The sequence below is a fragment of the Mesoplodon mirus genome, assembly GCF_964341445.2.
Source record: "Mesoplodon mirus genome assembly, chromosome: 18".
Classification (NCBI taxonomy): Eukaryota; Metazoa; Chordata; class Mammalia; order Artiodactyla; family Ziphiidae; genus Mesoplodon; species Mesoplodon mirus.
In genome coordinates this window covers 18,384,062-18,445,009 of record NC_138994.1, presented here as the reverse complement: position 1 = coordinate 18,445,009, position 60,948 = coordinate 18,384,062, and the positions used below count along the sequence as shown (strand labels likewise).

At 56.2% G+C, this 60,948-nt stretch overlaps 4 protein-coding genes across 7 annotated transcripts in view; 3 read left to right on the top strand and 1 right to left on the bottom strand.

Annotated features, from left to right (window-relative positions):
- Positions 1–760: 760 nt before the first annotated feature.
- On the top strand, positions 761–8,192 carry OTOP2 (otopetrin 2; the record flags this gene model as incomplete). The annotated part of the gene is made up of 6 exons (XM_082604926.1): positions 761–1,079; positions 1,719–1,855; positions 3,007–3,065; positions 3,536–3,669; positions 5,294–6,171; positions 8,022–8,192. The coding sequence occupies 6 exons, from the start codon at positions 761–763 to the stop codon at positions 8,190–8,192; spliced, it is 1,698 nt and encodes a 565-aa protein (XP_082461052.1).
- Positions 8,193–10,015: 1,823 nt separating this feature from the next.
- OTOP3 (otopetrin 3) lies at positions 10,016–21,922 on the top strand (the record flags this gene model as incomplete). Its single annotated transcript, XM_082603842.1, has 8 exons — positions 10,016–10,156; positions 10,211–10,518; positions 15,377–15,867; positions 15,958–16,094; positions 17,479–17,537; positions 17,823–17,941; positions 19,734–20,548; positions 21,752–21,922. The coding sequence occupies 8 exons, from the start codon at positions 10,016–10,018 to the stop codon at positions 21,920–21,922; spliced, it is 2,241 nt and encodes a 746-aa protein (XP_082459968.1).
- Positions 21,923–23,205: 1,283 nt separating this feature from the next.
- On the bottom strand, positions 23,206–42,374 carry HID1 (HID1 domain containing). 4 transcript variants are annotated; one of them, XM_082605254.1, is made up of 19 exons: positions 42,235–42,374; positions 36,524–36,673; positions 35,797–35,967; positions 35,063–35,176; positions 34,373–34,479; positions 34,009–34,125; positions 31,390–31,603; positions 31,132–31,188; positions 30,167–30,307; positions 29,931–30,021; positions 29,566–29,717; positions 29,383–29,461; positions 27,728–27,892; positions 26,310–26,537; positions 25,957–26,063; positions 25,389–25,469; positions 24,700–24,791; positions 24,383–24,541; positions 23,206–24,114 (listed from the first exon to the last, which is right to left on the bottom strand). In XM_082605254.1, exons 1-19 carry the CDS (start codon positions 42,298–42,300, stop codon positions 24,051–24,053), a joined length of 2,355 nt encoding a protein of 784 aa, XP_082461380.1. In that variant the 5' UTR covers positions 42,301–42,374; the 3' UTR covers positions 23,206–24,050. The 4 variants fall into 4 exon arrangements, 3 of the variants coding, with proteins under 3 accessions (XP_082461380.1, XP_082461381.1, XP_082461382.1); XM_082605255.1 differs by having other exon boundaries at positions 35,066–35,176; XM_082605256.1 differs by lacking the exon at positions 25,389–25,469.
- Positions 42,375–50,967: 8,593 nt separating this feature from the next.
- Positions 50,968–60,948, top strand: part of CDR2L (cerebellar degeneration related protein 2 like) — an 11,792-nt gene continuing 1,811 nt past the window's right edge. Inside the window, exons 1-5 of the mRNA XM_082605257.1 lie at positions 50,968–51,791; positions 58,062–58,174; positions 58,489–58,637; positions 59,223–59,390; positions 60,357–60,948. The exon at positions 60,357–60,948 is cut by the window's right edge and continues 1,811 nt beyond it. Coding sequence (XP_082461383.1) covers positions 51,713–51,791; positions 58,062–58,174; positions 58,489–58,637; positions 59,223–59,390; positions 60,357–60,948 — 1,101 coding nt within the window. The 5' untranslated portion in view covers positions 50,968–51,712. The remainder of the gene's footprint in view (positions 51,792–58,061; positions 58,175–58,488; positions 58,638–59,222; positions 59,391–60,356) is intronic.

Sequence of the window (60,948 nt, the reverse complement as noted above, 5' to 3'; positions counted from 1 at the left end):
ATCTTGGGGCAGCAGCAGCAGAGCCCAAAATTACAGGGCCGCGGGGGCTGGGAGGGCGTCGGGTTGCCTGCGGGCCCTTGGGGCGTCTGTTGAGCGTCAGCCCTCAGGGCTCTGGGCGTCAGGAGAGCGGGGCTCCAGGGCGCGCTGGGCGCCGGGGGCGGGTTGCCCGCTGGGTGCCGCAGTGCCGGGCCGCGCCCGAGGCTGGCTGCGCCGAGGTGACAGGGCAGCTGGGGAGGGGGCGCCTCTTAAAGGGTAAATATAAATCTCACCTTGTCTGCCTCCGCACGCTCTTCCCTAAATTCAGCCCGGGAAAAAGATGGATCATGTGAGTGGGACTGAGAGGTTTATGGAGCTGAGCTCCCGCGGCTGTAAATCACCCTGCCCTCCCCGGTATAAAGCGCCCGTCCATCCCGGCGTTAGAAAGAGGACACACTCGCCGCCCCCTGGCCGCCAGCTCAGCGCGGGCTCCCGGCCCAGCCAGGTGGGTGCCCCTGGCTAGCCGGCCGACGGATTTGGGGAGTGAGAACCTTGGACGGGGTCCGACGGGGCTGCAGCCGCTTCTCTTTTCCTCCCGTCGAGCGCGAGACCGGCATAGTGGGCTTTTCTCTTCCCCTTCCCAGCGCTTCCTTCACCCCCCGCAGCCCTCGCCCCTCGGGTCCCCAGATCTAGGGATAAGATGGAGGGCTCTCAAGGCTGACCTGGGGTCCTGTCCGCTCCTCCCCGACAGTGACCCCTCCAACCTCCTCCAGTCGCCTCTGTCATGGCTGAGGAGCTGCCCACGGGCGCCAAGGAGAGCCCGCCGGCACCGCGGGCAGCGCCCCGCGAGGTGTGGAAGAAGGGCGGCCGCCTGCTGTCCGTGCTGCTGGCCGTGAACGCGCTGCTCCTAGCCTGCACGCTCATCAGCGGCGGCGCCTTCAACAAGGTGGCGGTGTACGACACCGACGTGTTCGCCCTGCTCACCACCATGATGCTGCTGGCTGTGCTCTGGATCCTCTTCTACCTCTTTCGCACCGTGCGCCGCCCTGACACCGACGCCGTCCCCTACCGGGACGCGCACGCGGGCCCCATCTGGCTCCGAGGTGCCAGGGGAGGTGTAGGCGGAGGTGGGGTGGCCCAGGCGGGGAGCTGGAGGCTGGGGCTCCCGCAGGAATTGATGGGTGCCCTTCGAGGTAGACCGGTGAGAAGTCCCCACCCCCCAAGGCTAGATGTGTCTGAGGGTGAGGTGAGCTGTGACTGAGGGAGAAGAGGGAGGGAAAGAGTCCTGGAAGAGGGATGAAGAGAGGGATGGAGTGGAACTTCTCTGCCCTTTCTAAAGATTGAAAGAGGGTGGCCATGGAAGAGACTTTGATGGAGGGCAGAAAACAGATGACAGCTGCAGTTGAAAGAGCCCTTCCCCTTATCTATGCAGCCCCAAAGGGATGGGGGCTCAATAGGACATCCATCCATCCACCCACTCAATCACACACTCATCCTTCCATCCACCCATTCATCATCCACCTATCCATCCACCCATCCTTCCATCCACCCATTCATCATCCACCTATCCATCCACCCATCCTTCCATCCACCTATCCATCCACCCATCCTTCCATCCATCTTCTCACTTACCCCATTCATCCATCCACCCACCCAATCATCCAACTATTTGGCCATCCATCCTCAAATCTGTAATCATTTTCTCCTGCCACTCTGATCCACCCCCCGCCCCTCATTCCCAGGTGGGCTGGTGCTGTTTGGGATCTGCACTCTCATCATGGATGTCTTCAAGACCGGCTACTACTCCAGTTCCTTTGAGTGCCAGTCAGCCATCAAAATCCTGTACCCTCTCACCCAGGCTGTGTTTGTCATTGTCCAGGTGGGTGGGAGGAGTGTCCTGGAGTGTGGTGGGAAAGAGCCAACACATGGCATGGAGTCAGGAGATCTGAGCTCCACTCCACTTCTGCGCTGAGCAATCGATTAGGGTGGGGATAGGACTGTAGTGCAGATCACGTGAGTCCATAAATCTGGAAGCACTTGGTAATGAAGTAATATCCAAATGTGAGTGCCTACTTAGGGGCCCAGCGATTTCATTTCAACTTAAGCAGTGCCAATAGTTGACACCTAGGAGGTGTCAGTTGTGGCAGCTGCTCTGTCTCCTGCAACCTGACCTGCCCTCCTTGGGTGCCCATAGAGGGCATCAGTCTCAGCTCAGCATCCTGCTGTGGGCATGGCCAGTTTGGCCTCAGCCATGTCCCCTATATTCTGTATTTTTTCAGGAACTAGGGTATCCTGTATATGGGATTTTTCAAACAACTTCATTTTTTTTATTTGTTGCATGAATAACACTTGAAAAGAACTTCTGATTGAGCTAAGCCAGGACTGGTCTTAACATGGGACCCGAACCCTCCCCAGCCCAGAATGACCACGTGTATGTTTCCCTCTCTTGAAACAGCATCCCTACTGCCCAGGTTTCCACAATTTAACACATTTATGACTTTGGCATTTATATAGTTTTAAGTTTACATTTTCTGACTTTAAAGAATACTCAGGCAAAATGGAAATACAGACACCCCAACATCAATAAACACCACAGCAAGGATTTGTGGGCAGCCAGGTGAGAGCGAGGACTTGCAGGGCAACAAAGGATGAGGATGAGGCAGGGATAGTGCCAGAGAGAGCTGAGAAGCCTCTTAGATTCTTTCTGAGGCTGGCCTTGCTCCCAGGAATAAATAACTAGGCAGTCAAAACTCCACCCTACAAAGAAACAGAAAACAAACACCAAGCCCAGAGAGTTTACAGGTGGCATTTTGCAAACTTCAAAAGAACAGAGAACTGTTTTGTACAAATCGCTCCAGAGAATAGAAAGAGAGAAAAGCTCACGTCTCACTTTGTAAAGCTGAAATAAACTCGATCACGTAGTAGGAGGGCTCTTGAGGTGGTAAGAACATAGCGCTGGGCATGGACCTGGGCGCTCGGGGTTGAGCCCGTCTGCAGAGTAGATGACCCCACCACTCTCTCTCATCACAGACTTACTTTCTCTGCAACTCCGCTAAAGACTGTGTTCATACCCACCTGGACCTGACTCGGTGAGTGCCTGCTCCATGTCTGTGGTTCAATGTCCATGCCCAGGGGCTGGGCTCACCTGGCATGAGATGAGCGCTTCCCAACCTGGGGCATGGGTCCTCTTTCTGCCCCCAGGTGGGGTCTCAGCCAAGGCCCCCTGGCTTTGTCAGCCTGATTTCCACCACCTTCTGCTGGAGGTTTTGGGGGATGTGCTTGGTGAGATGGCGTATGTAATGTACAGATGTCCTTTCCCCAAAGAGAGGGACCAGCCATGGCCTGAACCCCATGACACCCCCAGCCCTCTTTTGGAAGGCATCTCAGCCAGGCTAACTGTTCCTTCCAAACTCAGCTTCCCTGTTCACACAGGGGTCTGCCTGCTTTCTTGCTTCTCAGCACCATCTCTCAGGAGAGCATCCCCAGCTCTCCACCACGCCGGGGACCCAACATGAGCTGAAGACTCTCACTGGCCTCTTTGCTCTCCCTCCCCAAACAGATGTGGTCTCATGTTCACACTCACCACCAACCTGGCCATCTGGATGGCAGCCGTGGTGGATGAATCGGTGCACGAGGCCCATTCCCTCAGCAGTTCTCACAGCAACACCAGCCATAGCCGCCTCGCTCTGGACTGTGAGTGCTCACTTCAGATTAACCCTGGTCCCGTGGCAGCCAGGCCTCGGGCTGGGTGCTTTGTGGACTTGTAGAGGGCATGGAGGCAAAGGTGGAGGCCAGGGACCTCCCCCTGCCCCAGGCCATGCCTCTGAAGAAGTTTAGATGTGGGTGACCCAGGAGGAAGAGTACAGGGGAGCATTTTTTCATCCTGGACGGTACAGCCTTGGCCCCACTGTCCAGGTCTCCGTCCCACCAAAGAAGGGATTCATGCTTCAGGAAGAAAGGGCAAGAGTGATCAAGGTAGAAACAGGGTAAGGGAGGCAGGGTGGCTCAATGGTGGAAGCGTGGGATCAGAAGGGAGTGCCTGACAAGGAGGAGAAGGTAGAAGTAATCATCGCAATAACGATAGTGACAATTCTCTGAGCTCTATATGTCAGGCACTGTGCCAAGGGTCTTAAGCACCATCTTACTTAACTCTTGCAACCTCCCTGTGAGATGGGTACTATTAGTATTCCCATGTTATGGATACAGAAACTAAGGCATCGAGAGGTTAAGTAGCTTACCCAAGGTCACAGAGCTTGAAATTGGAGAACTACGGTTGAAATCCATCTTTGCTTTGAACCAGTATGCTATGCTGAAGAAGAATGAGCCCACAGTTCCCCTGGTCCTGGTTCTCTGGACTTCTCTAGCCCCCACTCCCCCCACCACCACCAGCCAGGATCAGACTAGATGACCAAGTCCACCTGGACATTGCCGGAATACACATGCACACCCAGTATGGGAGGGTCCAGGAATGGAAAGCATGGCTCCAGGCCTACAGGAGATCCCAGCCCAGCAGGACTGAAAAGGGCCACTCTCCACATACAGAGGGGTCCTGAGGATGGTTAAACCCAGCCCAGGGAGGTGGGCGACCTTACGTGCTAGGGCTGCAGGGTGCAGAGAGGTACCTGCCTCAGGGGTGAGGGTCACGTCATTTGTGTCAGCTCTGCCATCACAAGCCACTTTCTCTGAGTGAGCCTCAGTTCCTTCTTCTGCAAAACCAGCTGAGATAGTTCTGGGGATCAAAAGAGCTGTCTGCCAAGGTCCGAGGAATCCTACAGAGCAGAGCACACTCTGGATGCAGGATGAGATTCCCATCAGTATGGTACAAACCAAAGTGACAGGAGGTCACGGTCGAGACCTGGGCACAGCAGCTGCTTTCTGGCTGAAGCAGATGCTGGAGAGAGCTGCGAGGCAGCTTGAATTTTAGGGGTTGCCAAGTGGGCCACCTTCTATTAGGACCAGAGCTTTGCCTATCTTGGGCAGCCAGAGGTCATTACTTGTGGGGAAGGGTTGGGAGTGTTTTTCTGCAGGAATGGGACAGGATGAAGTGGGCAACTCTGCAGTTCAGAATTTTTTTTTCTTAATCGAGCCCTAGCTAGGGTTTACTGGTGTGTCCCACAGTTTCTGGCACATAGTAGGTGCTCAATAAATATCTGTGGCATGAACGAATGTGCCAGGCCCTGTGTAGGCATTTGGAATACAGTGGTGATGGATAGCAACCCTGCCCTTCCAAAGGTCACAGTCTAGGGGTGAGGTTCTTCAGGTGGGGGCCTCCAGGAAGGTGGGAGGGCAGTGCAGCTCCGCGCCCCCCTCTCCACAGTGCAGCGTGTGGGCAGCCCAGTCGGAGAAGACTGCTCCTGCAACATGGCCATCTGCCAGATCTTCCAGCAGGGCTACTTGTACCTGTACCCCTTCAACATCGAGTACAGCCTCTTTGCTTCCACCATGCTCTACGTCATGTGGAAGAATGTGGGCAGGCTGCTGGCCTCCTCTACCCATGGCCACAGCCACACCCCATCCCTGCTCAGCCTCTTCCAGGAGACCTTTTTTGCCGGTCCAATCCTGGGCCTGTTGCTCTTCATCATGGGGCTGGCCGTCTTCATCGTCTACGAGGTCCAGGTGAGTGGGGAGAGGGGCCGCGCCCAGCAGGCCCTGGTCATCTACTACAGCTTCAACATCGTCTGTCTGGGGCTCATGACCTTGGTCAGCCTGAGTGGCTCAGTCATCTACCGTTTTGACCGCCGGGCCATGGACCACCGTAAGAACCCCACGCGCAGCCTGGACGTGGCTCTGCTGGTGGGTGCCGCCCTGGGCCAGTACGCCATCTCCTACTACTCTATCGTGGCTGCAGTGGCGAGCACACCCAGGGAGCTGCTGGCGGGGCTCAGCCTGGCCCATGCTCTGCTCATGATCGCCCAGCACACCTTCCAGAACGTTTTCATCATTGAGAGCCTCCACCGGGCTCCCCCCGGGGCTGAGCCTCATGGTATTCCCCACAAGGTGCCCTGCCACGGCCTCACCTTTGCCAGCCTGGACACCCTCCACACCCTGCCTGCCTGCCCACCCACCCCCAGGCTGGTTGGCCCCAGCCCAGCAGGACCTCAGGGAGCAGTGAGCATCATCTCGGCCCCCAGGGGCCACTGGAGATGCCGGTGCTTGAAGGACCTTTCTCTGTTTCTCCTGCTCTGCAACATCATCGTGAGTAACTGGGCAGAGACGGGGGTGGGCTGGGAGGAAGAGAAGGCCGAGGAAAGGTGCTCTTTCAGGTTTGTTCACTTGGTCCTCTCTGTCTTGCCCCCCAGCCCACTCGAGCATCATCTGGCTCTCTAGGAAAGGAGCAAGTGCAGGGAGAGTCAGGTGCAGCCCCGGGGGCGAACAGCATCTCAGGGCGCACAGGGAGAATGAGATCCCGGCATTCTGGCATCTAGGCAGGCAGAGCTGGAGGGGTCTTAGGGGATGCTGACGTGAGGGCTGGGAGGAGGTGAGACGGAGCTGAGTGGGGGCCCTTGCTCCCAGGTGGGAGGTGGGACTGTTCCCGGGACCTTGTGACCAGCCTGCTTCTTAGAATAATCGGAGCAGAGACAGGAAGTGGCAGAGACCAGCATACACGTGAGGAGTCTGTCAGCAGAGTGCAGTGGCGGGCTGGCCGGGAGGGGAGCATCCACAACAGCCGCCCCCTCCCCGCGATTCAGCAAAGCCCCTTTCCAAGAGGAACTCCTCTGTAGAGCAGCAGACTTCACCCAATACAAATATACATCCTGTACGAGAACACTCTTTGTGAAGGTGCATCTCAACAGAGAAATACTCCTAGTGTAGCTCCAACCTAATAGAGAAAGGCCCCAGTGTAGATATAATCCCCAGGAGGGAAATCTCTAACAGAGAAACATGGACGCCTGTGAGTACATCCCAAAGAGAGAGCACACCTCAGTGAAGTTTTGCTCAATGTAAAGACAGTCCTTTTAGCTATAACCTCTGATAGAAAATACCCCTAATATAGAAAACAGCCTTAATGTGGGTATATCCCAATATAGAACACATCTCCAGAGGGATTCCACCCCAGTGGGTCTACATGAAATACATGCCCCTAATTGAGGCGCATTCCTGGTGAAGTCCCCACTGCCAATATTGCCCCTCCTACAGGTAAAAAAAAAAGAGTAGTCACCCATCTCTGACCTACCAGTAGAAGCAATAAAGCTCAAAACCTCCTCCTGTCTCGGGCCACCTTTGGTGTGGCTCCCAGCCTCGGCCCCCCCCTCATCTTCTCCCAAGACCGAGCCTACAGGCTGGGAGTCACCTGGGAGGCCGCTTTTGCTCCAGGTATCTGAGCCTGGATCAGCTCTGAGGGCATCATCTCCAACTCCTTCATTTTATAGGATAGAAGCAGGCTCAGATTTGGGCTGTGATGTGTCCAAGGATGTGATACATTTGCGGTGGGGAAAGGGGGGTTAGCCTAGAAGCCTTTATTCTTTGCCTCACACCCCATACGTGAACTATCTGAGCTCATAGTGAGGGATGAAGCAGGATTCCAGCTTCAACTTCCTCCCAGACCTGGGAAGGGGGTGGGGTGCGGGGCCAGAGCTGGAGAGCAGAGCTAATAGGGGGCAGGGCTGGGGGAGCCTTCTGGCAGGATCCTGAACCCCTGCCCTGGGCCTGTCTGATTCTACCATCACCACCCTGCACACATCTCTCCAGGAGAGAGCTACTGATTTAGCCATTTATTCCAAATTCTCACAGCATCTATTGAGACTTCTTCTCCCCTTCCCCAGTCCCACAAGTGGGCCATACTGAGCGTGGGAGATGTGATCACAGGCGGAGCCCTAGGCTGGGGGGCAGGCAAGTTCAGTTGGGCACATTTATCGAGCTCCTTAGTGAGTGCCAGGCCCTGCCCAAGATGCTCGAGGTCCCCACTCAGCAACACCCAGCCCTCGATGTCCACAAAACCAGAGGTCTGGGACCCCCATCCTGCCCCCACCCCACCCAGCAAAGCCCACGGAATGACCCACTGGCACGAGTCCGGGCCAGGTCCTGACACCCCTTTGTTCCCACAGCTGTGGATCATGCCTGCCTTCGGGGCCCGCCCTCACTTCAGCAACACCGTGGAGGTGGACTTCTATGGCTACTCCCTCTGGGCAGCCATCGTCAACATCTGCCTGCCCTTTGGCATCTTCTACCGCATGCATGCTGTCTCCAGCCTGCTGGAGGTCTACATGCTGTCCTGAAGCCCCACTAGAGACATGGGGAGGAGGGGCTCAGCTCATGCACCCACCTAGAGACCCCCGGGGAATGAATCCCAGGCTGGCAGTCACTATGCCACGTAACTACCCATTCCCCCCCGCCGGCCTCAGAGTGGAATTTTCACAAAAGTTATTTTTCCAGGATGAGTTTTTAAATCACAATCAGGACATGCATATCCCTGGGGCATGGGGCAAGCGGGGGAGGAGGACCTCTCCCTGCACCCTTTCTAGGACCAGGCAAGATCTGGAAGTGTCCTAGACTCTAGCTCCACCCCTACCCCAGCCCCGTGTCCTGGCCAGTGCTGCCCCCTGGAGCTGGAAACCAATAAACCTGATGTTCTCCCTGCCCCACCCTGTGCCCACTTCGTGTCTCAGCCACCACATCTAAGATGATCACAGGAGGGGGTCTTGGGGTCGGAGCTGCAAGGGCCCCTGGAGATATTCAGGTCTCAGGCTTTTCTGTGGGCGAGCCAAGTCTGAGTCACAGACTAGTTACAGACTCGTACCGGGGTGGCTGGGAGGGGCTGGGTGGAGTACCCAGGCTGCCACCTTCCTCTTCGCTTTATCCTCAGGTGACATATACATTTTTTAATGTGTTCCATGACACATGAAAGGTTAGGAAGGACTCACCTAATCCAACTATGATTTTGCAAAGAAGAAAACTGAGGCCCAGAGAGGTAAAGTGACTTGCCCACAGTCACACAGCGAAAGGGAACCAGTGCTTTCTGCTAAGGAGAATAATTTTCAAACTTTTTTCATGCATCAGAGCTTTTGTTTTCCCTTCAAATGAAACATTTCAGGAACGCAACTTCAATTCATATGTTATGTTATAACATAATTTATAACAGGGCTGTTATAGCTAAACAGGGTTTGGGTGGCACAGATTCTCACCCCCTGGGCCTCCTCTTACCCACAACCCCACTCCCTGCGGTCCCTGAGGCTCCTCTCCAAAGCCCTCTGGCTTCTACTCTACAAGAGATATAGAGACGGGGCAACTGTGAAGCTGGGGAGATCCTGGCAGGGCAGAGGGTGTGGGATCTCACTGTTTTCCCAGCCCTTCGACCGTCTCTGAAGCCCCTCAATAAAATGGTTTGATCCAAAAGAAGGTGGGGAGGGGGGATATAGAGATGGACTCAGAGAGACTGAGGAAGTCAGACGGTGCAGAGAGAGATTGAAAAGGAGGCACCAACAGCTAGAAGAGGAGGCGGAAATGGTGGCCAGCGAGTCAGGTGAAGGGGGACAGGCTGGGGTGGGGACTGGGGTGGGAGGAGATGGCATTTTGTGCAGAAGCGTGGGAGCAGCCGCACCTGGGGCACAGGGCACTTTAGAGGAAGACGTGCCAGGACCCCACCAGCACGATGAGGTGGGCAGGTCTCAGAGGCTGCAGGAAGAGCTGAGGAGGGCCGCAGGGGGCGCCTCCTGCCGTGTCAGAACCGGGTCTCTTTCGCCCCAAGTTCACGTTTGCCTGAGGGAGAGAGCTTGCAGCAGGGCCGGGCCTGGTGCTACGTGGGGTACAAGAGAAGGTGACCCCGGATCTGTGGGGGAGGGTCCATTCCCTGCTGGGCCGCCAGAGGCAAGTGTGGCCTGAACCCTACACGGCCTCTGTTGCGGCCTAAGGACATTGCATCCCGATCTACCCCGGAAGCGGGCCTGCTCGTGGGTCCCCTGACCCAGCGCCCCGCGCCTGCACCGCCTCCGGCCCCGCCCGCCTGTCCAGCCGCCTCGTTATTGGCTGAGCTGTCCGGGGAGCCCCCGGCGGGGTAATTAACGAAGGATTAATGAGAGCCCCAAAGTCAACAGAAAAATCAATGGGCCGCGGAGCCCGAGAGGCGGCTGCGCAGTCCCGCCGAGGGAGGGCGTCGGAGGCATCGGTCCGGCGCAGGGGCCTCACCCGGACAGACGATCGCGGTGCGGTGGTCAGCCGGCGGCGATGCCTGCCCAGGCCTCAGGTAAGGCTCCCCGGGGGCGCCGTTACGGCCGGGAGCGCCCTCTGACCCCTGGAGAAACATTCCCGAGAGCCCATCCTCAACACTCACACCTACTCCGCTCCCAAAGCCAGGGTCAGAGACCGGGGGCTGCAGGGACTGGGGCGGGAGGGCGAGATGACGGGAGGAAGGTCAACCCTTGGTGACCCGAACGGCGGCTCCCCTCTGCCCCCACCCCGGGTCCGCACCCCGTCTTCTTTCCGCGGGAGGGGGGCGCGCAGGGGTCAGCAGGGCACCCCCCGCCTTAGCCGGGTCCGAGCGCGCACAGCGGAAAGGGAGCGCCGAAGCCAGGAAGAAGCTAAAAGCCCGGACGGCTGGAAAAAGGGGTATGGGGCTTGGTTGCCGGGATGCCCAGTCAGAGACACCCGTGTGGTGCCTGCCCCAGGCCTCGCAGTCCCTCGAGTGGCTCGGAAAGAAATCCCGTAGCTCCGCGACCAGTGTTTAGCAGCATCCGTCGGATCCGGCCAGGCGCGGCGCCCCGACGGCTCTGCAGCTTTCATCACTGGCGCTAATCGCGACCCACAAACCAGTTTGGTGTCCGGGCCCTCCCCTGAACTGGCGTCGCGCGGAGGGTCGAGCCAGAGGAGGCGGATTCCTCCTTGTCAGTCAGGGAGCCCTCACCCTCTTCCCGGGACCCCTGCTTGCCCATCCCCGCACCCTTCCCAGCGGAGGACCCTATCCTCCACTTTGAGCGCTCCCTCTAGCCGTCGATGGAGGGTTGGACCCTGGGGGTGGGGGCGGGGAAGATAGTCAAGGTGAGGACCCTGGAGGACAGGACCTTGTCCTCCAGCGTCCTCTCTAGGCCTGCAGTCCAATCAGAACCTGCCCCTGTAATTCACCAATAATCCCGACCCTTCCGGCCTCTCCAGGAGCTGAACAGGAAGGAAATGCATAAACAGCTAACACTGAGAGCATTCTCTATGCCAGGCATGTCTCTACATGCATTTACATGTGTTAAATCATTAAATTTTGACAAATCCCCATCAGGTAGGTATTATGCCTTGATTCCTTCATTTACTCATTCGAGAAATCTTTATTGAACATCTACTATGTAACGGGTACTATTCCATAGTCGTGTATCTGTTTACAGATGAGGAAACTGAAGCACCGAGAGTCTAAGTAGCTTGACCAAGATCACACAGGTAGTAAGTGCCAGAATTCGGCGCTAGGCTATCCTCCTGCCTTGGGGTAGCTTCTGGGAAGGCGAGATGGGGCAGTCAGGTTTGGGAGGAAAGGAGCAGGGAGGTGTCCCTGTAAGCTTCAGATGTGCTCAACCTGGGTGGGGGAGCCTGGGAAGAAAGACCAAGATCATCTGGAAAGTCGCCTCCACTGGGCCAGGATGGATGCAAAGGGTTTGATGGGAAGGGCTTCTGTCCATGGCTCTGGTGCTGAAATCTCCCCAGAAAATGCCAGAGTCAGTCAGCTAACATTGGTTCAGTGTCCTGCCTGTGCCATATGCGGGGGATGAGGTAAGCAGGAGCTGGTCGCTGCCCACCAGGCACACCCACAGCAGTGCACACCCGCTGTCGATAGATGTTTGGGCAAAGGGAGAAGTCTTCCCAGGAGAAGCGCTTAAGATGGGTGGTGAGAATGGGCAAGAGCCATTGGTGGAAGGTAGCGGGAGAGACAGAAGGAAGAGCAGGCTGCAGGAGTGACGGGGGGGCACGAGGCTACACGAGACACGGGGAGTCCTCTGGCCGGGCCTGGATGAATGTGGGGAGCAGGTGCCTAGAGTGTGACAAGGGGGCTGGACAAGGAGGGGACAGAACTGGAGCAAGAATGATGTGGAAGACTGGGAAGGGGGGAGTCATTGGTAGAATCTTTAAAAGAGTACCAAGTTTTATTATTCTATTTGCCCCAGAAGAGGACCTTAGGAGGTATAAATATTGGGCAGGTTGCACATTGGAGAATGGGGGTCTGAAGAGGCTGCATTTTAGAGCCAAGTGTGCTGAGGGTCTTCTGGTAGTTACATAGGGGGATAGTCTAAAGGTCAGAGTCCAAAGGGAGAGACACAGCAAAGCACATCTAATTAAAATAGAGCATGAACACTGATGTGTATAAAATTGATGACTAATAAGAACCTGCTGTATAAAAAAATACATAAAATTAAATTAAAATTTTTTTAAATAAATAAATAAAATAGAGCATGATATGGGACTTCCCTGGTGGTCCAGTGGCTAAGGCTCCGCACTCCGAATTCAGGGGACCCAGGTTCGATCCCTGGTCAGGGAACTAGATCCCATGTGCCGCAACTAAGAGTTTGTGTGCCGCAATTAAAAAAAAAAAAAGCTCCCCCATGCTGCAACTAAGGACCCGGCGCAGCCTAATTAATTAATTAAAAAAGAAGTAAACTTAAAAAAAATAACATGGGCTTCCCTGGTGGCGCAGTGGTTGAGAGTCCGCCTGCCGATGCAGAGGACACGGGTTCGTGCCCCGGTCCGGGAAGATCCCGCATGCCGCGGAGCGACTAGGCCCCTGAGCCTGCGCGTCCGGAGTCTGTGCTCCACAACCGGAGAGGCCACAGCAGTGAGAGGCTCGCATACCAAAAATAAAAAAATAAAAATAAAATAACATAAAATAGAGCATGGTAGGTGATGCTTCAGCAACAAGCATGGGTGCAGTGTGGGTACCAAGAGGGGCACCTAGTCCAGCCTTGGCGAGGGGGTTCAGGGGAGGCTTCCTAGAGGAGGTGGGGCTCCATTGAGTCCTGAGGACACACCGCAGTCATCCAAGGGGCAAGTGGGTGGGCAAGATGGGCAAAGGGTAGGGTGTGGGCAATGACAGGGAAGTGAGCAAAAGCAGGAGCATTCTGGGAACTAGGCAACAGGATGGCATGGTCCATGGGCAAGGGAGTGGGGGTCTGAAGACAGGGCTAGAGAGGAAAGTTAAGACCAGACCAGGAAGCAACAGCGGCTACCCTGCCTTGATCACCTTGTGCACCCCAAGCCCATACTAAACATACACTGCCTTGTTTCATTTTGAAAGGCCATGCAGGCCATGCTAGATAGTTTGGACTCTATAGTGAGGACAGTTGGTTGCCTCTGCAGGGGAAGTAGGGGAGAGGTACCGTGGGTAGGGAGATCAGTCCAGGAGAGAGAAAAGGGAGCCGTGGACCAGGGTAGTGCTTGTGGTAAAGAAAAATCTCAGAGCAGTCCTTGAGCTGGAATGCACAGGGGTGAGGGGAGAGGCAAGGCAGACACTTGGTTCCCTGCTGGGAGACATGGGGATGGAGACTCCGCTTGCTGAGACAGTGAATTAGAAAGCAGGCCTCCTGCAGCCTGGACAGTGGGGACAGTGAGCACCTAGGACCCTGAGCCCAGAGCACCAGGGATGCCAGGGCAGCAGCAGGACCAAGGGAGAGCACCTGGGACAGCAGGGGGTGGTGAAGGAACCTTCCCACCAGAACAGCACCCAGACCAGTGGGGCATCCCTGCACTCCAGTGCAGCGTTATGAGTACTCAAAGGGCCCATGGGGGAAGTGTGCTGGACTCCAGGAAGGGGTCCTGAGCTGCAGGTATGGGGTGACCCAAGATCTGGGTCCAAGTGAAGGGTAACAAAGGGGTCGGCCTGAGTGAAAGCCTGGGGCAAGTGAGAAAGTAGCAGGAGACACTCAGGGAAAGAGAAGGGTCAGAATGGTATTCCCCATGTTGAGTTGTACATTCATGAGACTTCAAGGAGTGGAGGGAGGGTACAGATGGAAGTCAGTTCTATCAAAGTCAAGGGTATGGGACTTCCCCTGGCAGCCCAGTGGTTAGGACTCTGCGCTTTCACTGACGAGGGCATGGGTTCAATCCCTGGTCAGGGAACTAAGATCCCACAAGCTGTGCGTCACAGCCAAAAAAAAAAGTCAAGGGCATGGCATTCATGCTCATCCCAATGTGTCCCATGCTCGTGGCAGATATTGTCAACCAATCTCAGAACTTTTTCCTTAAACCTTTAATGTGCTTTAAAATTAACTTTAATTACATAAGTAATGCTTGTTTCTTTATTTTTTGGCTGTGTTGGGTCTTCATTGCTGCACGCGGGCTTTCTCTAGTTGCAGAGAGCAGGAGCTACTCTTTGTTGCGGTGCGTGGGCTTCTCATTGCGGTGGCTTCTCTTGTTGCAGAGCGCAGGCTCTAGGCACTCGGGCTTCAGTAGTTGTGGCTCACGGGCTCTAGAGCACAGGCTTCAGTAGTTGTGGCATGTGGGCTCAGTAGTTGTGGCTCGCAGGCTCTAGAGTGCAGGCTCAGTAGTTGTGGCGCACGGGCTTAGTTGCTCTGTGGCATGTGGGATCTTCCTGGACCAGGGCTCGAACCCGTGTCCCCTGCACTGGCAGGCGGATTCTTAACTACTGCACCACCAAGGAAGTCCCAGGAATGTTTTGTTTTGTTTTTTTAAACTAAAACATTAAACCTCTCCCAATGCTAGTGCCCTCCTCCTTTCCCCAGAAGAAACTCCTGTTGTGAACTCGATGAGTGTCTTCTAGATCTTTTAAAAGTAATTTTAGGGACTTCCCTGGCAGTCCAGTGCTTAAGACTTTGCCTTCCAATGCAGGGGGTGTGGGTTCAATCCCTGGTCAGGGAGCTAAGATTCCACATGCCCCACAGTCAAAAATCAAAAAACATAAAACAGAAGCAATATTGTAACAAGTTCAATAAAAAGACTTTTTTAAGAAGTAATTTTATATACACCCATATGTACCCAAAATAGAGTATTATCTCAGATCACAGCATTCTTTCCCACCAAGCCCACACTCAGCCTCAAGATCCTTCTCAACCCAACACTCTAAGCGACCACTGCCCAACTAATCAGAGTCAGAACAAGAGAGGACACCTACTTGCTCTCCCTGACTTGAGGAGTGAATTTCTTTCCAGAAGACAGAGGGTACGAACTGCCTTTTGGTGGTGAAAAGTCACAGCCTTGGAAACTGCCCAGTGTCCAAGCACTGTGCAGATACCCCTGGCTGCCTTGACAGACATCATTATTCCACCTTAAGATCAAGCACTGATGCAGGAGGATAGGGGTGGGGGGAAGGTGGTCCTCAAGCCAGTCGAAATAAACCCTATGTTTATGTGGAGCACAAAGGGCTTCCATATCCCCTGGTCTATTTGAATCTTCTCGGGTCCAGTAAGGCAGATGGGGCAGCTGCTATTATTTCCAATATCCTGACCAGAGAGGTTGCTTAGCTTGCCCTAGGTCCCAGAGCGGTTAGAGGCAGAAGCGGAATTGAGCCCAGGACGGCTTGGCAGCCAACCAGAACCCTGTCTCCCTCCCCAGCCCCTACTGAGGCTCCACCCATGGCCTCTCCAGAAGCACAGGAGACTGGAGAGACCCCGGCCAAGGAGAACCAAGTAGCCACGGGGGCCAAGCAGACAAGGGCCCCCGCCTCGCCCCTCAGGAGGTCCTGGATGGTACGGCACTTCTCACTGCTGCTGCGCCAGGACCGGCAGGCCCAGAAGGCCGGGCAGCTCTTCTCGGGGCTCCTGGCCCTCAACATGGTGTTCCTGGGCGGAGCCTTTATCTGCAGCATGATCTTCAACAACGTGGCCATCACGCTGGGGGATGTGTGGATTCTGCTGGCCGCGCTGAAGGCCCTGGCCCTCCTTTGGCTTCTCTACTACACCACCAGGACCACCCGCCGGCCGCAAGCCGTGCTCCACCGGGACCCGCACGCAGGACCCGCTTGGGTGCGTGGTGAGTGTCGGGGCGCCTGGGTGGATGCAGAGGGCTGGGGAGGGAGGGCTCTTTCCAGGGGAGGTGCCAACGGCCCCCTGGCCCGGCCAGGCTCCCTGGTGCTCTTTGGCAGCTGCACCATCTGCCTCAACGTCTTCCGCGTGGGCTACGACATGAGCCACATCCACTGTAAGTCACAGCTGGAGCTCATCTTCCCGGCCATCGAGATCAGCTTCATCGGCATCCAGGTGACCCGCCTCTCGCACCCCCTCGCCGCATGCATACACACCCCAGCCTATGCCTAGAAACAGCCACATCAGCAAATACCTACACGGCCCAGAGTGTATACACACATACCACAGCGCCCCTCCACATGCTGGCCTCTTTGTGCCCACACCTATGCTACCTACACGTGTCAGCATCAGCACACACACTGTGTCACTGAAACGCAGGCACCTATAGATACATTTGCCTGTACGTACCTGTGTGTACCTAAATCTACACCCCCTGGACATACTGTGCTACTCTCCTTTTTTTTTTTTTAAATACAATTTATTTATTTATATTTTTGGTCGAGCGGCATGTGGGATCTTAGCTCCCCGACCAAGGGGCCCCCTGTATTGGAAGCATGGAGTCTTAATCACTGGACCACCAGGGAAGCCCTACAGAGCTACTTTTTTTTTTTTTAAAGAAGGTTTTTAAATTTACTTATTTATTTATTTTTGGCTGCGTTGGGTCTTTGTTACTGCGCACAGGCTTTCTCTAGTTGCGGCAAACGGGGATTACTCTTTGTTGCGGTGTGCGGGCTTCTCATTGTGGTGGCTTCTCTTGTTGCGAAGCACAAGCTCTAGGGGCGCGGGCTTCAGGAGCTGTGGCACATGGGCTCAGTAGTTGTGGCTCGCAGGCTCTAGAGCACAGACTCAGTAGTTGTGGCGCACGGGCTTAGTTGCTCTGCAGCATGTGGGATCTTCCTGGACCAGGGCTCAAACCCATGTCCCCTGCATTGGCAGGTGGATTCTTTTTTTTCTCGTTTTTTTGTTGTGTTTTTTTTTTTTGCAGTACACGGGCCTCCCACTGTTGTGGCCTCTCCCGTTGCGGAGCACAGGCTCCGGACGCGCAGGCTCAGCGGCCATGGCTCACGGGCCTAGCCGCTCCGCGGCATATGGGATCTTCCCGGACCGGGGCACGAACCCGCGTCCCCTGCATCGGCAGGCGGACTCTCAACCACTGCGCCACCAGGGAAGCCCCAGGTGGATTCTTAATGCCACCAGGGAAGTCCCCAGAGCTACTACTCTTAGTGAATCTCCAACTCCCTCCTGAGTTCCTGATCTGCAGGCATTGTGCCATGTGTTTTGTTTGCATCATCCTTTTTATTGCCCCAATAAGTAGGCGTTCCCCTGATAGACATTTTAGTCCTATTTTAGAGCCAAGGAGACTAAGGCTCAGAGATGTTTTTCCACTGGCCCAGGACCACACAGCAAGGAAACACTGGAGCCACGAATCCAACCCAGGCTTCCTCACTGTCCCTTCCATTGTAAATACACACACGCAACTGGAACACACGCCCCACAGTCCCACCACCAACCTTCGCCCCACCCCTAGCCCCTGGGCTCAAGACCCTTTCTCTTTCAGACCTGGGTGCTCTGGAAACACTCTAAGGACTGCGTTCAGATCCAGACCAACTTCACTAGGTAAGATGCGGACACCTTCTCTCCTTTCAACAACTCCTGGGATACCCCTGTCCCCCACTCATGCTGGGCCTCCAACAGCTTCCCTGGACAGGGTGGCCCTGGGGCTATCGGTTAGTCTGGGAATGGGTCCCACGTAGCCCCTAGGGCTGCCCCTCCTGAAGTTCTAATGGCAGATGGCATCTGGCTTTGGGAGAGAGTGGTCACCCCAAAGGCAGTGTTGGTGAACATGGGGCACCCGGGAAGCTGGCTAGGCTGTGTGGCAGAGTGTAGCACCACCTCCTCCAGGTGTGGCCTGATGCTGACGCTGGCCACGAATCTGCTGCTGTGGCTTCTGGCCGTCACCAACGACTCCATGCACCATGAGATCGAGACTGAGCTCAGCGCCCTCATGGAAAAGTTCTCAGGTACAGAGGAGACCGTGACTGCCCCCCGATCCCTGAATGTACATACACACACACACACACACATGCGTGCACGCTACACTCCCTCAAACAGGTGAGGCTCAATGACTCTGCAGAGTTGGGAGCAAGCTCTAGAGACCAGATCACGACTAAACGGAAACTGACATTTGCCAATGGTACCCATCCTGCCCCCATTCTGGGCCTGCCCCATCAGGTGCTGGCACTCTGCAAGCCCGCTCCAGGCATCCATCTAGCTATCAGTAAGCTAACCACTAATCCTGGCTGAGCTCCTCACTGATAAGTCCAAGTATGCACTCTACCCCTGGTATTTGCATTTTACTTGCAAGAAGCTAAAAAGCCTTCAAGACCAAAAGGAATGTCTTCCTAACACAGTTATAGGTACCTGGACATATAAGGAAGAACAGAAGATTCCTGGGCAGAAAGAACTCCCTGGATTGTTCCACGTACCCAGTGCCCTACCTGTCAGTCTGCCCTTAGAGGCCATGTCCCGTAAACCTACATGGGAACATTTCTGTCTGTGGGATTCAGCCACACCTGTATGTATACACCTCCCCCCGCCCCAGGTGGCATCACCATCCTGACCTGTGTACAGCCAAGCTTTCCCAGCAGACTCATGCATTCACACATCCATTGCATAAATCTCAGCATGCCTGTATACCGTGGGCATTCTTTATGCTCCAGATCCATTTTTCAGAAGACCTGTGCAAAGAGAATTTTCGGCAAGTGACATCATGGATTGTTTATTATTAAACAATTCAAGCATACAGATGAGGACATACCCGTCACCTAGATGTAATAATTATTAACATTTTGCCATATTCATTCCAATATTTTTGCTGAATTACTTACGTTGCAGAAATACTGGCATTTCATCCCAGAATATTTCAGTATGCATGTCTTTAAAATAATATAGTTCCCTACATTAGCACAATGCCATTGTAATTTCTAACAAAATGCCTTAACATCTTCCCCAACCTCTGTATCAAGCTATATTCGACTTTCTCCAGTCAGCCCATGAAATGTCTTTTAAAGATGGTTTGTTCAAACATGCAGTACATTTGGTGGCTCAGTTAAGTCTCTTTTCCCCTAATGACATTGAGATTTGTCAGGTTGCTTCCTCATGGTGGCATTTGACTTGTTCCCAAATCCCCTGCTTTTCCTAGAAACAGGATGTATGGACCAAAGTGTTGATTAGATTTGGGTTGAGCATTTTGGACACCAACATTCCACAGGGGATACTGTGTGCTTTGCAGGGCACCTCATCACAAGGCAAGATGTCTGCCCCACGGTGGATGCTGCTGATGGTCCAGGTGTATCAGCCAGATCCCCCCAGTATAACGTTACAGGCTTCCCCTTGTGCTCAGCAAGTAATCTGTAGAGGTGACATTTGGCACCAAAGACATCATGTGTCAAATGCTTTACCTAAGCTTGGCACCTGAGGTCTAGAATCCCTTTGTCAAGGAATGACCATCCTGGGAACTTCCCTGGTGGTCCAGTGGTTAAGACTCCACGCTTCCACTGCAGGGGGCACGGATTCGATCCCTGGTCGGGGAACTAAGGTCTCACAAAAAAAAAAAAAAAAAAAAAAGAATGACCGTCTTGTGATTTCTGACTTCTCTCTGTTGGCCTCAGTTTCCACATCTGTAAAATGGGTGGCTGGGTCCCTTCCGCCTCTGCCATAATCCAGGAGGTGAACAGCTTGATTTGTGCATCTGGTTTCCTCAGAGCAAGGCCCACCTGAACGTCTGTCCCCTCCTGCCCTGCCCCATCCCAGGCAACAACACCAGCACCTGTCTGTGCCTCAACGTCACCACGTGTGAGGTCTTCCAGAAGGGCTACCTGATGCTTTACCCCTTCAGCACCGAGTACTCCCTCATCTGCTGTGGCATGCTCTTCGTCATGTGGAAGAACGTGGGCCGCCGCCTGGCACCCCACACAGGCTCCCACCCCAGCACCCCGCCCTTCCACCTGCACGGGGCCATCTTAGGGCCGCTGCTGGGCCTGCTGGTCCTGGTGGCAGGCACGTGCGTCTTCGTGCTCTTCCAGATCCAAGCAAGTGGCCCTGCCATCGCACGCCAGTACTTCACCATCTACTACGCCTTCTATGCAGCCGCACTGCCCATTATGAGCCTGGCGTGCCTGGCGGGCATGGCCATCCATGGGCTGGAGGAGCGAGAGCTAGACACGCTCAAGAACCCCACCCGCAGCCTGGACGTGGTGCTGCTGATGGGCGCGGCGCTGGGCCAGATGGGCATCTCCTACTTCTCCATCGTGGCCATCGTGGCCACTCGCCCCCACGAGCTACTCAACCGCCTCATCCTGGCCTATTCGCTGCTTCTCATCCTGCAGCACATAGCCCAGAACCTCTTCATCATCGAGGGCCTGCACCGGCGCCCACTCTGGGGGGCAGCTCCTGAGAGCCTGGCGGGGAAGGGGGAGGCTCAGCCTCCCCGCAGGGGCTCCCTGCTGGAGCTGAGCCAGGACCTGCGGCAGGCCTCGCGGGCCTACATCCACTCCTACAGCCACCTCAACTGGAAGCGGCGGGCCCTCAAGGAGATCTCACTCTTCCTCATCCTCTGCAATATCACAGTGAGTGGCAGGGCCGGGAGGCATGGGAGTGGAGCTGGCAAGGAGGCCCCAGAAAGCCTCACTCAAAAAGGAATGCATCAAGGTGCATTCATTGTGCATTGACTGTCCCGAGGGCAACTGGCTTGTCCCTTTGATTGTCAAGGACACAGGCCCCTTTCCAACAAGCAGCTTGATGCTGCTTGAGAGTAGGGAGTGTCCCCCAGCTCCCTGCAAGGTGCCTGGCATGAATGAACGTGCCAAGCATGTAGCTAAGTGCTATTTACAAACATACATATAGGATTTCTACCCTCGGGGTGCTTACTGCTTAGCTGAGGAGACACGGGGGGACCAGTTAGAGAATTACCAAATAATTAACGGTCCACTGACTTGAGTCAAAGGAAGAGGTCAGAAGGTGCCTGTTTTTCTAAAGAATCTCTAGGGGAAGGTATTGACAATGACTGCTCGGTGCCCGGCGGCTGCTAAGCTCCAAGTCCACCTTTCCGTGCGTCTCTCTGAATCATCACACTAACTCCATGCAACAGGCACTATTACTGTCCCTATTTAACAGACGAGCAAACTGAGGCTTAGGCTGTTTGACCTGCCGTGTTCCCACAAGCTTGCAAGTGGCAGTCCCGGGACAACTCCAGGTTGTTTTAGCCCATGCTGGTAATAACTGTGCTGGAAACACCTCAGAGGCTGAAACCTCTGGTCCAGACAGAGCATAAGTAATAAATTGGCCCTAAAGTGTGGTCGGAGCTCAGAGAAGGAAGTGTGGGCCCAAGTGGCCAAGGAACTCTTTGTGAAAGTTTGATCTGGGCCTTGAGAAACGGGCAGAATTTGGACTGGAGGCAGGGTCAGGGTGGAGCGGGCAGAGAGTCATGACAGCGGAAGAATGAACCCAGAGCAGAAAAAGGTGATGGAAATGAGGACCCGGGGAGCCCAGGTGGAGCAAGTTGTACCATGGTGGTGGCAGCCTGGGGTCTCAGGATCCAGCTGGAGTTTAGGCTGGCCCCAGGCAGGCCAAGGAGGGGGCTGAGGCCATCTGTGGGATGGGGTGAGGGGGATATAGGGGGAGAGGGGCTGGTTCTGAAAGCCTAAGGGTGAGGGGATGCTAGGGTGGGGGGTATGCTGGAGGAGCTGCAGGTTCTGGGGCCTCCCCTGAGCTGAGGGCCTTGGGGGATGGGAGAGCCCCTCCCCCACTCAACAACCTCCTCTCCTCCCCAGCTGTGGATGATGCCCGCTTTTGGCATACACCCGGAGTTTGAGAACGGGCTGGAAAAGGATTTCTATGGCTACCGGACATGGTTCACCATCGTCAACTTCGGCCTGCCTCTGGGGGTCTTCTACCGCATGCACTCTGTCGGGGTGCTGGTGGAGGTCTACTTGGGGGCCTAAGTGTGCCCAAGAAACCCACCACCTGCACACCCCCGAAGTGCCAAGGCTTGGGAGAATGTAACCCAGATGCCCCATTCCGGGGGGACCTAGACCAGCCTGGATTCCCCGAAGCCTCCTCTTCCCCAGATCCTCACTGGGGTGGGGATGGGGGTCACTGCAGCCCAAGGCCGAGGGCAGGGCCTGGACACTGAGCCGTTAAGGTCCACACCCAGCACTGAGCACATACCTGCCCCCTGCCCACCACCACAAGCAGCGCAGCCCCAGGAAGCCCACACAGCTACTCTCGGGGATGGTCAGCCCTAAATGATCCCGGGGAGTTTGGGGAGGGGCACCCCTACCCAGCCAGGCCTTGGGGGTCTGCCTCCTGCATGGTCCAAGCTCAGCCCAGGACATCTGGAAGCTCGCAGCTCGGCAGGCAGCCCTGCCCTTCTCTCCCCACACACCCTGTCTCCTAATGAGCTGGTTAATTAGCTGCCAGGCAGGGGTCAACAGCTCTCTCCTGCTGACATAAACCCTGTTTGTTTGATCGATTACATTCGGGCTTCGTGGCATTTTGTTCCCGGGGACAGAGAGGGCACTCTGTGTATATGGTGGGAAGGGACAGTCCTGGGCGGGGCTGTGGGGCTGGGACAATCCTACTTCTGGGCCACGAGGGGTCTCTTTGTGAGGGGGACCCTTTGTCTGGTCCTCCCCTTGTCTGATCCATGGCAGGAGGTGGGAAGAAAGGAGCTGGGGCTCTCGCATCCCCCCCACTCCTCGCCAGCACACCTTCTCCCCAGGATGGAGCCCCCGGTGACTTTCTGTAGCCCCTCACCCCAGGCCTGCCGATCCTCTGAGCCATCGGGTGGGGAGGGCAGGCACTGACAGCTCATCCATCTCCCTGAGCCCAGCGCAAACAGTGAACTGTGCCCAGAGTGAGGCCCAGGGTGAGGCCCAGGGACGGCAGCCCCGGACCCTGCAGGCCAGGCTTGTACCCCTTGCAGCTGGGTGCTGGACCCCCAGCGCTGTCTCAGTGGCTGCCTGGGGGGGCGTGCAGGAGGCTGGGAGGCAGGCCCCTTGCCTCTCCTGTGTGGGCTCTTTCTTTCGGGGGGGGCCACAGCCTGAGGCGTCCAACCCTCCACTTCCCCACCCAAGAAAATGACAAACGCTGGTTCCCAGGTGCGCACCGAGGGCCCTCTGGGGCCTGATTCTGGGAGGCAGAGTCCCCAGCTTCCCTGAAAACAAGAGCCATGGCCTGACCCCCTCCCCTCCAAGCACAAAGAGACCGGGCATGGAGAGGGGGTTTTATTGTGTAAAGAGGCCGATTGTACAGAGCAAAGATTGTACTGACACAGGTGGGGTGAGGGAGACCAAGAAGCCAGAATCAGGAGGATGGGGCGTTGGTATCCTGGTCCCCCTCCCCGCAAGTCATCAGGCGGTGGGCAGGGGCAGGGAGGACTGATCAGCTGTTCCCCCGCCCCCATTCCCTCGCCCCCATTACCGTATAAGAGCCAGCCAGGCTATATTCACTGACCCAGAAGAATATAGCAGGAGACCCTCAACACCCCACCCCAAATCCCTAAAATGCACAAGGTCCCCTCGTCTGGCTTTCGGTGTCTGTCAGCCCCCAGCCTCCTCCACAAGCAGCCTGGTCACCCTCCTTCTTCCCGGGGTCCTGGCAGCGAGCCGGGTCTGGACCAGGTGGTCTCAGGTTAGGAGGCTTGGAAAGGCTCCCCTCACCCTGCCCAGGTGCCTCAAGGGGCCACCCAAGACTCCCTCTTGGGCAGCCCACTAGGGCACAGTGACCTGGTGGCCTCCAGGGCTGGGCAGCTCAGGAGCCAGGCGGGCACTGAGGGTCAGCACAGAAACGGGTCCCAAAGGGGAGCCAGAGTGAGGTGGGCCCCTGGCGGAGGGCTGCAGCCCTGGAGACAGAAAGTTCCTCTCAGTCCAGCCTGGAGGCAGGGGGCAGGGCCGGTCCGCACCATCCCAGCCACAAGGGGCCTCCAGGGTCTGTCACTCAGGACTCAGCCACTCAAGCCCCCAGCCCTGACCGTAGTAATTTAAAGCTCAGAATGGTGGGTCAGGGGGAACATCGGGGGACCAGGGTCCCCGCCTTCCCCTGGTCCCTGCCCCTTGCAGGCTTCCATCTTCACACCCGCTGGATCTCAAACAGCTTCACGTCTGTGTCGTACCAGACAGGTGGGTCCACGTTCCTGCAGAGGGAGTGGGCTGTCACCCAGGTGCCGGGAGGCCTTGCAGAAAGACTGGGGAGGAACGAGCCTGTCGTCCTCCCACCCTCATGGGCTCTGCCCCCTGCCCCTGGGGAAGTGGGTGCCCACCCTCCGCCAGACAAGACCACCCTGGTCGACTGTCTTGACATTAACCCCACTACCCTAGCGGGGCACAGCCCCACTGAGCTGACCCTCGGGTGGATGCCAGACCCACCCAGGCCGGTAACTGCCCCACCCCCAAGGGGCCCACCTCAGATAGATGACGCCCCACATGTAGGTGCGGAACCACATGGCCGTGCCCGAGTTGGCCTGGTACTTGCGGATGAGGATGGGGTGGGGCACGGGCAGCAGCCCCACCAGGGTGCCATGTTGCAGGAACCGCAGGATCTCCGACTCGTCCGTCAGGCCCCTGCCAGGAGAGGAGGGTCTCCAATGTGCCCACTCTGAAGGTCAAGGGGAGCAGTGGGCTCACCCTGGACCCCTGAGGCCCATGCCCGGCCACACCCCCAGCGCAGCCTGGGCTGGCCCCTCAGAGCCCAGCCCGCCCAGCCCCGTCCCCAGCCTCACTTGTCAATGCAGATCTTCTCCACCTGGGGAACCAGCACCTGGAGCAGCCTCATGATGGTTTGCAGCGGCAGCTTCGACTTCCAGGAGAGGACCTGGGGGAGGGACTGGGGTTCCTGGGCTGGCAAAACAGCCCCCAGAGGCTGTGGCATAGGCTTGACCCCTGACCTGAAACCATGGACTCCCCAAGGCAGAAGGCATCCCCGCTCATCACAGCAAGGACCTGGCACAGCGCAGTACCCGTACACAGTGACTACTATTCACGGGAAGAGCTGGGGCCTCTCACTGAGCATGTACTATGTGCCAGAAAGTACCCCCTTTGATCCTCACGACGGCGTGATGAGGTGGGACATTTATTAGCCCCGTGCAAATACAATTAGCGGTGCTCTCAGGAGTCATATAAGGGAGAGGGCAAGGGATTCGGGGAAGGAAGCTGCAAAGGGTGATTTACTAAGAAAGGGCTGTGGACAACTGAAGCTTAACCCTGCTGGGGAACAAACTCTGGGACAGTGTAGACGGAGGAAGCAACCAAGCCAGAGAGGCCAAGGTCAGGAGACAGGACTGACCCCTAACCTGACCCGGGCCAGTCCTTGGATTTGGACCCATTCCCATCCAAGCCTCTCCTGAGCTGTTCCCAGGGCCAGGAGCCCCGGACCCACCCCGGCACCTTGCACCATCTGTCCCACCCTCACCCACTCCGACGTCGGGCTCCACTGCCCACTGGCTGATGCGCTGGACAGTCGCCGCTGCTCCCGCCATGCCTGGCTGGGCTCCTGGTCCCGGGGAAGGAATAAGAGAGAGGGATGTGGGGAGAGGGTGCGGGGGGTGGGGGGGAGGGCAAGGAGGTCTCCCCATTGGCCCATGTTTCAGGGAGGGGGCTCACTCCCAAAGGAGGGGATAGCTCAGCCCAGCACCTTTGCCCTGGGACCCAGGCCCTGCCTGACCCTGCCCAGCCCAGTGACAGGTTTAGTGCCAGAAGCTGACTGAGCAGACCGGGTAAAGGCCAGCCCAGCCTAGATAAGGCTGATGGATGAGGAGGCTCAAGGCCAAGGGATTGAGCCCGTGACCAATAAACAAGGGAGGGGTCTGTGAAAGGCCCCCCATCCCCAGAGAGTCATCAGTGCCAAGCCTGATGCCCTGGGCACTGGGTACCTGCCCCTCTGCTGCAGAGTGCTCCGGTCTGGCCTACACCTCGGAGGCCAGGGAGAAAGGGAAAGCCCAGCCTCGCCCCCCAGCCCTGCCAGGAGTTAGCGCACATACCTCCGAGGCTGGGCTGCCCTCTGCCGAGTTCTGCTGGGGTGCAGGCTCCAGGGATCGCAAGGTGCCATCCTCTGACACCTGGGACTTCTCCGTCAGCTTCTCAATGCCTGGGGGGTGGGGTGAGGAGCCGTGAGGACTCCTGCCACAGTGCTCCTCCTAGAAAGCCTCTGCCTGGGGCCGGCCCCGAGCGTCTCCAACTTCCCCCCACTTCACAGATGCTGTGCCTGATCCCCCCACGCTCAGCCCTGAGGCCCGGTCCCCCCACCAAGCTGGCCCTCCCGGGCCCCCCATACCTCCACCCCCACCCTTGCCGCCACTCTGCACACACACCCTGCCCCTCGCCAGCACTGGACCTGGGGTAGCCACCAGGCTGGCCTTGAGGGTGCCCGGCTCGGCGGGGGCAGCGGGGTGGGAGCCCTCCATGGAGACACCCTCCTGTGAGCTGGTACGGGACAAGGCCTCGGGCGCCCGGCGGCGCCGCTGCAGCGCCTTGTGGATGGTGGGCGGGTCAGTGGGCAGGTTGGCCAGCTGGTGGAAGACGCTGCGCTTTCGGATGATGGCATAGACCAGGTTGGAGTTGCCTGTGGGGAGGAAGCTTGTCTCAGGGAGGCCCCCTTGCCACCCCCTTCACCCGGGTGTCTTCCTGGGAGGGGGAGTTTGGAGGACAGGAGGGTGTCTACCCAGGGGAAGGCGACAGCACAGGGCACAGAAGAGAGGGAGCCAGGCAGGGTTGGCTTCGGGCAGCGTCTGTGGTCTGAGGCTACACCGGGATGCTACCTTTCGGGAAAAGAGCTTCTGGGCTGAGCTCCGCCCCTGTCCCTCCCTGGTACCTTCCGGACCCTCTCACCACCCAGCACTAAGGAGTAACAGCGGGCAGAGTGGGGCGGGCCCAGCGTGTCAGTGTCCCACCAAGCCAGCTGTTCAATATTTTGACTGTCCCCCAAGTCAGGTCACCGGGAAGAAGGAGGATATGGCACGTGCCTGTGCTCTGTCGCCCACGCGGAACGCCCTTGGCTCCCGGGGAGATAAAAGACGCTTTCTGGGCCTTCAATGCCCCATCCACCGCTCTGGTCCCTGCCTCTCACCACCCTGCTCTGCTTCCACTTCAACACATCTCACCCCAGGGCCTTTGCATATATTGTGATCCCCCCATGTTTTTCTACCCCTCCCCACCCCCATTCAGCCCTCATAGATCAGTGCAAATATTACTTATTTGGGAAATAATAATAACTGCTGATATTTAGTTCACCAGGCAAGTGCTAAGTGCTTTTTTGGGATTATTTTACTTAATCTTCTCAATACCCTCTGAGATGGGGACTCTGGGAATTATCGTTATGACCATCTTACCGATGAACAAACTGAGGCTCAGAGAGGTTATGTGCACACAGTCACAGAGCTAAGTGGCAAGGCCCTAACTGACACCAGGCAGCCCAGCATCTGTGACACCCAGCAGGACCATGCCACTCTGCACTTCCTTCTCAACAGATTTAAGGTGACCTGTTTGTCTGGGTGACCATCTGTTTGAAGTCCCCCTCTGTGCTCCCTCCCCAGCTATGAGCTCCACGGGGCAGGGAGCACTCTGCTTTGTTCCCCAGTGAATCCCCTGCACCTGGCACAGGGTTTGGTATGCAGTAGGTGCTCAATAATTGCACGCTGGACAAACACAGGGGTGGAGGGCTATGCCCTCCTCAGATGGGGAGGTGTCCTCGCCCACTGCCCACTCTGGTTCCTGCCCCCGAGGCCAGGCCAGGGGCTTGGACCAGTGCCTCACCATCAAACTGGTACTGGATGATGTTGTTGAAGACCTCCAGGAGGAAGAAGACCAGGTGGTGGTTCTGGGCGGCAGAGAAGAGGAACCAGGTGGTGGAGAAGGCCTCCAGCAGGTGCAGCAGCTTGTTGGCGGCCACCATGGACAGGCTCTTGAGGTAGGGGGACACTGCAGGGGAGGGGTCGGCTCACTCCTGGGGCCCCCACCAACCACCCCAGCACATCCTGGGCCTGGGTGGGACACGATGCTCCTGCTCCCACACCCTCCCTGCCCCCTGCCTGTGAAGTCCCCCGAAAAGTCAGGAAGACCAAGCACCAGAGGCTAAGGCCACACTGGCCATGCCTCCTGCAGAGGCCCAGGGCTCCACCCTGGCCCCTCCCCTGTGGACAGCCACGCCGTTTACAAAGCCACTCACACACTCCATCTCCCCCACTCCTCCCCGCATCTGAGAGGGAGGTGGACAGAGAGGAGACCATCCCCATTTTACAGATGAGGAAACTGAGGCTCAGAGAGGTTCATAAACTTGTCCAAAGTTCTCCAGTTATAAAATGATTGGGCAGGGATACAAACACAGGATCTTTAACTCTTTCTAGAACATCAAGCTGGGAATTCCTTGGCGATCCAGTGGTTAGGACTCCGAGCTTCCACTGCAGGGGGCCCAGATTCGATCCCTGGTCAGGGAACTAAGATCCCACAAGCTGCACAGTGCAGCCAAAAACTAAAAATATTATTTAAAAAAATTTTAATAGAATATCAAGCTGATATTCCACATACAATTAGATAGAGATTTTCTGCACAGCCTGTGAAGGGGGAGTCGGAAATGCGAGGCTGCACACGGCTTGAAGTCACAGATTGATCTGTGTGCTTCCTTGCCCCGTGTCTTTCTCCCTCAGGATGGGGCAGGGTTGGTGGCTATCTTGTTCACAAATGCATTCTCAGTGAAGATTTGTGGGGTGGAGCCAGTGATGGAAGGTGAGATTCTGGCCCCAGAACTCACAGTCCAACAATGCAGCTAGAGGTCACCAAGGCCCTACAACATCCCACCCACCCTGGAGTCCAAACCGGACCACGGAGAAGTCAGCCCCTCCCATTCAGGACCTTCCTCTCCAAAAAGCAGCTGCGCGGAAGTCATGCCGCCCCAGCCCTGGGCCCCGACCTTGCTGGGTCCAGCGCCCCTGTCAGCCCCCTCCCAGCTCGGAGGCAGCCATCTACAGCCCTTGCTTGTGGGCGGGGCCTTCATCCAAACCTGCGCAGTCCAATACCTCAGCCGCAAGCCACATGTGGCCATTAAGTGCTAGAAACGTAGTCCTAATGGATGTGTGCTGCACGCATGGAACACACACAAGATTTGGAAAACTGGATTCAAAAACGAATGCAGAACATCTCAATAATTTTGTATTCTGGTTACATATTGAGATGATGGTATTTTGGATACAACAGATTAAATTAAATATATAATAAAATTATTGTCACCTCTCTCTTTCTTTCCTTCTTCCTTTTTAATATGGCTACTAGAAAACTGACCAGTACATACTTGGCTGCCCTGATATTTCTATTGTACCCAGCTGGTTTGAACCAGGGAGCCAGCGGCCGGTCAGCCTGTGGCCTGACGCCCCCTGGTGGTGAGCATGGGGAAGGCGGGCTCTGGGCCCCCCTACCGTTGACGACGATGGTGAGCAGACAATCGAAGAGGGGCTGCAGCCGCTGGTGCCCGCTGGTGATGATCTTGTGGAAAACCTGTGCGGGGAGGCAGAGGAGCAGCCATGGGGTCTCTGCCGCCTCCAGACTCAGCCGAGGGGACGTTACACCACACACCCAGGTCCTGGCGGGAGCTCCCTCACCACAATGAGCAGGTCGGCGTGGGTGCCGGTGAAGACCGGGATGTCCATGGGCACGCGCACTGAGTAGGGCTTGTTCAGCCGCACCCCGAAGTTCCGTTCGCCGCTCAGAAGCAGCAGGATGAAGACGCCGATGTGCATCAGGCCCACCCGAGCTGCGGCACGTGGCATGGGAGGGATCACCACGCTGGGTGGGGTGGGGGGGAGAAAGGGAGCCCAGGGCAGGGACCCATCTTGGGGGTAAAGGGAGAAGCCCTTCCCGGGAGGTCGGGGCACCAGGCCTGAGCTGCTGGGAGGCAGGACAGACTGACCGAAACTGCCACTCCGTGAGGAACCCCCCAGGGATCCTCAGCCCACCCCAGCCTTACACTGATCTGCTCGGGCATCGTTGAGGAAGTAGAGGATGGGCACCAGGATATCCAGCACGTCACTGCTTTTCAGCACAAAGAAGAGGAATTTCTGGGGGGAGGCGGGGACACATGGGCAGAGTCAGGGGGAGGGGCTCTGCCCCACCCCCTCCCTCTGCTGGGAGTCTCCCCAGATGCTGTCCCCATCTCTGAGGCAGACCACTGCCTGCCAGCCTGGGCCCCCGAGGCCGGCCCACCTTGTTGAAGTCGCAGAGCTTCCAGAAGAGGACCAGCAACTCCTGGTGGAACTGGATCTTCTTGGTGGAGTTGGGCAGGTAGGTCTGGAGCAGGGGGTTGGAGAGCAGCCGAGCTATGCCCTTGAGGATGAACTGGAAGTCCTGGGTGGGGGAAGGGCAGGGGCCTGTCCAGTCCAGCTCCCAACAATCCAGGCTTCCTGGCCAGGCCTCCCACAAATGCCTCCGAGCCCCCCAGGGCCTGAGCCCACCTCTAGAGCCGGAGGGGCCCAGATGCCAGTGGCATCAACAGCTGTCCCGGGGGCAGCCCCTCAGAAGCTGTGTCCAGGGCAGGTCTAGAGAGCACCCTGCCCCTCCGCCAGACCACAGGCTCCCCATCTGCTCCTAGTGACCTCCTCACATGCCCACCTGGACTCCTTGTTGACAGGTGACATCCTTCCACCCCTCCCCATCGCCCTGTGACACGGGAGGAGCCTTCTATCCTCAGAGAGCTGTCATTCACTGAGCACCTGCTGCCTGCTGGACTGTGCTCTCAACTAATCCTCACTACAAGGCAAGGGCACAGTTACTGTTCCCATGTCATAGCTGCAGAGGTTAGAGCTCTGGGAGCACAAGAACCTCCCCCAAGGTCACAAGACACAGGAACTCAGGTGTGACTGGCCTTTCCGTCCACTGTCATTCCCCCACCAAACCTGACATCAGAGCCACCTCCTCCTGGAAGTCTTCCCGGCTACCCTCACCCAGTTGAGGCCATCGGCCCTTTTCTGAGTCTCAAGACCCTCGCGGTCCTGCCATCATGACTTCACCTGTGGTGGCCTGAGTCCACGGGGACCGTGGTTCCTTCATGTAGGGGTCAGGACTCTCCCTACCCCCATCTCATCTGCATCCCCTCACACCCTGCAAGGCCACAACCTTTGTGGAGGGTGGGCATCAAGAACCCACAAGAGCAAGAGCATCGTTGGACTCACCTCCTCGCGATGGATGCGGGACAGGTAGTTCACAAACAGGTTCTCAGGCCCTGGAGGCTGCGGAGGGCAGAGCCTGGGGTGAGCAGGTGCCGTCACCCCCTGCCCCTACCCCAGGCCTAGGCAGTGCAGCAGTACCCCCTCTGACCCCAGATACCCCCACGAGGTACCCACTGGATATCCTTTGCCCAGCTCCGCTAGAGGGGGTGCCACCCGCCCACAGCCTGGCAGGGCTGGCTGCCCTCCCTCTCCCGTCCTTACATCAGCATCATCCATGGCTGTGCCTGTGGTGGTACCGTCCACGGTGGGGGTGGCGCCGTCATGGTCCAAGGTGACAATGAGCACTTGAGCAGCTTCCTCCACCAGGGGTTCCCGGTAGTCAGAGAAGAGCAGGTGGTTGTAGGGGATCCCGTAGCCCACAGGGTCATAGGCACACACGGTGTTGAGGAGGGAAGTGAAGAGGGGCAGGGCGTGTCTGCAGCAGGAGAGGAGGGGCGGAGCTTCAGAGACACCACCCACCAGCCCAGCCCTCCCTCCGCCCCCAGCCCTGGCCAGGCGGAAGGGTCAGCCAGGCCAGCCCCCTCATTCCACAAGGGTTTCAGTGCCAGGCCCCCATCTTCGGGCCAGGGAGCAGAACCAGGAGTTCATCCCTTCCCACAGAGGAGGGACCCCTCCTCATCCTTGCCTGCATCTGCAACCCAAGCCAGGCTGGGCCAAGGCCAGAAGGAATTTATTATCAAGAGTGGGATGGCCAGTCCTGAGGGGCTCTTTGTAGGATAGCGTGCCCACACCCCATAGATTTTCACCTCCAGGGATTGAAGCCTATTGTTTTTTTTTAATTAATTTTAAAATGTATTTATTATTTATTTATTTATGGCTGTGTTGGTTCTTCGTTGCTGCGTGTGGGCTTTCTCTAGTTGCAGTGAGCGGGGGCTACTCTTCATTGCAGTGTGCAGGCTCCTCATTGTCGTGGCTTCTCTTCTTGCGGAGCACGGGCTCTAGGCGTGCAGGCTTCAGTAGTTGTGGCTCACGGGCTCTAGAGAGCAGGCTCAAGAGTTGTGGCTCGTGGGCCTAGTTGCTCTGTGGCACGTGGGATCTTCCCGGCCCAGGGCTCGAACCCGTGTCCTTTGCATTGGCAGGCAGATTCTTAACCACTGCGCCACCAGGGAAGCCCTTTAATTATTTTTTTAAATACTTTTTAGAGCAGTTTTAGGTTCACAGCAAAATTGAGAGGAAGGCACAGAGATTTCCCGTGTACCCTCTGCCCCAACACGTGCACAGTCTTCCCCACTATCGACATCCCCCACCAGGGTGGTACACTTGTTACAGCTGTAGACCCTACGTCGACATATCATTTTCACCCAAAGTCCACAGCTTACATCAGGATTCACTCTGTTTTTTTGGCCACACCACAGCTTGTGGGATCTTAGTTCCCCGATCAGGGATCAAACCTGGGCCCTCAGCAGTGAAAGTACTGAGTCCTAACCACTGGACCGCCAGGGAAGTCCCCAGGGTTCACTCTTGATGCTGTATGATCTACAGGGTTGGGCAAATGTATAAAGGACATGCCCCTGACGTTTCTGAGGGGCAGATACCCTTCCTTGGGGCTTCAGAGAAGGGTGGGAGGGCCCACAGGGAAGGCGGGCTTCCCCTTGGGAGGCAAAGCATGTGCCCCATCCCCCAGATCCCAGGCCACAGAATGACTCCATTCAGAGATTTGTAAGACACCAGAGGTCAAGCTCCTCATCTTACAGATGAGGAAACTGAGACCCAAGGGGGTTAATCAAGTGGCAAAGGTGGCCATTTGCCCCATAATGCTGGTAAGAAAGAAAACTCTGGCCAGCTTTTGACTGTGCCTGGTGGAGGGAGTCACCTGGGTTCTCGCTCCTTCTGGGAGTTGGGGGCTGGGGTGGGGGAAAGAAGCAGGCAGCCAGAAAAACCTGAAGGATGAGGCCTGCCATGTGGGAATCAGAGTCTAGAAGAGGGTGAACCATGACACTGAGGGGCACTAACCCCTGTGCAGCCAGCACAGCCCTGGGCACAGCTGGAGCTGCACAGCTGGAGCATGTGTACCTGCTCTAAATACTCAATCCAGCCATGGGACACCTCCATGTGCTCCTATGCCCCCCACTGCCCATAAGTGCCCCCATGTGGGTGGGGCTTCCCCACCCTTCAGGGTATTTATCACGCTCCCTCTCCACCCACTGAATAAACTGCACTGCCCAGGGAATTCCCTGGCGGCCCAGTGGTTAGGACTCGGTGTTTTCACTGCCGAGGGCCCAGATTCAATCCCTGGTTGGGAAACTAAGATCCCGCAAGCCCCGCAGTGCGGCCAGTAAAAATAAAATAAAATTAACTGCACTGCCCAATACAAGCTACATGTAGCTATGGAGAGCTTAAAATGTGGCTGGTCTGAAGTGAGAGGTGCTGTGAATGTAAACTAAACACTTGATTTTGAAAACTTACTATGAAAAGGGAATGTAAAACATTTCAATAATTTTGTATAGTGATTACATGCTCAATGCTAATATTTCAGACATATTAGGTTAAATGAAATACATTATTAAAATTAATTTCACCTATTTCTTTTTTATTTTTAAAGGTCGCTACTAGAAATGTTTAAGTTGCGTGTGTGGTTCACATTATATTTCTACTGGATGGCAGGGCTCTAGATGGAGGACCCAGGCATGGGTCATCCAGGGCCCCCCAATGGGACGTGGACAGAGCTGGCATAAGGTGTGACTGTTCTTATAGGTCATCACCACGAGGGGGCAGCACATCCCCTCAAATAAGACTCACAGGGCTGGCAAACGGCCTCAGCGCTGGGCTGCCTGGAACCAAGAGGAGGAGAAATGGAAAGAAAGGCCAGGGGCCCCTCACCTGTTCTCTGTGGAACAAAAAAACTGCACCCATGGATTGATGATGCTGCTGTCTGGAGCTGGGGGCAGGTACATGGCCTCAGAGAAGCACGTCAGCAGCAGTTTCAGCAGCTCCATCCTTGGGCAGGGAGAACAGAGGAGAGGGCTCAGTACCTGGAGATCGCAGTTCTCCTGTAGGAGGGCGCACCCACCCTGCCCAGCCCCAGCTCAGGCCCATGAAAAGAAATGACTCCATTTTATCCCTGTGAGGCTGAAGTTGGGTCACGAGTGGGCAGGGTCTCCTTGGAAGACCCCACGCGTGGTTCCCTCTCTGAACTGTGCAGGGGGCCAGGCCTGGGGTCCAGCTACATCCTGAACAAGCTCACCGATTCATGTCGTGGTTGTAGTTGGGCTGGGGGGAGTGAGCAAAGCCCACACCAGCCTCCCAGATGTATTCACAGCTGTCCAGAGAGTGGATGTCCTCCGCCGAGTCCTGGGGACAGGGTCAGGGAGAGATCAGGCCAACCCAAGCCCCCCGCTATCCCTGGGGACAAAGACCCTCATATTCTCCTAAAGACAGACCCTCAAAATGCCCCAGGTGCTAATGCACACGGGAAGAAATGAATGTTCTCAACCTCTTGAAAGCTCCTTTTCCTTCAGTCTGGTACTTGCTCAATCCAGTTTGAGACAGGGAGAGAGAGACAGGGAGGGAGCAGAACGGAATCAGGTGCCCCTGGTGGTGCGTGGGAGTGGGGGACGGAGAACAGTCAAGGTCCAGTCCATGGGTCCACGGGCAGTGAGAGGGCCAGGGCTCCTGTGTGTAAGCCCCACTCCTCCACCCACGGCCCAGGCGAAGACAATGGGTGCTTGTGCCCGACCTCCTGGATGCATGGGGCAGGGTCGGGCACCAGCTGGCTCCCCTCCAGCCGTGCCAGCCACCACCCCCTCCCCGGGACCATGCGTGCCAGGCAGCCCAGCCTTCCTGGAGCAGCCCCTGCCCAAGGGAATTTCAACCAGCCCCAACCTGGGACCAGAGCCCTCCTCGGTCCGGGGGGCGGGGATTGGGGGGCTCTCACCACAGTGCTCCTCCGGTGGCTCTGGACGGTGAAATCTGGGCAGAAGAGCAGGTCAGCGATGGCCAGGAGCAGGGACTCGGCCAGGGGCCGGGCGTTCTCGTCATCGTCCTCCCCCTGCTTGGGACACAGCACCTATAGGCCCCCTCAGTCGTAGCTGGCTAAGGAGAGGTGGCCCCAGGACTTGGAGGGGGGATGGGAGGAGGAGGGGGTCTGGGCCCAGGAAGACACTCGTGGGCAGAGGGATGGAGGAAGAGGTGGGAGAAGGAACAGGAAGTAGACCCCTAATCACCCCAAACGTCCCAAGGCAGAAGCGGGACAGAGTGGGGAGCGGGGCTGGGACCAGTGAGGAGACCTCCCCACTGACTGGGAGGGGACAGGTGAGTCCCCTAAACTCTAGAGCCTCAGCCCTGCTGGGAATCACTGCCCACCTCCCCACCCCCCTGCCGGTTGCTTGGACAGAAAGCCAGGGAGGGGGTGGGGCAGCGGGGGGGGGAGGGCCCAGTTGCCCTGCCCCCATCTCTGCCCAGCTGTAGAGGCAGAGACCCCCATGGGAGAGAAAGCGGGGGCTCAAGGAGGAAGAGCTGGCCCCCCTCCTCAGCAGCACCCACACTGCCCCTACATCTGCCCTTCCCAAACCCCAGAAGAGGTCTGGAGAAATGTGGCCGGCCCTAAAGGGGTTCCTTCCCTGTCACCACAACTCCACCTCCCGCCCAGCCCTGGCCAGGTCCACAGACCGCTCCTCGCCCGGCCCCGGGCACTGTGGACCAGAAGAAGCCCCTCCAGTCAGGGTCCTCAAAGATGTAGGGCAGCACGCGGGTGAGCAGCCGGCTGCAGTTCAGGACAATCTGCTTCTCCTTCTCCGAATGGCAGCCGCTCTCGGCTCCCTGCACCAGCTTCTCCACAGCCTGCGAGGATGGGCAGAGAGGCATGCTGGCAGGGTGGGGAGTGGGGCCCTGGCACTTGGGGTCAGGCTGGGCACCCCAGGCTTCAGAGGGGGAGAGACAGTGGGGCCACCCTACCGGACCGCCTCTCTAGACAGGGTCAGCCAGCCCAGGAGGATGGGACGTGGGCCGGGGAGCAGCCTAGAGCATCCTGGGAGCGATACCCAGCCCACCACTCACTGGCTGAGACCTTGCTAAGTGACCAGCCATCTGGCCCTCAGTTTCCTCATCTGTAAAATGGCGACATTGACAGTACCAACCGCACAGGTGAGCTACATGAGCTGACCTATGGAAAGTGTCACCCACAGGCAGCCCTCACAGGTGGCACTGCCACCATCACTTCCCCCAGAGCCCAGCCAGGGGGAGAAGTGGGTGAAGACTTGGGACCACTCCAATCTGGGTGGAGGATTTCCTGGGTGCCTGCCCTCTTGGACCACAGGGCTGGGCCAGCTCCAGCCTCCCTGGGAGGGTGGGAAATAGCTCAGGTGGGAGTGGCAGTGAGGGCCCGGGCACCCTTCACCTTGTAGCACAGAGTGGCCAGGTTGGAGGGCGACTCCTCTCGCACCGCCCGGATCTCCGCTGCCGGCACCAGTGCAAAGACATCCTGCACCGAGGTGGCCGTGTCCGCCCAGAACTGGTCCCAAAAGGCGTCATCAGTGGCTTCCACGGGCTGTGGGGAGATGCAGTGTCCAGAGCTGCACGGTTTCTTGCCAGCAGGTCCACAGTTTGCCCACCCTGTAGCCAAGGGAGCCCCCGAAAGGAAAGGCCCCTACTCCATCCCTGCTGGTGCCAGGAGCCTTCCCACATGGGAGACATCCTTCAGCCACCATGAGCCCCGGCTGGCATGGGCAGGCTGGGGACACTTGACACAGATGGTCAGGGGCCAGCCGGACACTGAATCCAGTGGCCAAAGCCCAGCCCCGTCCCTGAGGGACTGTGTGACCCTCAGTAACTCACCATCCCCCTCTGGCAGGCCCTCCCCACCTGGGGGCCTCCCCAGGCCACACCCCTGAGTCAAGCGCCCAGGGACCAGAGCCAGACTGTGCCCCTCCCCCTAGGAAGAAGACAAGGGGACACATGCTCATTTCCATTCACCCAGGCTGCCCCCTCGGCCCCAGCCTCCACCCTCTGCTGGTATACCCAACAGATGCCAAATCTAAAGGAGTCATCCCGGGCTTCCCTGGTGGCACAGTGGTTGAGAGTCCGCCTGCCAATGCAGGGGACACGGGTTCGTGCCCCGGTCCGGGAAGATTCCACATGCCGTGGAGCAGCTGGACCCGTGAGCCACGGCCACTGAGCCTGCGCGTCCGGAGCCTGTGCTCCGCAAGGGGAGAGGCCACAACAGTGAGAGGCCCGCATACCACACAAAAAAATAATAATAAAATAAAATAAAGGAGTCATCCCACAGCTCTCTGACAACACCTGCTCCTCTGGTACCCACCACCTGTGCTGCAGTTCAGGCCACTCTTGCCAGGGCCCCCCCTCCAAAGGCACTGTTCCCTCAACGAAGATCTTAGGGCTCCCCACTGCCTGCAGAGTCCAGACCTCGGCCAGAGAGTCAGCCAAGATCACACCTAAACACACATACAAGCCACACACGTGCACGTACACATACACGGACACGTGTACATACACAAGTGTGCACAGGTATGTGTGTGCACACACACCTGTAGTTACTATCCCAGCAACACAACCCTGCCATATTTTCTCTTTGCCTTTGCTCAGACTGTCCCCTCTTCCCAGCACGCCCGCCCCTTCTAACACATCCCAAAGCCCCACCGGTCCTATCAAGGCAACATGCCTTCAACACACGTATGCCTTTTAAGTCATATAGTCGGTCATATAGACAACCAGTTTGAATCATGAACTCCACTTCTAGAAATCTTTCCTAAGGAAATGATCTGAGAAGTGCAGGTATGAGGATGCTTATTGAAGAGTTGATAACAGTGAAAACTTGGAATCAACCTAAATAACCAACAATTGGGGAAATGCTTGAAAAGCTAAGGCACCCGCATACAGTGGAATATTACACAGCCATCGGAATCACGTCTTCAAAGAATATGAGTGAATGGAAAATGCTCACAGTACAATGTTATGTGAAAAAGGCAAGATATAAAACTAACTATAGGATGATCACAATTTTGTGTTAAATTATACAGGAATAGGGCCTCCCTGGTGGCGCAGTGGTTGAGAGTCCGCCTGCCGATGCAGGGGATGCGGGTTCGTGCCCCGGTCTGGGAGGATCCCATGTGCCGCGGAGCGGCTGGGCCCGTGAGCCATGGCCGCTGGGCCTGCGCGTCCGGAGCCTGTGCTCCGCGGCGGGAGAGGCCGCGGCAGTGAGAGGCCCGCATACCGCAAAAAGAAAAAAAAAAAAAAAAAAAAAAAAAAAAAATTATACAGGAATAAAAGCCTAGAAGAAAATGACAGAATGTCAACAGCAATTATCTCATGGGGTGGTTATTATTTTCTTTATATTTTTCTGTAAGCACACGTATTACTATTTTTTCCTTTTGAATGTTCATCTGTTTGAGGGGCATCCAAGACACTCTTACCCTCCTGAATAGCACTTCCTGCAAGAAATCTTCCTGGGTTGCTCCAATCAACCTAAACTTTTGCCTTCTCTGAAAGGGCTGATAATGGGGCCTTGCTATCCCACCACAAACCCGCATGCAATATGCATCAGTCTTACCATCAGAAAAAAATATGAATCTTGTTAAAAAATAATTCTGTTCTCCGAAGCCACTTCTTCCAAGAAGTCTCCCAGAGCTTGGACCAGCGGGCTCGCTCCCACCTTGGAACCCCCCTCAGTCACTCATCATAGTCACCAACAGGTCTGGGTGCGCTTGCCTGGAGGCCCCACTAGTCCATCAGCCCTTCTTCCCTGACCGTGCACTTGAGGCATATGGCAGACTCTCAGCCAATATTCGTTCAGCCAAAGGCTGTAATTAGTCCTAGAGAGAGATCCCTTCAGCCCCGTCACAGGGCAGAGCTGAGCGCCAGTGGGGCTGCCCAAACTCAGGCCTGGCCACAAGCCTCCCCAGGGTCCAGGTTTACCCTAGCCCACCCCCCAAACAATGCCCCTCTCTGAGGTACAGGGCAGCTTGTGGCCATGGCCTTCAGGGCAGGCCTGGCACCAGGACGTGCTCAGTCCCAGAACTGGTAGAGCAAGTTAGCCGGCGGAGAGGAACAAAGACCAAAGGAGGGTCCCTGGGGCTGGGGTTTGCTGGCCCACTTGCCCTCAGTCCAGACAGCTCTCTGACACCCACTGGGATCCAGGGGAAACACATCCCCGTGTGGTGGGTGGCCAGGGTGGGAGTGGGGAAGGAACATCCCAGAAAACGTGCAGAGCCCCCCACCGACTGGGAACACCTCTGGAATGCCACCTTCCCCACCTCCCACATAGCCACTACCCCCTTAAAGGGGCAGACACTCATCAAGTGGAGTTGACCTCTGACCTAGTTCATCACGTAAGTGTCACCTGGGGATTGAATTCAAAATGAGGAGAGAGCCTTAGGAGGGAACTTGGGAGGCCCCAGGGCAGCCCAGACCTGAAGCAGAGGAAAGTCCCAGCTCTGGGAGCTGGCCTTGAACTTCAGGAGTGAAGACTTTCACCTCCCCCATCCCCAACTTGGGCCTCCCCACCTGGTCCCAGCTGTGGCTCAGACACTTCAGTTTGGTGACCGTTACCTGACCATACCAGGCTAACCTGATGCTACAGGTACTGCCAGGGTCACTGGAACTTTTGTTGGAGGGGGGACATGGCTTAGCCCCTGCCTCAGTTACCCCAGCTGGGCTCCACCCAATGCAAGGAAGCTTCTAAAATCCAAGCCAGTTTCTTTGCTGGAGGTGGGCAGGCCCATGCTGCCAGGGGCACTGAGCTACCCTGGTGGGAAACCAGATATTCTTAGCATAGCTTTACCAGGACCTGCTCAGGCCAAAGCCCCCGCCAGCCTGGGGGACCAGCTGAATCTTTTGAACCTCTCTGGTGGCGGGGAGAAGGGAAGGACCAGCAGTGTTCTAGCCTGCTAAGGGTGACCTGTACCGGAGGACTGTGTCACAACGGCATTCACACACACGTACATGTGCACACATGTAAACATAGACCCACCCGGTATCATCTGACCTACAGCAAACAGTCTCCAAATGGGCAGGATCTAGGAGAGGGTCCCAGGTCCAGGAATGTGCCCCCGCCAGGGCCCCACCCACACCAGGAAAGGCTCTGGAAACACAGCCAAAGCTGCTGGCCCTCAGGACCAGGGTCAGGCCTAGCCCGAGGCAGGAAGAAAACAGGATGCAGCACAGGAAGGCAGGGAAGGCCAAGCGGTGGCAGCTCCGGCCCAGACCACGGGAAAAGGTGCTGGGTCGGTTTGTCTGCTGCCCAGAGCAAAAATCTGTGTTCACAGCACAGCCTCTGAAGGCCTGGGACAGGAGGACATCTTGTGGACACAGCTGGCCTGAATCTCCTTGGGGACACAGAGTGGCAAGGTCTGGAAACACCATCTGGGATCTGGTCCCGACTCTTGAGCTGCCCGAGCCAGGTCACTACACAGGGCAAGTGGCCTCATTCCTGAGGGTCTCTCCCTCCAGGCAGCCCAGGCCCCCTCCCACCTGCAGGGCCCAGGGCCCTCCAGAGGGAGACCCAGGCTGGTCTCTGGCTCCAGTCCTGTCCCAAGCCAACTCACTGTCCCCAACTGGGAAACAAGACAGCATCATCTCAGTCAGCCCTGTCACAGGGCCACAGCCAGGGAAAGATGGAGGCACACTGTATTTTGGGGAGGGGACCGGAGCAGGTAGGGATCTTGTCCACGCAGATCCTTTGGGACGTGGCCCTGCTGGCCTGGCAAAGGACCCTGGCTGCTGAGGCTACAGCCCATACCTCGTTCCTCCAACAAGGTGTTCCCCCCCTAGGTAGGTAAACATGGAGGCCTCCCTTCCTCTCCCTATGGCCCCGCACTGAGAGGCTGGCCCACCTGCCACCCTCAGATCTAGCAGCCCCATGCCAAGAAAGCCAAGCGCCAGAAATAACCAGGAGCCATGGGGGAAGTGGCGAGAAGCAAGGCCTGGTTTCTATCAAACGCCTCTCAGCTGGGGCTGGACTCTCCAGAGCCCCCGGGTGTTTGCTGGGCTCCTGACCTTTCTCTTGTGGGATCGAGAGAGTGTGGGACCAGAGGTCTGGCCTCTGGAGCTGTGAGCCACCAGGAAATGGCTCCCCTGAACCCACTCTAATTGCCTAGAGCCAGAGAGAGCCCTGGGGGCGGGGGTAGGAGGAAAGTCCCAGATAACAGCAGGTCCTGACTCCCTTGAAAGTGGGGGATCTGAGGAGTGAGAGCTGGGCATCTCTGTGGCCAGAGCAGCCTGGCTCAAAGAGTGAGGAGAGAGGGGTGGGCAGGGAAGAAGCCTTGCTGGGGCCAGGTCCTCGTGCTGGGGGCAAGGAGGTGGCCTCTGTGCCACTTGTGGACTTAGGGGAGTGTGTCAGCATGGCCTAGGGTGAAAGATACCCTCAGGTATCAAGGGCAGCCTGGACGGTTCTTAGCCCTGACCCAGAGAACAGAGGGTACCTGCAAACACAGCCAACCTCAGCGCTGGGCCTCAAAGGGGGAGCCCCCTGGAGCAGTGGTCCCCAGCTGGGAACCTGGATTCCATAGATCTGGGAGCAGGTCCCCTTGCCAGGCTGCAGCGCTGCCCGTCACTCTGCGTGTTCCCAGCAAGACCTGGGCCTTCCCTGGCCGTGGGCATCGACCTGGGCCCAGCGAGGCCGCTGCCGCTGCCGCGCACCAGCTGTTTCGCGGATCCGGGAGGGCGCCGGCCGGCTTTGTTTGCATTGAGTCAGCCGGGTCTGTGCCTCCGGGACCCGCGGGCACCGAGGGGCAGGGAGGTGTTTTGGGGCGGGGGAGGAAGCTGGAGATGCGAGGCTGGAGGGGCTTGGGGGGGGGTTGGACAGAGGGGCGGACAGCGGCGACGCCGGCTTGGAGAGTAGGCACACGTCAGCCTAAGGTGGCAGCAGCAGCTGAGGGAAAAGGGATGTTCCCGGGAGAGAAGGCCGGGGGTGGGGGCTAGGGGCTGGAGCCCTGGGATACAGGCCAAGGGGTCTCGCTCCGGCGCTGGCCTCAGCGTCACCCTCCTGGCCATCTGGTCCCCCTATCTCCCGGCAAGCCAAGTTCTTGCAGCCCCCCAGCCCTGCCCAGCCCCCAGCCCGGCAGGTGGGTGGGGAGGCCGGGGCCCCGGGCGCACCTGCGTCTTGGTGGTGAGCTGGATCACCGCCTTGCGGAAGTTCAGCTTCGAGTCGGCCGACCCCATATCGCTGGAGCCCCCTCCGGCCCGGCCCTGGCCCCGACTCCCGCCCGGGACCCGGCTCGGTATCCAGCTCCAGCTCCGCGGGCCCAGCTGCTCTCGCAGGAGCGGACCGGCGCACCCCGCCCGCTCGCCCGGCGTCGACCCCGCCCCCTCCTGGCTCCTCCTCTCCGGGCTCCGCCCCCCGCACCTGCCGCTCCTCGCACCGCCCATTCCTGGCTCCCGGGGTCTGCTCCTCCGATCCACTGCTGCCCCACTCCCCGGGTCCTTCCCAGCCGGACCGGTTGCCTCTGCGCCCTTTCTTCTGCGTGGCAGCGTTATCCTCCCTCGGTCTCTCCCATTTCCACCCAGCCCCCAGGGCCCGCAACCCTCCCAGCCTCCCGTCCCCTGCCCCCATCCTCACCAATGGTCCCCACGCCATCACTGGGCCCACACTTTCAAAGCCAGCCCTCTCCAGCTTCTTCCTTGTCAGTCCCTGTACTCGCATTCTGAGCATCCTCTCTTTTAGTTCCCCTTTTTCTGACCTGTCAGACCCACATGTCCAGACGGCCCCGCTGTTATTGCAGTCACAAGCCCTCAGCCTTACGTTCTGTGGAAGAGAAGCCCTGAGTCAGTGCCCCTGCTCCAGGAAAGCAGCGCCGCGGTCTAATGAGAGCGAGAGGTCCCTCCGAGTCCCACAACTCCTTTCTGGCCACCTGCCTTCCTGGAGAACCCTTTTAGGTTCATCCATTTCAACAAATAGGTTGAGGGACTAGTATTTACCAACACTGTGTCAGGGGCGGGGGCAGAGGGGGCTTAAGTAACAGGGTCTGCCCTTTAAGAGCAATTAGCTAGGGAGAGAAACAAGGAACGAATTAGCCATGGTTCAGCCCAGTGAGGCTTTGATAGAGGCAAAATAATAATAATAATAGTGACAACAACATTTCTTACACAACAAAAACCTGCCTCTGAGATAGGTTTATACCCATTTTACACTAGGGGAAACTGAGGCTCAAAGCAGTTAAGTTGTCCAAAGTCACATAACTGGTAAGGAACAAAGCCAAAAAGGCAAATTCAACTCTGGCCCCAAAAGAGGCTGCATTTTTTCAATAATATCGCCTTGCATGGTGTGTCTGGAAGCTTCTAGAAATCCTAGCTTCTTCAAAAGGAGGTGACATCTAGCTTAAACTGGAACTCCACGAGTAAAAAATGAAGGGTGCACCGTCTAGGCACAAAGGCAGGGTAGGACAGGTGTGGAGGTAGGGAGGAGGGAGACAGGGATGTCACCATGTCACTGAATGAGCAGACTGGACAGGATAGCTCTGTCCTTGCTCCAGAGGTGGGTTTTCCCTGCCCTGGATGAAATCTTGGACAGACTCCATGGCTTTTCTAATCACTTCAAGATAACAAATGAATAGTACCTTTATTTGGTGTTAAAAAAAAAAAATCAAGTCCACCCTACAAATCACCCAGCCCCAGTCCAGGCCAGAGTGACATTAAAAACTCTGAATCTTATTCATTAGGGAGATGCAAATTGAAACCACAGTACAATAACTATTACATACCTATTAGAATAGGTTAAAAACCAAAACAAAACCTGAGGATACAAATACTGGTGAGGTTGGGGAGCATTTATATTTTCTTATAAAGTTAAATATAGGGACTTCCCAGGCAGTCCAGTGGTTAAGACTCCACCTTTCAAATGCAGGGGACATGGGTTTGATCCCCGGTCAGGGAACTAAGATCCCGCATGCTGCACGGCCAAAAATAAAAATAAAAATAAAGTTAAATATACAATTACTATACAACCCAATAATCCCACTTTTGGTATCTCCCCAGGAGAAATGAAAACGTATATCCACACAAAAAGCCTGTGTAATGCATATAACAATTTCATTCATAATCACCAAAACCTGGAAACAACCCAAATGTCCATCATCTGGTGAATCAACAGATTGTGGTTCATCCATACAATGGGACTAGTACTCAGCAATAAAAAGAAACAAACTACTGGTACAGGCAGCAACAATGTGGATGCATCTCAAAAGCGCTGTGTCTGGGGCTTCCCTGGTGGAGCAGTGGTTGAGAATCTGCCTGAATGCAGGGGACATGGGTTCGAGCCCTGGTCTGGGAAGATCCCACATGCCATGGAGCAACTAGGCCCGTGAGCCACAACTACTGAGTCTGCGCGTCTGCCGCCTGTGCTCCGCAACAAGAGAGGCCGCGATAGTGAGAGGCCCGCGCACCGCGATGAAGACTGGCCCCCGCTTGCAACAACTAGAGAAAGCCCTCACACAGAAATGAAGACCCAACACAGCCAAAAATAAATAAATTTTAAAAGGTAAAAAAAAAAAATACGGGAGTCCATGTATTAAAAAAAAAAAAAGCGCTGTGTCAGACACAGAAGGCAACATACTGTGTTATATCATTTATATGATATTCTGGAAAAGGCGAAATATAGGGACAGAGAACAGATCAGTGGTTGCCGTGGGCTGGAGCAGGCTGAGGGGACTGACCGTTGAAAGGGTATGAGGAGACTTTTTGGAGTGATGAAAACATTCTATAGTTTGATTGTGGTGCTGGTTCCATGACTGTATACGTTTGTCAAATTCATATAACTATACACCTAAAAGGGATGAATTTTACTGTATGTAAATTACACTTCAATAAAAAATACAAACACCGGGCTTCCCTGGTGGCGCAGTGGTTGAGAGTCTGCCTGCCGATGCAGGGAACACGGGTTCGTGCCCCGGTCCGGGAAGATCCCACATGCCGCGGACCGGCTGGGCCCGTGAGCCATGGCTGCTGAGCCTGCGCGTCCAGAGCCTGTGCTCCGCAACGGGAGAGGCCACAACAGTGAGAGGCCCGTGTACCGCAAAAAAAAAAAAAAAAAAAAAAAGTACAAACACCAAGAGCAGGTGATAACCGGCCACTCCAAGGGATTAATTGTGAACGCTTTGGTCTTGCCCATTGTTCCAAGCCATTCCTGTGGTTTGCAACCAGAAACTCCAGGTGGCACCAAGATATTATTGGTCACCCATGGACAAGTGGACAGATTAGCCAAATTGAGTTTAATCAAGGGGTGATTTAGGGAATTCCCTGGTGTCCAGTGGTTAGGACTCTGTGCTTCCACTGCAGGGGCATGGGTTTGATCCCTGGTCGGGGAACTGAGATCCCATACATTGTGTGGCACAGCCAATAAATAAATAAATAAATAATTTTCAAGGGTGTCCCTCGAGAAAGAGGAGGAAGCTGCATGGCCATTTGGTACCCAGCCTGGGAATAATACATATAGTCACTTCTACCATACTCTATTGGTAAAGCAATCAGAAGCCCTCCAGATTCAAGGGGAGGGGACCCACCTCCCCATGGAAGACGTGTCAAAGAAGTCAGCGCCATGTTTGAAACTGCCACATTGTGGGCAATTTTATCCTCCACACTTCCTCCTCCCAAGCCCAATCCATCTCTCTCCTAACGTTTGTCTTTAAGTCTTCTCATTTCAGTAAATGGCATCTCCCAGTTTCTCAAACGAGAAATCCCGTGTCAGCCTGATGCTTCCCCTCTTGTCAACCCCTCCTCCAGTCCATCACCAAGACCCGGTGATGTCATCCCCCAGACGTATACATCATAAGTTCTACCTCCCTCATCTCTGCTGCCCTCACCTTTGCCAGGGCCCCCACCATCTCCTGTCTACCACAACCACCACTCCTGCCTCCCCTAATCTATTCTCTGCAGAACAGCCTGAGGAATTGTAAACTGCAGCTCACAACGCTCCCCCACTGAAAACACCTTGGAGCCCATTGTTAGGGTCAATTCTCTCTGGGTCCCACTGTGACCTCCAAGGCCCTGCATGATCTGAGCCCTGCTCCCCCTCCTCCGAGCCCCCAGGTTCCACCCACACTGGTCTTCCTTTATTTCCTCAGACCCTCTAAGCTCTTTCTTCCCGGGATCTCTGTACAAGTTGTTCCTTCTGACTGAGACATCCCTCCTCCCACTCTTCACGCGCCTGTCCCCTTCTCATGCTTTAGGGTCCTATCTTAAAAGTCTCTTTCCCTGAGAGATTTCCCATCCCCAGCTGTTGTTAGTTCATCCTTCAGTGTGTTTCCTAAAACTTTTACCACCATCTTAAATGTTTTTGCCTTTTTGCTTGATTTAGGTCTGCCTCTCCTACTGAGATGCAAGCTTCATGAGAGCCGGGGCTGGATCTGTCTTGTTCTCTACCTCCCCAGCACCTAGCACTGGCCTAGCACACAGTGAATAACTGAATGAAGAGAACTCCTGGGCGATCACAGAAGATGGAGCCACTTTGGGAATCCACTTCAGTCAATAGGAAAGGCACATTTTCACCCACTGTTTTTCAGATTCATTTTTTAGTGTCTTTAGGAGCCTTTCAGGTAGGGCAACTGGATCTGTCCTGGGGTGGAGATGGATAAAGAAGGAGGGCCAAGGAATATGATTCTGCCACTGGTTTTAGAGCATCCATTTGTTCCTTCATCAGGCACCTGCTATGTGCCAGCTGGAGTCCCTGCCCTCAAGGAGCTTTTAGTCTGCTGGGAGCCAGATGGATCCCATACAGTGGACCGAGTTCTGTGTTACAGTGGGAGCCCAGGCAGCCAGCAGTGAGCAAATGTGCCTGGAGCTTCTCCACAGTTCTCTTAGGCCTGTGTCTCAGGCCTTGACTGCAGGCCTGACCTGCCCCCGTGACCCCCCACCAGGAAGGTAAAGTCCCTGGACAGTCTCCCCAGCACCCCCGTCAGGAGCCCCACCAGAAGAGGGGTAGTGACAGGCAAGGAGTGAATCCTCCAGGTAAAAAAAGTGACAATAATAATGATCCTAAGAGCAAACACTGAATAGTGTTCATATGGTCCAGTCACTCTTCTAAGCCCTTGGCCTGTGTTAACTCAGACCAAGAGTTTATAGCCCCTCCCAACAACCCCATGAGGAGGTATCAAAGGAGGAAAAGTAAGAATGACCCCACAGGAGGGACACCCTCAGCATAAGCATCCTAAAGGTCACTGCAGATGACAGGCCTGGAGGGTTTAAACTGCAGGGATTTGGGGTAGACACACAGAAGCACTTCCTGACCACAAGGACTTGTGAAACTCTAACATAATTCTCCTTTCAGAACAGACATTATCTGGGACACACTCCGATGGTGTACGGGGGAAGGGGGGTTGGACACCAGATGACCTCACTCATTGAAATGTACTGAGTGCCTTTCCCCGCCAGGCGCTGACCTCAGAAGGGTGGAGGGGACAGATGGGGCGAAATCATTCAGTGCAATGTAAGCCCAGCGCTAAAATCACGGGTGTGGGGATAGGGAGGGTAGCGCGGCTTGCAGGGGTGGGAGCACCCAAGATGCGCAGCTTGTGGTGTCAGTGGATACCCCGACGGCCCAGAGGCGCGGGCTGGGCACCCTGCCCCTCCCCCAGGGTGACTCGTGTGACTGGGAGCGCCGGGACCCTCTAACGTCAGTGCTGACTGCGCACGAGCCGTCATTTCCGGTGGGCTGGGCTGGGCTGGGGGTGGAGGGGGCAGCGCTCACGCTCTTCGGGGAGGGCGGTTACATCTTCAAGTCCCGCATCCTAGCTCTCCCGGGGTTCCGTACCTGTGCTCTGGTCCCAAATCCAGCATCTGGGCTTGCATTTCTCGGGAGCTCGGGCGAGTGCTCGGGGAGCGCTCCTGGTCGCCCGAGTGTGAAACTGACCCCAGGGGAATCATAGCGGCCAAGGCTGAGGGGACATCGAATCCACCGAGGCTCTGACCATCAGCATCGAGTCTTGATGCCCCTGACAAGGAACACCACGAAATAGGTCTGCCTGACACGCAGATGAGGTACCAGGCTCTGGGGGTTACCAAGGTCGGGTAGTTTATACTTCCCACCCCTGGGCTTGACTCTGCCCTGCTTAGAGGAAAGGCCAGAAATGGATCCCAGGACGTGTTGGCTGGTAGCTCAGGGAAGCTGAGGAATTTCTTTCTTCAAAGGTAGATCTGATTTTCCTCCTAATGGCATAGTTTAGAAAATACCAAGTCTGCCCTGAAGGCACTGGGAGTGGTCCCACTGGGCAGCACTGATGAACCAACCCAGGGGGTTCAAGTGAACCGACCCAGGCAAAGGGCCCAGCACAGGCCTGGCAGGCAGCAGGCACCACACCCCTCAGCCACCCCAGCCTCTACCCTCTGTCCCCTGCAGAGGAGACAGGGAGGCTCCACCAACCTGGCAGAGTTGGTTGCCCAGCTTCAGCTCACTCCCACCCCACACCAGCCTCATGAGATCCAGGGACTCCAGCCTGAATCACTCCACCCTGTGTTCAGGCAGCAATAAGAATTCAGCCTTTGTGACATTTATTTATCCCTGCCAGGCAGTGCTTCTGTGGTTGGAGCAGGGAGCGGGTGTCCACAGGAAGGGAGGGTATTTGGGTCATGCTGAGGGTGTGGTCAGCATGGTAAAGGCCAAAAGCTGAGAGATGACTCAGGAGCTGAATGTTTTCAAACATGGGGGTCTTCTAAGTCATCGCTGAAACCATCCTTAGCTGTGGGGGTTGGCGGTGACTTTTCAGGTTGAAGGGTCGCCTTTCATTGCTATCATCCTCACTGCACAGGACGTGGCCCTCAGCCCTTTGCCTCTGCTCTCCTCTGGGGACTCCTTAAACTCCCTGGCTCCTGTGGGTACATTTCCACACAGCTGCAGAATGAAGAAATGAACGCATGGGAAGAGATTTGGTGGTTTGGGAATGTGACCAGATCCCTGTGGAACAGCCACCCAACCTGTTTGTCCCTTAGATTCATTTTGTCCCCATCTCAATAAATGGCGTCACTGTCACCCAGTTACTGAAGCCAGACGTCTAAGGCATCACTCTGATTCTTCAGTCAATTCATCTGCACATCTTAGTTCTACAACTCAAATATTTCTCATCTCGCTCCATTTCCACTACCACCAGCCTTGCCCATCCCACCGTTACCTCCCTTCTAGATGATTGCAAAAGCCTCCAAACTGGTCTTCTTGCTTCCACCCTTGCTCCCCTCCAATCCATGCTCCAAAATTGCTAGTGATATTTCACAACTGAAAACTGAAAGCCTTTTATTGGTTCTCTCTGTCTACTTGGGAACAAAAAAAAAATCCCAACTCCTTCCCATGGCCCTAACTCCAGTTCATCTGTCTTCTATCCTCTCCACTCCAGCTATGCTGGGCTTCCATCAGTTTCTAATATATGTCGAGCTCTTAGGGCCTTTGATCTTGCTGTCTCCTCTGCCTGGAACACTCACCCCCCAGAGCTTGGCATGGCTGGCACCATCTTATCCTTTAGGTATCAGCTTAGATGTCACCTTCTAAGGGAAGTCTTTCCTGAACCTTCCCCCAGACTCTCTCACAGAAGCCTGTTGATTTCCTTCACAGCACATTGCAGGTTTGTAATCATTTATTTATCCCCACTAGAATGTAAGCTACACAAGAGCAGAAACTGCCTGTGTCTTAGCCATAGGGTGTTCTTTTCCTTCTTCTTGAGTAAACTATTAAAGTATAACATTCAGAGAAGTGCACGAAAGTATACAGGTCAATGATTTTCACAAATGAACACACCTGTATGTAACCAACACCCAGCCCAGGAAATAAAACACTTCTGGCCCCTCAGAGTTCCCCCACATGTCTCCCCAAGGCCAAATACTATCCTGATTAGATTTGTTTTGCCAATTTTGAACTTTATGTAAATGGAATCCTGACCCCCAAAGACATCCACAACTGAATCCCCAGAATCTTTGAATATGTTACTTCACATGGCAAAAGGAATTTTGCAGATGTGGTTAAATTAAGGATCTTGAGATGGGGAAATTATGCTGGATTATCCAGGTGGGCCCAATGTAATCACAGGGTCTTTAAAAGTGGAAGAAGGAGGCAGGACAAGTCAGAGTGATCCAGTGTGAGAAGGATCACCTGCTGTTGATGGCGTTCAAGATGGAAAAAGGGAGTCATGAGCCATGCAGTGTGGGCAGCCTCTCTAGAAGTTGGAAGAGGCAAGGAAAGAGACCCTTCCCTGGAGCCTCCAGAAGGGAACAAAGCCTTGCAAACAACTAGATTTCTTCAAGAGCCATGTCAATCTTCTAACTTACAGAACTGTAAGATAATAAGTGTGTGTTGTTTCAAGCCACTAAATTTGGGGTAATTTGTTACAGAAACAACCGTGGCTCCTTCTCAAGAAGTTCAACAACTTGTCACATGTTGATTGGGTCACTTTGGTCATTTGTGAAGTGCTTGGTCAAGTCTTTTACCCACTTTTCTACTGGGCTGTTTTTCTTTTTCTTGTGGATTCTCAGGTGTTCTTTCTATATTCTGGATACAAGTCCTTTGTTTGATGTATTTGCCACATATATTCAGAGTCGGTTATACTCAGGGTGCTTCAACAGTACCAGCACATGGTGGGGCCTAATAAAAGTGAGTTACATGTATACTTGAGTCTGAAAACTCCTTTAAGGAAAGAATGCTCGGATAAGTGACACATATAGTTTAATGGGTATAGTTGGGTATAGGATATGAATCCCAGGGAGAGGGAAACAGGACCTTAAAGGGAAAGGCCCAGAATGCAGGTAACAGTCAAAGTTCACCACTCCTGGAGTGAGGTTTCAGGCCACAGGCATTTAAACACAATTTCTTAAAGGTAATTTTTGATTAATTTTCATTCATTCAAAGAGTGTCCATGGAAGGTAGCAGGTCAGCCTGCTCTAGGCACTGAAGAGCCAACTGTGAACAAGATCGACAAGATCCTTGCTTTCAGGAGATCTACAGGGAGAGAGAGACAACAATAGGTAAACAAAATAAAATGATTTTAGACATTGAGATGTAAACTGGAGTCGGCAGTGAAGGGAAGGTGGGGTTGATTCAGCAACAGCCGAACCTCGACGCTGCGGAGATACCGCCCTCGGTCCCGCCTCTAGTTTTGCATACGTCTCCTGATTGGCCATCGGCGGCTGGCCCCACCCCGCGGAGCGGGCGGCTCGGGAAGCGCTGGGCTGACCCCGCCAAGATGCAGCGGCGGCTCCTGGTGTCGCCGGGCGGGCGGGGGGCAGCGCCGGCCGGAGTCGGGCAGGGGGCGCCCGCTGCGGCACCCGCTCGCTCCTAGCGCCCCAGACCTGCCGGCCGGGCTTGGGCCCTCCTTGCCGCCGTCCCGCCCGCCGTCCCCGCCCCTCCACCCTTTGTGCAGCCGCCGCCCGGTGCCCCGGGCTCTGCAGGACCCCAGCCGGGCCAATCCGCGGCAGCGAGCCAGCCCCGTGTGGGCGCCAGGCCGGCGGCCGATGGCGAGGGGGCGCGGCGCGGGCGGGGGCACTGCAGCCCTAGTCCGCGACGCGGGAGGCTCGGCCCGCCTCCGCCGCATTGTCCCGGGCCCCGCGCCCCGGCCCTGAGCCGCGCCGCCGCAGCGCCCAATTGCAGCCCGCCGCCTGCGGGGCCATGCGGAGGGCCGCCAGGATGGAGGATTTCACCGCAGAGGAAGAGGAGCCCTGGTACGACCAGCAGGACCTGGAGCAGGGTGAGCAAAGGGGGCGGGAAAGCGGGGTGCGCCCCGCGACCCCTGTCTGCTTCTCCATTGTTGGGCGGTATCACCCCGGGGAGGGCTGGGCTGCACCCGACGTGCCGGACTGAGAGAGGAGATGCGTCTGGAGAATGGGGACGTGGAGAGAGGGGACGCTGCCCGGGAAGACCCGAACCAGACGCGTGGAGACCTGCAAAAATGGGGGGAGCGGTCTTCCTCTTTGCCCGAACAACAGGGGCATACTTCACCCAGTTCGCCCACCCCATCTTAGAGGCAGGAACTGCCCAGGTGCCCCGGGTATTGTTGGGGGGGGGTGTCTGAGAGTACTGGCTGGAAGTCTTTGGAGGTCAGGAGGTGGCTCCTTGGTTATGTTTTGCTGAGAGGGGTTTTGGGGGGCCGAGGGGGGAGGAAGTTATCCCCATTCCAAATCCAGCGGCACACTTCCCTGCCAGGACTCCTGAGCTCCTAGAAAGTTTCCCCAACTCCCTTCCCCTCTACCCAGGGAGGTGATGGGGGTGCCGGCACCTTGCCGATGGAGAAGCGGAGGCTACTAGGAGTCCAATCTGCCCTTCAGAGGGAGGAGTCCCCTGGTCCTTCCTCTGCTGGCCTTCTCCCAAATGGCTCAAGGTTTGGAGGGGATCAGATTTGGGAATTCTGAGCAGTGCCCCAGATCAGAGCCTGAGTAAACAGGGAGTCACTTTCCCCCCTCTCCCATCTGAGGTCAGAGAGGGCGACTGCAAGGGGGTTGATGAGGTGGCCGAGGTGACGTCACTCCAAGTAGGGGGCGGGGCTGTTAGGACAGGAAGGAGGAGGAGGCCTAAGAGGGTCGGGGCCAGGGCCTGCTGGAGTGAGATCAAATCCAGCCTCTCCTCCCAAGAAAAGTGCCTCATTCTTGGATGGTCAGAATTGGAGGGGCTAGGAAACATGTCTAGAAGTGACCACAGTCACCCAGCAAGCCTGGTGGGTGTGGACACAGTCTGGTTCAGTGTGTGCAGACACCCTCTGGTCTGGGTCTGCATTCATGGGGCTCAGACGCCTGCCTTTGCCCTCATGTGAGGCATCTAGCCAGATCCTGGAGGCTTTGTTTTCCGGCCCTGACCCACATCCCCACGTGGCCACATTTGCTGGTAGATGAGGCGCTGCCCTTGTGTTCAGGACAGTGGGTTAATCAGAGCCTCTGGGGGACCAGTGTAGGACGGGGGGGTGCTGGGCTGGACCGCGCCTCTGTGTCCCGGAGGCTACCCTCAGCCTCCCTGCCTGGAATGAAATGCCCAGTCCTGGCTGCAACAACCCCCTTCCCCATCCTGGGCAACTACCCCCAAAACCTCACATTACACAAACACATATCAGCCTCCACTTAAGTGTCAGACACGATCCTGGGAGCTGGGAGTAGTCCCAGCCCTGGCCTCCTGGGTGCACCTGAGTCGGTGGAGTTGGGCTTGTAACTGAGTGGGGATGATAGGATGCGGTGAGAGGGCTTCATGGAAGAGGCGGGCCTAGAAGGAAAGGTTGGAAGCTGAATGCCTGGGAAGATGGCCTCCTTGGAGGCAGATGCTGATGTTGTTGCTGTCTTATTTCATTCCCGCACTCCTAAAGAAGTCTCTGGCACTGTGCCCGGCCCAGATGTGGGAGGAAGGAGCTAGGGAGTAGGGGTGGGAGATGTGCTGCATCCGGAGAGGGAGAGAGATGTCGAGATTCCAGCTGGGCCAGGCAGCCATGCTTTGGGTCCGGGGTCGGGAATGGGACCCACAGGCCCCTGCTTTTCTGGCCTTACTGGTCTGCAGCAGTCAGCCTTGCCACGTAACCTGAGTAGCAGCCAGAGCCCAGGAATGAGGAGGGAAACGAGAAGTGAGACAGTCTCAGAAGAAACTGGAGCTTTCCACCAGAAGCCAAACGTCTGCTTGCCGTGGGCCAGGTGCTGTGCTGAGCCTGGGATGTGATCTCCACCCTCGCAGTCTCCACAGTCCAGCAGAGGAGGCAGAAATGGGATCAGACTAGCACCTGTGACGGAGCGACAGGGGTTCTGCAGCAGTGAGCCCCTGCGGACAGTGAGAACAGGAGTGAGGGCCTTCTGCTGTGAGACGCGTAAAGGTTTACACACCCCTCCGAGCCGGAGGGTGAAGAGGACCCTCCCACCCCGCCCCGGCAGAAGAAGGCAGGCCGGTAGTCTAAGTGGAGGGGGTGCTTGTACCGAGGCACAGTGCCATGCGAAAAGACCACGCATGACTGCAAAGTAGGAATTATCTGGAGTGCCGGGGTGGGGGTCGGAGGAGGTCCCAGGCACTGGTGCTGCGGCACCCCACGGGGACCGGCACGGAGGGCTGGATGGTGGGGTGAACGTGGGCCAAAGGCCAGACACGTGGGGGATCGGGTGCCTGTTCCTTCCCCCTTCCCCACACCCGCTCCCCAAATTCTCTCCCGCCCAGCTGCCCCCAAGTTGCCTCTGAGTGTCCCAGGACATGGTTTTTCTCAGCTAGCCCCAACTCCCCCGAGGACGGGCCCCAACTTTACTTTCAGATGCTTGGCCATCAAGCGCCTGTTTGACTTTGATGCTGTTCCTTCCCAGTGGAGGCAGGCATCTGGGACAAACAGGGTCCTCCTTTCTCACAGTGTTCCCTCTGCCCACTGCCATGAGCACCTGTAAAAATAGAAAAAAACATTAATTATTAAGCGCTGGCACTCTCTCTCTGCCTGCCTCCCTCCCCCGCCTTGGACGAGGTGTGGCTGGCCCTGTGGGCACCTCTTTCCAGGCTGAGAGATGACTGCTGAGTCACAGAATTGAGGTCCTGGGCTCCTGACCTTGAGTCTCAGCCTCAGGGGAGAGCTCTGACATGGCGAGGGGAGGGAGCTGACCGGACCCCAATTCTGTGGACCCAGGGCTCCTGACATTGGTGCCCGGAGGCTGTGAACGGGACCCCTGCAGCCCTGCCAGGTGGTAGCTGGCCTCCTTCTGCCCCCTTTATCTTTGTCTTTTCTTCCCTATGTCTGTCCTCTGTCCTTTTCCTACCTCTCTTCTCTGGAGTCTAGGGGGTCCCGCCCTGACCCCAACCAGGAGGGGCAGTAGGATTTCAGGATTTCTTTTCAAAGACATCCCCTCGGCTCCCAACCATTCTCTCTAGGGCTCTGGGGCATTGCTCCTGGGCAACACCTCTGCTGGCATTCAGAGGGCAAAACTGCTGCAGCCCACTGCAGGAGACCGCAGAAAATGCTGGGGTCCAGGCAGGGGAGATGCCAGTTCAGACTCAGTACCTTCCCTGGCCTGGTCCAGTGTAACCATTAATCTGGCTGTGACAGGCTGTTTATTACTCCAGATTCCACTTCTGGCTTAGCCAGCTCCCCCGTTCTCCCACTCCCAGGACTCCCTCCCCCTCTGGTCCAGAGGGAGCTGCACCCTCCCCGAAGCCGAAGCCGTGCCCAGCCCTCATCTAGCTGGTGTCCTTTCCCCAGCACTTGGCTCCACTCAGTCCCCTGCGCTGCAGCTTCTAGACTTCTCTCATGATCCCTCCTGGCAGCTCGGACCAGCTTAGCTTGCACTGTGATCCCATTTCCCTGAGACAGTCTCTGAGATTCTCCCCAAGCCGCTTCTATTGTGTTCCCTTCCTCCGCATCTCGGAACCCCGGTCACATTCGCTGCCTTCAATATCCCCAGTTTCCAGTATGACTTGCAGTATGACAGCTGCCCCAGCCCACCCCGCTGGCAGCAGGAATACACACACAGCTCAGATGCTTACCTGGAAAGAAGAACATAAAGTGCAGTTGTTCTTGGCCTTTCCTCACTCTGCCTCTGACCTTGGACTCAAGGTTAAGTTTCAGGGGCTTCATGCAGGCCACCCACAGAGCCTGTCCTCCCACGCCAGTGCAGGAGGTAGCATCCCTAGCAGTGGCCTCGTCACAGACGACCTGACAGTTCCCAAGGGTAAAAAAAAGTTAGTGTGACCGTCTGTTCTTTTTCATGTATACATGAATTACTTGATAGCCTTTGTGGATGAGCCAAATGTCCGCCATCCCATTACAGAGAGCAGGAAGCTGGCGTGCCTCCCTCGTCACGAACTAGGGGTGGTCTTGCTGAATTTCCACCAAACACAACATAAGTTGATCTGACCTCCTCTCTTTTTTTTTTTTTTTTTTTTTTGCGGTATGTGGGCCTCTCACCGTTGTGGCCTCTCCCGTTGCGGAGCACAGGCTCCGGACGCACAGGCTCAGCAGCCGTGGCTCATGGGCCCAGCCACTCTGCAGCATGTGGGATCTTCCCAGACCGGGGCACGAACCCGTATGCCCTGCATCGGCAGGTGGACTCTCAACCACTGCGCCACCAGGGAAGCCCCTGACCTCCTCTTTGAGACCACAATCTGATCCTAGGCTTCCCTTAGACATATATGTATATATTTAAATATAAATAATAATATATTTACAAACATTAACTTTTGTTTTTAAAATTTTTATTGGCGTTTAGTTGATTTACAATGTTGTGTTAGTTTCTGCTCTACAACAAAGTGAATCAGTTATACATGTACGTATATCTACTCTTTTTTAGATTCTTTTCCCATATAGGTCATTACAGAGTATTGCGTAGAGTTCCCTGTGCTCTACAGTAGGTCCTTATTAGTTATCTATTTTATATATTACCCTTTGCTTCTAAAAGGAGTTAGGCCTATGTATGGGGAAATATCCACCCCAAATGTCTAGGTACCTCGCCCAACTTCAGACCCACTGAGAGACATTTTAGGAATTCCAGCACCTGCCATTCCCTTCTAACCCCTCCCCCTCCCCACGATACAGCCCCCTAAAGACAGGCCAGATTCTCTCCCGACCTCTCTGATAGGTGTTCATTTACCTTTGGCTGGGATTGGGGAGAGGAGGTTCTGGTCCCACAGGGTACAAGAATTGGAGCTACTGGGGGAAGAGGTTGGTTTTGCTGCCCAGGGGAAGAAGGTTTTGGAGAGGGGCGTGTGTCACTAGGACCAAATGGTACCCAACCGGGGTGAGGAGATGTGAATTCTGCTTCCAATGTGGCTGTAACCCAGGTGATGAAACCTCGGGTAGGTTATTCTTTCCTCTCCAACCTGTCATCCATAGAATAAGGAGGTTGGGCCAGAGCTTTTTTTTTTAATATTTATTTTTATTGCACCATTTTTTACTTTCCTGTTTTCTCTCTTTTTTAAAAATTTATTTATTTATTTATTTATTGGCTGCCTTGGGTCTTCGTTGCTGCGCGCAAGCTTTCTCCAGTTGCAAGCGGGGCCTACTCTTTGTTGTGGTACGCGGGCTTCTCATTGCGGTGGCTTCTCTTGCTGCGGAACACAGGCTCTAGGTGCACGGGCTTCAGTAGTTGTGGCACACGGGCTCAGAAGTTGTGGCTCGCGGACTCTAGAGCACAGGGTCAGTAGTTGTGGCACGTGGACTTAGTTGCTCCGGGGCATGTGGGATCTTCCCAGACAAGGGATCGAACCCGTGTCCCCTGCATTGGCAGGCGGATTAACCACTGTGCCACCCGGGAAGTCCTGGGCCAAAGAGTCTTGAAGCCGTATCCAGTTCTAACACCCAGCAAGCCCTTCTGCCCCTCCCCCTCTCAGTGAGCTCCAGCCGCCCTTCCAAACCCAACTCCAAGGCTGCTCATTGCCTGAGATTCCCACTGTCCCCTGCGTGAACTCTCCCTTACCTGTCATCTCAGGGCACTTTGCCCCTATGTCTGATGATGCTCTTGTCACATTCCACTCACTAATTCTTTCAAAAAAGATTTCTTATTCACTTGCTCTGTGCCAGGTACTGTTCTAGGTCCTAGAAATATCAGTGACCGAAACAGGCAAAATCCCCGCCCTGTAAGCTTACGATTTAGTCAAGGGAGACGAACAAGATAAGGGTACAGATTGTTTGGTAAATTCGGTGGTGTTATGAGCTCAGGAGAAAAATGAAGCAGGGAAGGAGTGGGGCGTGGGGGAGGGTGCAATTTTGAGGTCAGTGAGGTCAATGTCTGAGGAAGGCCTCCTGGAGAAGGTGACATTAAAGGCAGAGAGGGATGAGCCCTGGGAGTGTCTGGGGAGAGGACATTCCAGGCAGAAGTGACAGCCAATGCACAGGCTTAGCTTGTGGCTTACATCCCCTTCCAGGCCTGGAGTCTCCCCAGGGGTGGCCCCTGGGTCCTGGTTCTCTCAGGGTCCCCAGAGGCCCAGCCCAGAATGAATGCTCAGAACAGGAATGGCGGGGGGTCCTCCAACTTCATTCTCAGCTGCTCATATTCCTCTCACCCTCTGCCCCCTCCCCCCCAAGACTTGCACTTAGCTGCGGAGCTGGGGAAGACGCTGCTGGAGAGGAACAAGGAGCTGGAGCAGTCTCTGCAGCAGATGTACGCCACCAACGAGGAGCAAGTGCAGGAGATTGAGGTGAGGGGCCACACGGGCCCTGCATAGGCTCCGCCACCCATCAAGGACCCCTTGGCCCGTGTGTACCTTTGTGCAGCTTAAGAAAAGGTGCCCTCTTAGCAGGCCCAGCCTTGGCCCAACAGCCTTGTGCAGTTCACAACCTGCACAACTGTCCTAGGCAGCCCTATTGCACCGCCACCTTGACACCTCCCTCTGCTGCAGACGAATACCCCAAAGCAAACCTGTTCCAAGAAGTGGGAGGGGGGCCCAGGCGGAGACATTTTCCCCAACACAGTTCTGAAAGGATACTCACCCACCCCCACCCCCACCCCCAGTACCTGACCAAACAGCTGGACACGCTGCGGCACGTGAATGAGCAGCACGCCAAAGTGTACGAACAGCTGGACTTGGCGGCCCGAGACCTGGAGCTGACCAACCAGAAGCTGGTGCTGGAGAGTAAGGCTGCCCAGCAGAAGATCCATGGGTGAGGGCCGGGTGGAGGGCTGGGAGCCGGGGGCTGGGGATGGCCAAGGAGAGGCCCAGGGCCGGGTGTACATGTGTGCATATTGACCAGTGGGTGTGACTCAGGCTCCTTCTTTCGGAAGCCCAGGTCTGGGAACCTGGGATGGTAGTGAGTTTGCCCTTGTCGATTTGGGCTGGCTTAACATTCAGGACACAAACCTTCTTTAAGCACGAGCTACACACCAGGCTCTGTTTTAGGCACTGGGGAATACAGTGATGGGGTTGCAAAGACACTGTCCCGCCCTCTGGGAGGGAAGGCAGACACGTAAATATTTTATTGCAGTGCAGGGTGATAAGTGATTAGATGGGTGTACAAGGAACCGAGGAGACACAGTGGAGAAATGGTCAGCTCTGCCTGGGAGGTGGGGGAAAAGAGTGGGTCCTTGGTCATACAAGGAGTTCCCCGTCTGACCTCAGCACCAGGCAGCATGGCTCAAGGTCACCTGTTTGTCCCCCGCCCCCAAGTCCCCCTAGGGCTGCAGTGAGGAGGGCTGGCCCCGTCCCCTTAAAGTCCCTCCCGTGCGTGTGTCCCCCACCCCATCCCAAGGCTGACGGAGACCATCGAGCGCCTGCAGACCCAGGTGGAGGAGCTGCAGGCCCAGGTGGAGCAGCTGCGGGACCTGGAGCACCTGCGAGTGCGGCGGGAGAAGAAGCGGGAGCGCCGGCGCACCATCCACACCTTCCCCTGCCTCAAGGAGCTGTGCGCCAGCCCCCGGTAGGTGAGGGTGCCACTCGAGGGCAGAAGCCCGGACCCTGGACCGTGTCTCCGAGTGCCCGGGGCTGCCAACCACGGCAGGGAAGGGAGGCGAGGCGCCAGGCGGCAGGTGGGAAGGAGAGCTGCCGCATTGTCCAGGCTATCGGAGGGGCTGCTCCTGTTGCTAACGACAGTCAGCAGGTGGCGCCTGTGAGCACTGGCCGTGTGCCCACCACTCGGCTCAGTGATTTAATTCTCACGGCAGTACTGTAAGGTGTGGTTTATCGTCCCCACTACCCAGAGGAGGAAATTGAAACTCCGAGATCATGTGTCTTATCCAAGGTCACCTGTTTGTTTAGTAAGCCAGAATTCTCACCCAGGAGGGGTTAACAACTATACCTTTCAGTTCTCAGTAAGTCTTTTGAATAGGATGACTTCCTAATGTAAGAATACTGTACACACGGTGTATTTAGTGGGTGTTTCAATAAAGGTCCTGGCAGGAGACAGATAGCCTCCGCCCACAGTAACTGAGGAGTGCTTAATAAAGAGGTGTGGGCAAGGTGCGGGGAAACCAGGGGGACACTGCAGCACCCTGGGGTGTTGGTAGCAAGGAGCTGTTACCATCCTGAGGCCTGAAGGGACCAGGAGAAGGGAGGTTACTGGAACCTAGAAGGCAGGGAGAGCGCTGTCTGGCCTGCAGTAACCAGGGAAGGAGCCCAGAGGGAGACATTCCCCATGACCTCCCTCTGCCCCCATCCCCCTGGCCCTCCTGCCAGTGCCTCCCATTGGCTGAACCCAAGAGAGGGCCAGGAAACCTGGCGGAAGCTAAGGGCAACCTCCCAGAGCAGAGGGCAGGGGGAGGAAGGCCGAGAGCGACTCTAGGTGGGGCAGCCTATCCAACCCCGTCAGGTAGAGAGATGCGGCTGGGCTCCCGGGGCCTTGGCCTTGCCCACCGCCCTCTGCCCACCTGCCCCTGCTCCCTCCCAGGTGCGAGGATGCCTTCCGCCTGCACAGTTCCTCCCTGGAGCTGGGCCCGCGGCCGCTGGAGCAGGAGAACGAGCGGCTGCAGACCTTGGTGGGAGTGCTGCGCTCCCAGGTGAGCCAGGAGCGGCAGCGCCAGCAGCGGGCTGAGCGCGAGTACGCGGCGGTGCTCCAGGAGTACTCGGAGCTGGAGCGGCAGCTGTGCGAGATGGAGGGCTGCCGCCTCCGCGTGCAGGAGCTGGAGGCCGAGCTGCTGGAGCTGCAGCAGATGAAGCAGGCGAAGACCTACCTGCTGGGCCGGGAGGACCACCTGGCCGAGGCCCTGCTGGCGCCCCTCACCCAGGCGCCTGAAGCCGACGACCCCCAGCCGGGCAGCGGGGACGACTCGGGCACCCAGGACGGGGTCTCCTCTCCGGCCGCGTCCCCGGGCCACACTGTGCGCAAGAGCTGCAGTGACACGGCGCTCAACGCCATCGTGGCCAAAGACCCGGCCAGCCGGCACGTGGGCAACCTCACGCTGCACGCCAACAGCGTGCGCAAGCGGGGCATGTCCATCCTGCGCGAGGTGGACGAGCAGTACCACGCGCTGCTGGAGAAG

Bases quoted from the DNA above. Each gene is read 5' to 3' on its own strand.
- HID1 (XM_082605254.1), bottom strand. From the start codon at position 42,300: ATGGGGTCGGCCGACTCGAAGCTGAACTTCCGCAAGGCGGTGATCCAG. The intron at 36,674-42,234 runs GTGCGCCCGGGG...ATCTCCCCACAG, and splicing joins AGCTCACCACCAAGACGCAG to CCCGTGGAAGCCACTGATGA. The intron at 30,022-30,166 runs GTGGGCCGGCCT...GCCTCCCCCCAG, and splicing joins AGCTCTGCGACTTCAACAAG to AAATTCCTCTTCTTTGTGCT.